This window comes from Eucalyptus grandis, chromosome 9 (assembly GCF_016545825.1).
Source record: "Eucalyptus grandis isolate ANBG69807.140 chromosome 9, ASM1654582v1, whole genome shotgun sequence".
In the NCBI taxonomy this organism is placed as follows: Eukaryota; Viridiplantae; Streptophyta; class Magnoliopsida; order Myrtales; family Myrtaceae; genus Eucalyptus; species Eucalyptus grandis.
In genome coordinates, this window is record NC_052620.1 from 27,263,437 (window position 1) to 27,324,384 (window position 60,948).

Consider the following 60,948-nt stretch of genomic DNA (forward strand, 5'->3'; position numbering starts at 1 on the left):
TGATTTTCGGTCCAATACCCTTTATGAGAGGAATTGGACCAACAGACCGAACCAACTCTTTTTTAAAAATATCTATTTCAATTTCTTAAAAATAGTGACAACTTTATTATTTTTTGAACTTTTAATATTTTTTTGCTAAGTGATCGATTTCATTAGATTAGATTAGATTGGATCGATCCAATTCTCAATCTTTCTAATCCAATTTCTAGTTTTTAAGTGGAATTAAACAGGATTGGAAACTGTTCATCTCTAGTAGGACGTGAGGTGACCATATCCCTCTACGGAAACTGAAGTGGAATTGGACAGGATTGGAAACTGTTCATCTCTAGTAGGACGTGAGGTGACCATATCCCTCTACGGAAACTGAAGTGGAATTGGACAAGATTGGAAACTGTTCATCTCTAGTAGGACGTGAGGTGGCCATATCCCTCTACGGAACTGTAATCGATCGAACGGTGAAAAGCTTGCTCCGTATCTTCTTCTTATTCTTACTGGATAAGGGGAGAGGCTCACCGAAAGACCGTGAGTGGGGCCGCACCTGATCATGCACACGTGTCGTCGGAACACGAGCCTGACATGCCAGCGAGGCGGCGAGTGGGAGCCGCTGGCGAGATGAGACGAAGCGAGCACGCAGCAGCATGCGAATTCGCGGAGTTTCGCTCCTAGTTGCCCGTGCTTCCTGGTCGTCGCCCTTTTTTAATATTTAATCAAAACAAATATTAGATTAACTTATCCCCATAGCCCCCACCAGCTGCATTTCTCCACGCTCATCGACTTTTTGGATAATTTTGTTTTCGTGAAAAAGCATGAATTCACAGATTTCTTTTTTAAGTAAAAAATGGGTAAAGATAAGAAATATAAGGTATATTGTTAAAACATCTGACAGAAGAGGCCATTGCCGGACAAGAAACGTTTTAATTAGGTCCAGAGCATATATTTCTACTACTTCAGTATCCATCGTGATAACTTACTTGCTACAGCTTTTACATGACTGAGATCCTTGAAAGGAATAAAACACCTTAAAAGTACCGTGTGCCCGGACATGATGGTTAAGGGTTTGTTGACACCGCGATGATAATTATTGCATGCATCCGAAGATAATTAAAGAGAAGTTTCAGAACTGGTAATCACTGACCAAGTGAAGAGCGACAACAATAGCGTTTGAATTTATTACTTTTATCTCAATAATGCATCAAAGTATCGTCACTTTGTTTCAAGGTTTATTCCAAGTTTATACCAAAAAATACTATAATAAATCGAAAGACGAGGCTGACGTACTCAGATCCCGACAAACATTGATCGGAGTAACAGTTAGAATAAGCTCGTTAATGTTAGGGGTGTGCAACGGAAACCGCCCGAACCGGGAACCGGCCGGACCGGACCGGACCGGTCGGTTTCGGGCGGTTCTAGAGGGTCTCGGTCCGGTCTCGGGTTCCTATTTTAGGAACCGGTGACCGGTTGGTCCGTTCCCGGTTTGGTCGGAACCGGACCGACCGACCAACCGGACCCGGACCGACCATTTATATATATTTATTTATTTTTAGTTTATAAACTAATCTGCAGTACCCATCACCATATTCATTTTTCCTCTTATAACTCTTAAGCTAATCCCTCCCCTTTTTTTAGTTTCTGAACCTATCTACAACAGTAACCATCACATCATATTTCCTTTTCCAAATTTTGCAACTCTCACTTTCCCTTTCCCTCTCTCGTAAGCCTAACCGCTCCTTCTTTTATTTAGTTTCTACTCTAATCTACAGTAGCCATCACATCAACTTCCATTTTCCCAAATTTTACAATACAATTTGGCGGCAATTCTCACTTTGCCTTTCCCTCTCAAAACCGTAACCCCTCCCCTCTTGCTCGGACGCCTCGCCCCAATGCCTCACCTCACGTCTCACTCGTGCCGATGCTCGGCTCTCTTCCTCCGAGTGCCTCATCGCAACGTCTCGCCTCACACCTTGCTCCCTCGGACGCTTAGCTCTCTTCCTCCTCCAAGTGCCTCGCCGCAACGTCTCGCCTCACACCTCGCTCCCTCGGATGCTCGGCTCTCTCCCTCCTCCGAGCGCCTTGCCCTGATGCCTCGCTCACTCGACGCTCGGCTCTCTTCCTCCTCCGAGCGCCTATCCGCGAGGTCTCGCCTCATACCGCGCTTGCTCGGACACTCGGCTCTCTTCCTTCTTCGAGCTCCTCGCCCGACGCCTCGCTCGCTCTAATGCTTGGCCGGTGCCTCACCTTGACGCCTCGCTCGCTCGACACTTGGCTCTCTTCCTCCTTGCTTCGCCCGAGGTCCGCACATTTACGCTTGGCTCTCTTCCTCTTATGCTTTGCCCGAGATCTCGTGCATTCCCGCTCTTTGGAGTGACGTTTGCCTCCCGATTGACATAGGTGCGTTTCGGCTTCACTTTCGCCGGTTGTAGATCGCTGTCTTTTGTAGCGTTTGTTTCGATATGATCTCACTTGATATAGGTGTGGCGGTCTCATTGGAGTTTGCTTGGTTGTTTAGTCTCTAAATGGGTCTGGCGATGGGTCATGCGAAGCATGTAGCGAAGTCGCAGCCCTCCCGTAGTCGCAACCTCGCCTCATGCCTAGCTTCGATCAAGTTGCTTAAGCCTTGACGTCAACACCTTCCCCTCTCACAACCTTGCCTTCGGCCTTGCTCAACACTCAAATGCCTTTCCATCGTCAAAATTGGTACATTTTATCTTTCTCCACAAGTTGTGAAAATTTTAATTGTCAATTGATTCATTGATTCGGGGACAATCCTCTAAGGTTTATGAAATGAAACAAGTGATGGTTCATTGGAACCGGACCGGGCCGGACCGGACCAGTTGGTCGGTCCTGGTTCTGGGCTCCAAGACCACTGGTCCGGTCCACGGTCAGAAAAGTGGGAACCGGTCCTCCCGGTCCGGTTCCCGGTTCTTGGGTGGAACCGGACCGAACCGGGAACCGATTACCCCTAGTTAATGTCAGCTCAAAAAATAGAAAAAATGTATTGAACTAGACATTTACAGCCTGTGGTAGTTGAAATGGAACATCCACACATGTCATGGGATCAGAAGTTTATTCCGCGTTTATTCGATATCAGTAAGATTGAATTTGAAAAAAAAAAAATGGCGAAATCAAGCATTTACTTATCCAGCTCCTAGTTTTGCAAATTCCAATAGGCACAAGGTTATAGATGAACCCAAAGAAAGCATATGCTTTGAGAATTGAAGGTTTATTCTCTAGTAAAGCAAATGGGTAGACGCGAGGATGACCACTTTTTTTGTATATTAATCGGTGATTCTGTGAGTTGATAATAAAGTAATCTTATTTTTTTCAGCTTAGTCGTTGGAAAAATAAATTCGTTATTTATACCGTACATTTGTTTAAATTAATTTTCCCGGACAATCATTTTCGGTACGTCGGATTGGCTGTCGATTTCAAGCCCCCTTTTCCTAAGTTGCAAACTCCCTAACCAGCCAATTAGGTCTGCTCCTGTTCATGGGGGCGATATGCATTACTGATTTTTTTCTTTAATAGATCTGTTTTCGTCAACCGACATGATTAGGATTTGATTCGAATTGGCTTTCCATTTCCTCAGTATAATCTAAGAACTTTCTCCCTTTTTAGCTTTATATTAACAAAAGCAGCACGGGACATGTGTATTAAAGTGAGAAGAAACATTTGAAAATGGAAGAAAATAAGTTCTCCCAATTAGCCGGGGTGCTGGAGATTTCTAAGAATTGGAGGTCGCCTACTTGAACTCAATGGGTTGCATGCAAGCTACTCTAACCTGAGTTCAACCGGTTCATTAGATATATAGGATGTTTCATAATCCTCGGAATATTGAGATTTCAAGCCATGCCCTGAATATCCAAAAAAAAAAAAAAAGAGAGAGAACATTTTGTTGAACAAGGTCCGACTGATGAGGCATGAGCATGCCAGCAAGAGGGACGAATATAGCCCTAGGATTGACGGGGAAAATCAAGATAACATTTGAGCCGAGCTAAGTTGATAGAGTCATTAGAGCACTAAACTTGAGTTTAAGCTTAACTCCATGAATCACATGCTATAGGATGGAGCATCAAATTTTCTACTTGAGCTCGATTCAAATACAAAATTAAGATTTTCAACTCTACTTGATTAATTTATAACCAAATTATGAATGAACTCAATTTTAAGTGTATCGAGCTTGAGCTCGAATGTGTGGGTGTGTTATATACAGGCTCGAGTTGGTTCACAAAACTGTCGAGTACAGTATTGGCAAGTTTGAGCTCAACAAGATACTAGAGTAATCGAGCTCGAGTCCGACCCAAAATCAGATGAGCCTATATTAACTAATTAACTTTGAATTGGTTTTTTTTTTATTTTATATTTTAACATTTTATGACATTGATTTTTTCTCGTGTGCACAATAAATATTTCGAAAATCAAATTGACACATTTGCGTCGAGATCCATTGAATCTAGACACCTTCACGACCATACATTGAACATGGACGGTATTGAAGTCTCTCGCCCGATCAATGTTCATTGACAATCATCACCAACTAATTTTTTCTTTAGTTGTCAATTTTTTATTTGCATTGTTTATTAAATTTTTGAATTTACAAACTATTTTTAGAGTACCGACCTTAATTACAGTGATCATCGATTTTTTTTTTGGATTAAATTACCAGCTAACTTGCATTACGAACTCTTATTTGAGCTCAACAAGATACTAGAGTAATTGAGCTCGGGATGAGCCTATATTAACTAATTAACTTGAATCGGTTTTTTTTATATTTTAACATTTTATGACATTGATTTTTTCTCGCGTGCACAATAAATATTTCGAAAATCAAATTGACACATTTGCATCGAGATCCATTGAATCTAGACACCTTCACGACCATACATTGAGCATGGACGGTATTGAAGTCTCTCGCCCGATCAATGTTCATTGACAAGCATCACCAACTAATTTTTCTTTAGTTGTCAATTTTTTTATTTTCATTGTTTATTAAATTTTTGAATTCACAAACTATTTTTAGAAAGTACCGACCTTAATTACAGTGATCATCGAATTTTTTTTGGATTAAATTACCAGCTAACTTGCATTACGGACTCTTATTTAAATTAGAAACCGGCATTAATTTGGTTCTTTATATTACCAACTTCTCTTATTTATGATTAAAAAATTATCTTATCTTTTATAAATTTTATTTATTTATTTACTAACACCTTCCATTACCAACTATCACATGAGATTACCAACATTTTCACGTGACTTAAAAATAAGTTTGGTAAGTAATTCAAATGAAATTAATAACCTAGATATTATGAGGCAATTTAATGGGAAAAAAAGTTGATGAGTCAAGCTAATTTAATTAGTAATCTCTGAAAAGTGAGTAAACATAAGGGTCACCGATCAAGGTAAATAAAAATTGATAATTCAAATTTGATAAGATCCTATAAGCATCGTTGTGATTCTTAATCAAACAAATCAATTTTCAATTGAGGCATTCGAATAATGATTAAAAAGCGAGTAGGGACTTGGGGTGAGTATATTGGACCAACCAGATTGCCAATGGTTCGGTTCTTAGGAGCGCCAATTCGATTTCCAATTCCATTTGGAACTAGTGATTTTTGGTTCTAGAACCCTTTCTGAGAGAATTGGACCGATAGTCTCGAACCAACTATTTTCTAAAAATATATTTTTAATTTCTTAAAAATAACAATAAATCCCAAAATAGTAACAACTTTAACATTTTTGAATTTTTAAATTTCTTTTTGCTAAGTGATTGTTTCCATTGAATGGACTAGACTGATCGGTCCATTTATCGATCTTTCCGATCCAATTTCCAGTTTTTAGGTAGAACCGGATAGAATTGGGAACCGTTCATCTCTGGTAGGGCGCTAGCTGGCCATATCCCTCTACGGAAACTGTAGTCGATCGAACGGTGAAAAGCTTGCTCCACATCTTTTCTTATTCCAACTTGGAAGGGGAGGTTGGGGGTTAAATCCTACCTTCTCGAGAGATGGGGTGGAGCGATTTCATTTCGGTGGGTTTCGACCATGGCACGCCCGCAGCAGGTAATGGCAAAAGTTTGAGTGAGTATTAGAGTAGGACCGACAAAAAAAAAAAAAAAAAAAAGGGAGAGGCTCACCGAAAGACCGTGAGTGGGGCCGCACTTGACATTCACACGTGTCGTTGGGACACGAGCCTGACATGCCAGCGAGGCGGCGAGTGGGAGCCGCTGGCGAGATGAGAAGAAGCGAGCACGCAGCAGCATGCGACTTTGCCGAGTATCGCCCCTAGTTGCCCGTGCTTCATGGTCGTCGCCATTTTTTAATATTTAATCAAAACAAATATTAGATTAACTTATCCCCATAGCCCCTACCAGCTGCCACGCTCATCGACTTTTTGGATAATTTTGTTTTCGTGAAAAAGCATGAATTCACAGATTTCTTTTTTAAGTAAAAAAGGGGTAAAAATAAGAAGGATAAGATATAGTGTTAAAAACATCTGACAGAAGAGGCCATTGCCGAACAAGAAAAGTTTTAATTAGGTCCATGGAGAGCATATATTTCTACTACTTCAGTATCCATCGTGATAACTTACTTGCTACAGCTTTTACATGACCGAGATCCTTGAAAGGAATAAAGCACCTTAAAAGTACCGTGTGCCTGGAGATGATGATTAAGGGTTTGTTGACACTGGGATGATAATTATTGCACGCATCTCGAAGATAATTAAAGAGAAGTTTTGGAGCCAGTAATCACTAACCAAGTGAAGAGCGACAACAATAGCGTTTGAATTTACTAGTTTTATCTCAATAATGCATTAAAGTATCGTCAATTTGTTTCAAGGTTTATTCCAAGTTTATACCAAAAAAATGCTAAAATAAATCGAAAGACGAGGCTGACGTACTCAGATCCCGACAAACATTGATCGGAGTAGCAGTTAGAATAAGCTCGTCAATGTCAGCTCGAAAAATAGAAAAATGCATTGAACTCGACATTTACGGCCTGCAGTGGTTGAAATGGAATACACATGTCATGGGATCAAAAGTTCATTCCACGTTTATTCGGTAAATAAATCGGTAAAGATTGAATTATAAGAAAAAAAAATCACGAAATCGAGCATTTACTTATCCAGCTCCTAGTTTTGCATGTTCCAATAGGCACGAGGTTATAGATGAACTCAAAGAAAGCATATGCTTTGAGAATGGAAGGTTTATTCTCTAGTAAAGCAAATGGGTAGAAGCAAGGATGACCACTTTTTTGTAAATTAATCGTGATTTTGTGAGTTGATAATAAAGTAATCTTATTTTTCTCAGCTTAGTTGTTGGAAAAATAAATTCACTATCTATATCGTACATTTGTTTAAATTAATTTTCCTGGACATTCATTTTCGGTACGTCGGATTGGCTGTCGATTTCAAGCCCCCCTTTTCCTAAGTTGCAAACTCCCTAACCAGCCAATTAGGTCTGCTCCTGTTCACGGGGGGCGACATGCATTACTGATTTTTTTTTCTTTAATAGATCTGTTTTCGTCAACCGACATGATTAGGTTTTGATTCGAATTGGTTTTCCATTTCCTCAGTATAATCTAAGAACTTTCTCCCTTTTTAGCTTTATATTAACAAAAGCAGCACGGGACATGTGTATTAATGCGAGAAGAATCATTTGAAAATGGAAGAAAATAAGTTCTCCCAATTAGCCGGGGTGCTGGAGATTTCTAAGAATCGGAGGTCGCCTACTTGAACTCAACGGGTTGCATGCAAGCTACTCTAACCTGAGTTCAACCGGTTCATTAGATATATAGGATGTTTCATAAACCTCGGAATACTGAGATACCAAGCCATGCCCTAAATTATCCAAAAAAAAAAAAACAAAACAAAAAAAGGAGAACATTTTGTTGAACAAGGTCCGACTCATGAGGCATGAGCATGCTGGCGAGAGGGACAAATATAGCCGTAGGTTTGACGGGGAAAATCAAGATAACATTTGAGCTGAGCTAAGTTGATAGAGTCCCTGACCAAAAAAAAAAAAAAAGAAGTTGATAGAGTCATTAGAACACCAAACTTGAGTTTAAGCTTAACTCTATGAATCACATGCTTTGGGATAGAGTATCAAATTTTCTACGTGAGCTCAATTTAAATACAAAATTAAAATTTTCAACTCTACTTGATTAATTTCTAACCAAATTATGAATGAACTCAATTTTAAGTGTATTGAGCTTGAGCTCGAATGTGCGGGTGTGTTATATACAGGCTCGAGTTAGTTCACAAACCTATCGAGTAGAGTATTGGCAAGTTTGAGCTAAACAAGATACTTGAGTAATCGAGCTCGAGTCCGACCCGAAATCAGATTAACCTATATTAACTAATTAAATTTGAATCGCTTTTTTATTTATATTTTAACATTTTATGACATTGATTTTTTCTCGCGTGCACAATAAATATTTCGAAAATCAAATCAACACATTTGGGTCGAGATCCATTGAATCTAGACCCCTTCATGACCATACATTGAACATGGATGTTATTGAAGTCTCTCGCCCGATCAATGTTCATTGACAATCATTACCAACTGATTTTTCTTTAGTTGTCAATTTTTTATTTGCATCGTTCATTAAATTTTTTGAATTTACAAACTATTTTTGGGAGTACCAACCTTAATTACGGTGATCACCGAATTTTCTTGGATTAAATTACTAGCTAACTTGCATTACGAACTCTTATTTGAATTAGAAACTAGCGTTAATTTGGTTCTTTTATATTAACAACTTCTCTTATTTATGATTACAAAAATTATCTTATCTTTTATAAATTTTTATTTATTTTCTTATTAACACCTCCAATTACCAACTATTACATGAGATTACCAACATTTTCACGTGACTTAAAAATAAGTTTGGTAAGTAATTCAAATGAAAATTAGTAACCTAGATATTATGAGGCAATTTAATGGGAAAAAAAGTTGATGAGTCAAGCTAATTTAATTAGTAATGTCTGAAAAGTGAGTAAACGTAAGGGTCACCGATCAAGGTAAATAAAAATTGATAATTCAAATGAAAAGCTGTTAAATTAAAAATTAAACATTAGGATTCTAATTCATTTCTTGAGAATTGGACATCTTGGTGCTAAACGTGTTCGGCTCGGGAAATTTGTGCTTTTTTGGTCACGTTTGGCCACTGATTATCCTCTGCACGGGTTAAACTATTGTTACTCGGTATTTAGGTCCTGAACGTTATTTTAATTATACCAAAGTACGTAACTTTACGCTCTTTGGTGAATGGAGTCATCGATGGCGGTGGGGATCAACTGAGAGGAAGGAGTAGGATAGCTTTTCATGAATATCCCACGATTGCTGGTGCTTTGGTACTCTTTAAAAGATTTGCCCGAGCTTCTCATGCAATTTCCTATGCTTCCTTGGAGCGTGAGTGACGATTATTGATTAGTTTGTGTAAATATCACGACTCGTGCATAACTTGTCGATTCCTTTTTTCCCTTCGACTTGCTCCACTCCTTCTTCGTAGCTTGAAACATAGCTTCTACCTGTATACCATAACACTCATGTCAACTAAAGGGACATAGATCCGCTCGAAACATTCGTGATTAGATTTGTCTTTTTGGGTCGAATGCAATAATCTCTTAGGTATTAAGACGGTGGAATACAAAAAGCAAGGTTTTCGAAAGACTAGTGACTAGAGCATGAATTTTGGAGGAAGATCTTCTTCTTCTTCTTCTTCTTCTTAATTTGGGGTAGTTGCATATCTCAAATCTATACAAACGCGACAAATAACATAAAAAATAAAGTGAAGAGACGTACACTCGCATCACTTTTCAAATAAGTTTTAAATAAAGTCAAATGCATCGTTCATACTTAACTTAATTAAGCTAAAAATTTATTGGGAACATATTTAAAAAGCGTGAGAAATGGTAAAATGGACCGTTCTCGCCTAGCAACTCGAGCTTTTGCTGCTTTCGCCCATAAGCTTTTGTTTTTATTTTTTTTTGGGTCGGTCCTACTTTACCCATTCTATTATAATTCTCATGCTCAGACTTTTATTCTGCTTCCTTGCAAGGCGAGGGAGTCGAAATCCACTAAAATTAATTCGTCCATATCCCAATCCCCTGAGAATGTGAGAATTCGAACCGCTCACCTTTCTCTTCCAATATGGAAGAGTGGTCACCGGTTCGCCCATAGGCTTTCCCATAGCAGAGATTTAGACAATAAAGTAACACACAAGGTTTATTCTGAGTTTATTCCCAATATGAGGAGCTCGTCAAACGTGACAAATGGACTTAAGATAGCTTCTTAACAATGGATCTTCTCCTGATCTAATAGCTATAAAAAGATAATAAATTATTCCCAATGTCCAAGAATGATGACATCGTGTTGTTACATTCATTGGAAAGAAAGTACAAAAAAATTTAAAAAATCCTAAATCTATCCTATTCACATCAACTCAATTTTAAATCTTTAAATTATGTCGACCTTCGACCCAAATTTTTTTGTATCGATTCGATTTTAAACATTTTTAAGTTTTGACAATTGAGTTTATTCAATTAATTTATGCAAAAAATTACTGACATAAATATGATGATTTTACATGACACAATCGACATTAACATTAGCATTTTTTTTTGTATTTTTTAATAACTTTTTGAATTTTTTCTCTCATTTTTCTTTCCATTCTCTCTCTGCTATTGGCTGGTGGCTAGTGAGAGCTAGTCTTGCTTGAGCAAGGGTCACCCCGCCTCTCCAAGTGAGGATTGGCCTCACTAGATTTGGCGAAGCACGCCTCGTTGGTGCTCACTCGTTGACAAAAAGAAAAGGAAGGAAAATTTTTTTAAAAAAAATCCAAATCAGCATTAGTTAGGTTATGTAAAACGGCTGGTGTTCACGTTAGTAATCAAATAAATTCAATTTACAAAACATCAAAAGATTTAGATTTGAATTGATACAATTTAAAGATTTAAAACTCCACAATTACGAGCATAATACGTTTGGCACGTTTTCTTTTCCTTTTTTTTTTTTTCTTTTTTCAAATTTTCCTTCCATTGAAAATGCCGACGTACTTTAAATCTCTCCTTTAATTCATTAGATAAGATGCTGATGATTGCAAAGACCATTCGTTTAGTACTAAAATACCAATTTGCGGATCAATCGTGGGAAGCCCCGATTCGTGGGGAATGCAAAGTTTGAATTCGCGATGTTAACGTAACGTCCGATTCGAATACACGTCTGATTGCGACGAGGAAACTCGATTCGATGCGGGGCGGGTTTGACTTGCTTCGAGACCTTTCGGATCGCGTCCACGGAGGAGGAATAAGCCCGCCGCCCCGGTTAGGTCGGCACGGGAGGGCACGTGGACTGACGTTGGACGATGACGTGGCGGCGACCCTTGGAGGTGTCGAAGGGCCGGATATAGGGGAGCTGGGTCAAGGTGCGGCAGGGTCTACGGGTTCCACTGTAGTCTCCCGACATTTCAACTTAAAATCAATTTCAACTTAAAATCAATTGGAGAAGTACCCGCACGCCGCGGCTTTTATGGCTGGCCTTTTCTGTCTCTCTTTATTCTCCCATTTTTTCTTCGCATCTCGATAGTGTACTTGCGCTCGTCAACACGTTTTCGAAAAAAGGCAAATTGCTCAATTCGATGTATGAGCTTTCCCAAGACACTAGATTTTGTCAAATTGAGTGTCATTGCAATTAGACCTATCAGATGAATGAGTGGGCGAGAAAATGGACCAACTCAAATTGATTCATTTTTATATAAAACGAAATTAGTGACCCACACTCAATTTGTCTAATTTTATATTTATTCAAATATAGAAAATCTCATGCCCAAATTGAGATGAAGTACAGAGTGAATGAACGTGATTTCACGTAAGGGTGACGTAGAACGAAGAAAGTTATAAAGTTGGTTGAGTTTATTTATAACTCGTATATCATTCATATTATGCTTAAACTTATTTATGACTCATTTATTGAATGCAATATGATTTAATCCATCATTATATATATTATCAGACATCTTATATAAATTAAGAAATGGGTTTGTGATTATTTTGACAGATGCAGTTTGCGTTTTTAATTGTATAAACTAATTATGATAGAGCATTAAATAACGTAAAAAGCCAATAGGGACGCAAGGTGGCCATATCTTTCGTCGTGAGCAGAAGCAGTAGTCGAATGATGAAAAAGCTTGCTCAATATAAATTCTCTTGGCCGAAAAAAAGGAAAAAAAAAAAAATTACTGGGGAAGGGGGCAAGCTCACCGTAATGCCGTGGGTTGGGCCGCACCAGATCAGGCAGAGGTATCGTCGAGGGGATGAGAACCTGACATGCCAGCGAGGCGGCGAGTGGGAGCCGCTCTATCCATCGCAGCCGGTCAGACGGAGCACGCAACAACATGCGACTTTCGCCATGTTTCCTGGTCGTTCCCCCTACTATTATTATTATATTTATATTTAATTAAAATAAATACTAGATTAACTTATCCCCACGGCCCCGGCCAGCTGCATTTCTCCGCAGTCACCTTTCTTTATTTTTATATTTTATTAGTTTTCATGGGATATCACAAATTACGGATTTCTTTCTATACCATCTAATAGAAGGGCTCACCGAAAATCAAATTACAGGAAAAAGAAAAAAGGTTTAATCGGGTCGCCTCGAGAGTGTACATATTTATCTTTGTTGCGGGGAAACTCATTGTGATAATTCATCTCAAAATCCATATGGATTTCACTATTCTTTTTTTTTTTTTTGGTGTGTGCTAAATACTTCTTACGTAGTCAAGATCCTCAAAAGGGATAAAACACATTAAAAGTGTCACGTGTCCGGTGATGATTAAGGGCTGGTCGACATCATACTATGATGGTTGGATATTTTTTAGGAAAATTGAAGAGAAGTTGGAGTTGGCAAATACTGATGAGAAGAAAAGAGATAATAATCGCGTTTGAATTTACCGAGCTTATCTCAATAGCATCTCGAACCGTTGTCATTGTATATGAAGGTTTATTTGAAGTTTATTCACCAAAAAAAAATGCTAAAATAATTGAAGATAAGGTGGACTAGCTTAGATTTCGATAGACATTAATCGGATCAATAGTTAAAATAGGCTCATCAATGTTAGCTAAGGTGCATATAACTCAACGCATACGACCTGTATTAGTTCAGATGGAGACATTCACATGTTCCCAGATCAGAGGTTTATTCCGCGTTTATTTTATAAATAAGTTTGTATGATTAAATATTAAAATAAAATGCCAAAATCGTCGAACGTATGCGTAGCCAGCTCGTAGTTTTTCACATTTCCATGGCGCAACGTTATATGGAACGAATGGAGCATATGCTTTGAGAACGGAAGGTTTATTCTTAGTTGATTCTCCACTAGAGCAAACAAATCTTATTCTTCTCAGCATAGTTGTCGGAAAAAGAAAATCATTATCTTGTCCTGCATAATTAAAAAAAGAAAAAGAAAAGCGATAAAGGCCTTGGGGATGCACGTGGCATCATCGCTGCCATCATTCGATAATTAATTCTCTTGGACATTTATTTTAGTCCATCGGATTGGCTGTCGCTTTCGAGCTCCTTTTTTTAAGCTGTAGACTCCTTAACAAGCCAATCAGAACTTCTCCCGTTTACGGGGCGATATGCATTATTGATTTCTTTATTTTATTTTACTCAATGGATCTGTTTCCGTTGACCGACAAGATTGGGATTATATTCGAACTGATTTCCCATTTTGCTCAATTTGCTCTAAAAACACTTGAAAACTTAAAAAAAGGAGTTCTCTTTTCGCCATGGAGATTTCTAGAGATCAGAGATCCCCGTTTCAATTCAACGGATTGCATGTGAGCTACTCTGAGTTCGGATAGCCTGCATCGATCAAAAGCCCAAGCCCAAGGCCATGACTTGAATTATTTAAAAAAAAGAAAAGAATATGAACATTTAGTTAAATAAGTTTCGATGCATAAGATACGAGTATGCCAGCAAGACGCAAAACTGTAGCAGCAAGATTGACAAGTAAAATCAATATAACGTTTGACTCAACTTGAGTCACTTAAGTCAAGTCAACAGAGTTGTTATAACACATAATTCGAGTTCGAGCTCAAGTCGACTTAAATCACACACCTGTTACTCTAAATATGACCAGATTTGGATTGAGCATTGAATTTTCTACTTGAGCTCAATTCGAACTAAGAATTCAACTCGTTCTTAAGCATGCTAAACTCGAGCTCAAGCATATTACACTTGAATGCCTTTCTCTGTAAATATATAAGCCCCAGTTGCTTCGCAGGCTAAGCATTAAAGAGGTCGATGGTTGAGTCGACTCGACGTCAGAATATGCGTCAATTAGATCTGTCGTATGTGCTCCGCAGCCCATCTAAGTAAGTTTGACTTTGGTTGACCACCTTAACAAGGCAACCCGCATTAAATGTCGGGTCGAGATCCACGTGCTTACCTAAATAGGAAGATTTAGTTTCATTTCTGTCCTTTCTGGAGTAGGTCACATCTGGTTTCACCACAATGGCGCGACAGCATTCAATTCTCAAGTCAAACCTCGAAATAAAAGCCAAGCACCACCAGACATTTTTGCTTTCCTAAAATAATTCATCTCGTACTGCCAATGGCGAAAACAATGGTCGGTATTTATTAACTTATTGAGCTTCGAATTCGAAAAATATTCCCATTCCGACCGGTGCCATGTGGCCGGTGTTATTGTTATCCACACTCACGACTCTTTTGGACAAAAATGAGTAGACATTGTCCTATCGTGAACAAAATGAACTTGCAAATCGACTATGATTTCACTAAATATGATATTTTTCCCTCGTTCTATGTTACACATTTTAGAAAATTAGTTTCCAAATCACTATTTTTTATGTTCATCGACATGTAAATCCATGTGCTCACCCGTTTCCTTCATATTTCAATATTATCTTGGACTAAAAGAGTATGAAAGCAAAATTCATTGAATCTAGCCGCCTTCACGAGGATACATCGAATGTGGACATCGACATCAAGAGTGTAGTTAGCTACACCTTAAACTAGAATAAGCAAACTATCCGATTCTCAACTTAATTAAATCCATAAATTTTTAAAACCACAATTACTGACAAAGCACATCTCATTGCACGCTCAACGTCCAATGGCACTTGTCAGTAAGTCATCATTTTGCATCGATAAAGATGACAAATGGATGAGTTTGATTGAGTTTGAATGGATCATAAATAAGGTCAATCCATATCCACCTACTTAACTCACATCGGCCCATTGTTTGTACTTCATAATATAGGTGGCCTACTAGCAACCCATTCCAGATCCAGCATAGACTCACCCACATAATCCGCCCAAGTGAAATAATGATTTTAATCGAATAAGAACGAGAAGGCTAAAGAAACAGATTGAAATGGAGGGAAACTGGTAGACACCCACAAGATGAACCTGGAAGAAGTGAGAGCTGCCGGAGCGATGCATCGAAGCAACCGCCAGGCCACAACCCCGGCCTATGCCGGCGGAGCAGCTTGCCCTACAACTTCACCAACGTGGCCATCGCCGACTTGCTCATTATCGGGGTCGCTAGCTACTTCACGCTCCAAGAAAGATTGCTTCTAGAAATTAACGCAAACAACAAGGGAGGAGAAGAAACGTGGGTGGCCCAGAGAGCCATTGAAATTCTAAATTTCGGGCCCACATATGTCCCCAATGGCCCACCGATCCATCTCCGCGCATGGAAGGATCGTGTCCTCATTTTACTCGTTTTGCCAAAACGTGAACGGAGGACCCATTGAAATCACACAAGACAAGCACGTGGGAAACATAGAAATTGCACAGCCCACTAAAATTCAAGTTTCACGGAGCCAAAATAATTATCTAAAACGTCCTAAACCTATAATACGACAAAACCTATAATACGACAGTCAATTCAATCCTAAACTTTTTGAAGATTTGCAAATTTGGTACTAAGTCTTTCATTTTGTCGATTAACTTAATTCTAAACTTTTTTAAAAACTTTGCCGATTTAGTACAAAGCCTATTACTTAAAAACCTATTATTTGAATATTTGGTAAGAAGGACTACACTGGCATATCGTCAATAATTAAAAAGTTTATAATTGAACCGATAAATTGTCAAAATGTTCAATTCTGAATTAACTTAATTAAAATATTTAGAACTAAATGGATCTATATACAATAGATATAGGAACTTTTGGACAACTTTTTCATTAGTAATCGTCTCATCCAATAGCAGCAGAGGTATCTACGAATCTCTTTCGGCGGGTCACTAATGCTCCCCCGACAACTCCATCATATAATCAACCATGTCACGATGTGGGGGCTTAGAATATTCCCACTCCATCAACGTTTCCCTGTTCTGAAACTCCGATATGATGCCTTATCGCGACTTTGAGAGGAGGGCTTTTCCAGAGTTTTTCTCGACAGTCAATGCTAATCTCATCACTCATGATTGGTTGTCGTCTGGATCAGGTGGGACAGCGACCGCATCACTTTTCTGTGGTCTCCCGCTGATGTAAGGAGGGTTTGCCCACAGAAAAGACATCGCTTTCGTTCACGGTGGAAACGTACTTTTCCACTAAGGAGGGAGGGGCTAGCAAGTACCGGAGGCTAAGAAATTGCCCCGGACCGGATGGGTCACGGTCGTCGTTCTCACGCGCGATTTGAGAGATTTAACCCTGGGCCTCTGGCAGTCGCGGTTAAACCAAAGGGAGGGTACAAGAACGCTAGCTTGGGACCATGCCCAGAGGCCTGGTGCGACCTCATTTTCATTCGGCTTTCAAAGTACAAGAGCTTTCGACCGAGGGCAATTGGCACGAGACAGGACAACATCGGAATCGAAGATTTTTATGGCTCGTTCGGTCCCCAAAAGCAAGATTCCTTCGGGGACCATGGACAACAGTACGTTACCGAAAGTTCATATGAGGTACCACAAACATTAAAGTGGACAAATGTCTTCGAAAATGAGATCTCTTTTTGTACCAGTTCTTTGCCGGAGGACGGCTCAGAATCAGATCATTCTGGTTTCTGAACCCAGTACGAGGAAGAAATTCTCATGTCCTAGGAACTGTGAAGCCCCGTTGATCGTCATGTCCAATGCCGCATCAAAGGACTCGACTAAATGTCATGGTTGAGTCACCGTGAAAGTGATCCCACGGGAACAGTCATGTTACATGTATGGAAGAGGATACGCTCTGAAAGCCCAAACAACGAACAAATGCCTTAAGCCACTCGTTAAGGGAAAGAGTTTGATCATCAAAGTAATAATTATATCATCTTAGAAAAAGTAAGCACATTGAAAATTCCAAGTTTTCTTTGTTTGCCTAACAAGTACTCTAAAGACACTCTTAACAAGATCGTGTAAATATGCCAACCCCCCTATAGAACCCTCTGCATCAAACAAGATCAGCGTTTCTTGCGAAAAAAAAGGGAACAAAACAAAAACAATTTCGGCATTCAGCATCAGAGTGCATACAATTTTCAGCACACATGCGATTAGTCATCAACTGAGGGGTGGAAAAAGAGTGCAAAAGGGCACAACGCTATCTAGTGTTTGCAATAAACAAGATCCAATATGTACATTCACTGTTCAGCGAACAATAGAGGATAACTAAGTAACAGTACCTATCATACAACAACAATCTCCTGAGAGTTAGTCTTCCATCTCTGCATCACGTCCAGCCACCTCCATCGCGACATCTTCATCATCAACATCGTCATTGTCGTCGTCACCACTGTCCTCTTCTCCTAGCAGCCACTGTTCAAACTCATCGAAGTCATCGTACTCACGCATGTATGAATCGTCCAATCGGTTGGATGGGTCCGCCCCCAGCTCCTCCCCATGACACAACACATGCAAGAAAGGCCTACTCCGGGCCAAAGCATCTACCATATCCCTATTGACACTTCCCGTCAGTCCTAACCACCTCAACCTCGGGAAATAAGGTCGCTTCAACCACCTAAATGACAGTTGGGTAATGCCACCACAATTGTGCAGATCCAACAACCTCAGCCTACTCCCTTGCCACCCTTCTTCACGAGCCTGCATAGACGCTAATGCCATTACTGAAGTGTCACCAATGAGCGGGCATTGTCGCAAGCGGAGTTCAAGAATTGGAAGGCGAGCTCTTGCTAATGACAAGATTCCATCATCAGAAATGCTAGGGGTGTTGGATAGGTCCAATTCTTGCAGCTCATACTTAAAGGAGCCCTCGAACAAAAGTAATATACCTCTGTCTGTAAGTCTCTTGCAGCCTCTCAGAGACAGTGACGTGAGCGAAGTGATCACTCTCCATCTCAAGTATGACAACCCCGTATCAGTAATATCAGAACCGTCCAACTGCAAAATTTTCAACTTTACAAGAGTTCCAATGGCTCGGAGAGCTTCATCTCCGAGACTTTTACAATCCCTGAGATCAAGAACTCTTAAATCCACATTTGACACCAAATTTTCAACACCGTCATTTGTCAGAAGATTGCACCATCTCAAGCTAACATGGGTCAAGGAGAGTGAAGTCGCACGGATGTCATGAAACACCAGATTTGTTAATGAAGTGCCATGAGCAACCCTCAGCTTGTACAAACTCGAGCATGAATGCAAGATTTCTCGGAAACCTGTATCAGTGACACGACAAAAGCCACCAAGATATATACTTTCCATGTTTGCACATCTATCGGCCATTAGTAGGATCCCAAGATCGTTAACTCGTTTGAAATAAGTAACAAGAAACTCCTGGCTCCTGACTAGTGAAAGATGCCTCAGTTTGCCATGCTGATTAATCTGTTGAAGACCAGAATTAGTGAGGTCAAATGTAAGTCTCGGTTCAATAATCGGTGCATCTCGAAGATCCAAATGGGTAAGGGACAGAAGACCCCCAGAAATAGTTCCGACCATAGCATCAGTGATATAGTCCACCGAAAGGCTTAACTTCTGAATTCTAGGAAGCACCGATGGTTGAATGTGCGTCTGTTCCAAATTAGGGCTCAGAAGCTCAGTGATCATCACTGATGAGATATAGCCGATTTCAAGACAAGTGAGCTTTGTTGAAGCTAATGCCCAGACTCGAGCAAAATTATGACGTATAAATATCGACACATCAAACATGAGGAATAGTGCCTGCAAGACAAGAAAAGGCATACACATAAGTGACGCGAACCAACTAGCTGAAGACAGCAGCTTATACTATGAATCCATACGCTCATAATAGGTGACAAAATCAGCCAGATATGGAGCGGTCATTAAATGATGATTTTTCTTAGATTCTATCATGCTCGAAGGGTAAATAAGAAGTAGAATCCAACACATAATTAATTAACCATAGTACTACTGTCACATGCACAATTAGATCAATTTAAGCAACAGTTGCATTAAGGTTGTACTGATGATTTAAGAATACGAAGCTCACTTCTAACTGAGTGCAACCACTCAACAACTCGTCAAGATCGGAAACATGAAGTGCTCGCCCTCTATTCTCAGCAACAGAACCCAAGTACAGAGACCTCCATGAAATGAATAACACAGCGTTAACAAAAGCCAATCCTCTACAAGCTGCACATAACCAAATTTACCATGACCGACGCCAGAAGCAGGCGCGGACAGAAATTAAAGAGGGATTGTCGATACAAACTTTAGGTCCCCGCACTGCGATCCTATCTCGGAGAGCAGCTTGCCGCTGAAATCCGCACAGTTGTGGAGATGGAGCTCGTGCAAAGACGGCCTAACCAGCAACCTTATGGCCGAATCGTTGAGCCGACCGCAGTCCACCTTCAGGCTCCTCATCAGAGGATTCGGCGGCAGCAGAGGCCCCAGCAATTCGATAGAAGGCGCGATCTCCTGAAACAGAAGCCCACCATCTCAATCGACAAGTTCGACTTCGACCCGAAAAAGCAAATTAAAAAAATCAAATTTTTCCTAAGTTCGATCCATCTTTTGTCCCCTGGATCTCTTCCACAGTCGCAAGTCCGAGACTTCCGTTTCGTTCCTCCAATTTCGTAACCGCCGGGCGGAATTATGGACATGGAGATCGATGGGTTCGGTCAAGAACCGCGAAATCGAGCCGGGCTGCGAAGAAAGCAGAGAGGGAGAGAGTAGGGACATACGAGGAGATGGATGCTGGGGATGAAGGAGAGGACGTGGGAAGCGCAGTGGCGGAAGGTCCGGCACGTGGACCCGGCGGAGCAGATCGACGACACGTCCAGCTTCACCATGATCGTCGCCAGCAGAGCCGACGGCAGCTGGTCCAGCCCCACCATGCTCGCCTCCTCCTCCTCCTCCTCCATCACTCTCTCTCTCTCTCTTGCTTGGAAGGAAGACGGGAGCTTATCGCTCCGATCGAGGTCCGGCGAGCAGACGATGGCCCGAGACGAGCTTCCACGATTTCGTCTCACATGGCGACATGTGCATTTAGGAAGATGAGATTGCTTGCGTGACGACACCGTTTAAGAGAAACGTCTTGCGATGGGAAGGTGTCGGCATGAATCCGGCCCAATCATTCGTAAGCTTGGATTAATTTTCTACACAGGTGATTTGTGGGCTAAATTGAGAGGAAAGCTGTCATTTTGGGGGTTGAATGAAAAACTTTAAAAGTACGGGGACGGGGGCACAAATGTATAAACCTCGAGAGCGCGCGTTGGTCCTCGTTTCACTGCCGAGTGCTTCCTTCCGACTTCCGAGTTCCGTAGCTCAGAGTCCCAGTGACCTGTAAATTTCGCCGGCGGATTCTCCCCCTCGCTTTGTCATCGCGTTTTCTCGCCGCCGATCCCGCTCGATGCCCGGGGCGCATCCCGCAGCCCCTATGGCCGATTGGAGCCAGATGCCCGTGGACCTCCTCCGGCTCATCGCGCGACGCCTCGACACGCAATTCGACGTCCTCCGATTCCGATCCGTCTGCTCTTCCTGGCGTTCCTCGGTCGCACCGAGCCCTAATCCCTTCGGGGACGGCGGATTGTGGATCAGCCCGCACGGCAGGGATCCCGACGATCGCCTCGAGGTAGACTTCCTCTCCAGGAGCACCATCTTCCTCCTCGGAGTGCCCCGATCCCGCGACCAAACAGTCCCCGGCGGGTGGCTGCTCAAGGTCGGGAAGGACTTCCCCGGGAGGATGCATCTACTGAACCCTCTCTCCAGCTGCGAATTCGATCGTCTGCCTGAGGATTTTCCAAGAGTTTTGGACTTGATGAATCTGCGCGTGCTGGAGTTAGGGCACGAGTATGTGTTGCGGTGCTTGAATAATGACGACCGCCGTCCTGCTGACATACTTTTCCCGGATAAGGTTGCTTTCATGTGTTTAGGCAATGGAAATGATTATGTGCTGCTCCGGATTGCGTCGGGGAAATTGTCCATGTTTAAATCTAAGGAAGAACGGTGGTCCATCATTCAGGACACGCCGTCGCCATGGTATGACGACGTGATATTGTTTAATGGGGAGTTTTATGCCGTTGATCGTGCTGGGATGACTGTGATCGTCGGGTTGGATTCGGGTGTGACCTCGATTGTGCAGCCGAACTTCCGTGGTCGTGAGAAGTTCTTGGTGGAATCTGTCGGCGAGCTGCTGTTGGTCTACAGGGATAGGAGCCTGGATGCGGAGAACGACCACGAAAGCCTAATAGATTACCTTACGAGCGAGACGGTCCAGTTTAAGGTCTACAAGTTGGACAGCAAAGAGCAGGTGTGGAGCAGGGCGAAAGACTTAGGGGATAGGGTGCTGTTTCTGGGAGATGAATGTGCATTCTCTGCTTCAGCTGCAGATCTAGGGGCTTCTAAAGGGAATCTCATATTTTATAGGGATTATGTTGGAAGGGCAGCAGATTTGAGCCTTAAGATGTGTGTCTATGACATGGATAGTGGCCGTTTTGGACCTACAGAAGATCATGCAGGTTTTTCGGAGCTGTTCTGGCCTCCTCCAGATTGGATTGCTTCGACGACCTCGGAAGTAAGCACTTGTTTCCTGGAATTCTTTCAATCATCTATTATATGTTTGTCGGTCCTCAGAACTAGAGGAATTCATATAGGAGCACACTGGAGATTTCCTCTGTTCTGTTGCATATTCTGATGCTGCATTCTATCATCGTGTTCTAAAAAAGTGCTAAACTCATTTCATCGGTGCCAAATTTAGTCATAAGCTTTTTGGTCCATTGTCAATTCAGTCATTCCGATTAATTTTGACTGGTTATTAATAACAAGGGAGCTGGGCATCGATAATTTTTAATAATATTTTAATATTTTCGATTTTTTTCCCTTTCTTCTTCCTTTTGTTAGTGATTGGCACCACCTGAGCGGGCTGGCCTTGCTTGGGCGAGGGTCGCCGTTGCCCGCCATAGGCGAGGGCTCCCCTCGCTAGGCCTCACCTGGGTGAGAGAAGGCGACACCTGGTGAGGCTGCCTTGGCCTAGGCAAGGGCTGGCCTTGCTAGATTTGGTGAGCGGAGCCCTCACCAAGGCTCACTTGGCCGAGCCTCATATGGCAACACCGACCATTGCCTAGGTGAGGCCAGCCTGCTCAGCCATTACCTGTGGCGATCACCTGCAAAAATAAGAAGAAAAGAAAAAAAAATCAGAAAAAATAAAAAGTAATAATATGAATATTAAAATAATATTGAAAATTGTCCACATTAGTCACTGGTTATGCTACACAATGCGTCCAACGTCCAAGTAAGTAATATCCGCCCAAAAATAGGTTTAGAACGTGTCTAACACTTTTTCCTATTTTTGACTATAGTCACTTCTGGAAGAAAATTTTGGAACTTAACATTAGATTCCTCATGCTTTATCAGTGGTTGGTTTCGTTCCGGATAAATGATATTTCATCGAACATTTTCTATCATTTCTCCTTTCTATAAACTATTTAATACTCTCTTCGTGATAGCCTCAGGTTTGAAATCGATTGGAAGCACCGGCAGCGTAACGCGGAGGTTGGTCTTCTTGGATGTGGGATGTTGCCATTATCGAATTGTTGGTTCGCGGCATTGTACATGAATAACACGGTTAGAAAGGGCGAGGGAGGTTGATTTAGCTCGCTGTATGGGACCAAGGCAACTCCTATCGACGCTAAAGGAAGGCAAGAAGGTAGTCTAGTTAGGTGACAATGCATCCTCTGAATAACTGGTTACGAGATTAATGCTCAGATCCCCCTAGAGGGTCCGCATCATTACACAGGTTTTGTTATATTCAACTGTTCATTATAGATTTTGCCAGACGGTCTTTGTTGATTGATGCAAAGGCAGAGAGAGCAGTTCACTGTATATATATTTTTTGGTCTCACTCCTCTTCTATGTATAGTGCGGTGCTCGCGGGGTTCGAATCCGTCCCTTTACTAGCAGGGCCGCATGCCTATTGGCCACTGGACATAGATTAGGAAGACCATTCTTTTTTGAGCTATAAAAAGTATGGTCTTGTGGTTATTTTTACCCTCTGTACTCACTTATGGATGCTTTTCGTATGGTAAGTTACATGCTTCTAAGGTCTTTCCTAAGCGTTAAGGATGTAAATCACTTGCCAAGGTGGCAAACTTTTGCCGTCAAGTTTTTGCCCGAATCATTTACCCGGCCATGGTGCCTGTCGTATGGTTTAGAAGTTTATGAATTGGTATCGGTGGTATGTTGCTTGTAGAGTTCAAATCTATTAGCCAACCCCAAATAATTTGATAAACAGAAACGACAATTTCGCAAAACACAAACTTTGGTAAGAAGGATTGCGTGGCTTTCATTAATGGAGCATCCTCTCTCTCAAAGAGGAATTCTTGAACTTTTATGTTTATATAACTTCATGATCTTTTTGAGGTTTTACTTGAATTGCAAGGCCATATTTTCAGAAGTAAAATCAAATTTTCGTAAGTTTGATTCATCTTTTGTCCCCTGATCTCTTCCACAATCGCAAGTCCGAGACTTCAATTTCGTTTCTACAATTTTGGAACCCCGCTATAATGTTAGGGACCACCAGGTTAGATTATGAACGTTTAGATCAATGGGTTCGGTCAAGAGCCACGAAATCGAGCCACGCTACGAAGAGAGCACACTCAGAGAGAGAGAGAGAGAGAGGGAGGGAGTAGGGACATACGAGGAGATGGATGCTGGGGATGAAGGAGGGAATGTGGGAAGCGCAGTGGCGGAAGGTCCTGCATGTGGACCTGGCGGAGTAGATAGACGACACGTTCAGCTTCAACATTATCGTCGCAAGCAGAGCCGGCGACAGCTGATGCAGCCCCATCATGCTTGCCTCGTGCTCGGAAGGAAGACGGGGGCTTGTCGCTCCATCTTGGTCCGATGAGCAAAGGAGAGATGAGCTTCTCCGATTTCGTTCCATATGGTGACAACGCACAGCACTCACGAGCGGAGATAGCTTGTGCGACGACGCCGTTCGAGAGATCCTTCTTGTGTGGGAAAGGTGTTAGCCCAGGCCCAACTGCGGCCTGGTTCGGCCCAATCATTCATAAGCTTGGATTCATTATTTAAAATCCTAAAACTTATCATGAAAATGTAATTGAGTTCAAAATACAGTGAAGTCTTAAAATTTGTTAAATTAATGCAATCGAATTTTTCATTAATACTGTCAATTTTTTTAATGAAAAATGTTAATATGACATTTTTAAATAAATATCTCTCTCATACGTGCTATTTTTTTATATTAATTTTTTCTTTGAATTTTAGTTAATATTTGTTTTTTTAAAAAGGCTAAAATATTTTAAGAAAAAAATTGAAAAAAAGAAAAAAAGAGAGTAAGGACTCACTAGTGGATACCACCCATCATTGGATGGGTCGGTGAAGGTTGCTAGCGTAGCTCGCCCTACGTTGGCCTATATTTAGGTGAGCCTCACTCAGGCCTAGCAAGGTTCGTCAACAAGGCTCCCCAGCCATCCTCACTAGCCCCTCCAAACGATGGGCGGTAGCGGTGGCAGTCATTGGTGAGCCCTTGGCCATTTTAATTTTTTTTCTTAAAAAACATTTTAGCTTTTTTATTTTTTGGTATTATTTAAATAATATTTAAAGAAAAAATAATAAAAAAATGACACGTATGAGAGATATATTAATTTTAAAATGTCCTGTTGGCATATTCAGTTAGACAAATTGATAGTGTTAAATGAAAGGATTGAATTGCATTAATTTGATAAATTATAGGATTTGATTACACTTTTTGAAATTCTAAGCTTTGTAGGGCAAATACCCCTATTATTTATACAGGCGATCGTGGGCTAAATTAAGAGGAAAGCTGCCATTTAGGGGGTTGAATGAAAGTACCGTAGTAGTGCGGGGATGGAGGACAAAAATGTAATTGGGCCAGAAGCGCAAGTAAATCCACGTTCCGCTGCGAGTGCATAGTCCAAAGCTCGAAGTTCAGTCAGTCACCGATCCTGCACAATCTCCCGGGAGTAACCCGCCATGGCCGAATGGAGCCAGATGCCGGAGGACCTCCTCCGCCGCATCGCGCGACGCCTCGGCACGCAGTTCGACGTCCTCCGATTGCGATCCGTCTGCTCTTCCTGGCGCTCCTCGCTCGCACCGAGCCCTAACCCCTTACGGCGCGGCCGAATCCCGACGATCCCGCACGAGGGGTATCCCGACGACTGCACCGAGCTATACCTTCTCCCCAAGCGCACCATCTTCCTCGTCGGAGTGCCCCGATCCTGCGACCAAACAGTCCCCAGCGGTTGGCTGGTCAAAGTCTGGGAGGACGACCGCGGGGGGATGAATCTACTGAACCCTTTCACCAGCTGCGAATTCGATCGGCTGCCTGAGGATTTTCCGAGAGTTTTGGACTTGATGAATCTGCGCGTGCTGGAGTTAGGGCACGAGTGTGTGTTGCAGGATTCCAATTGTCTCAGCTATGGCTTTTATAATAAGGTATGGGACACGGATAGGGTTGTTTTTTTGTGTTTAGACAATGAAAATGATTTTGCGCTGCTCAGGCTTATCCCTGGTGGCACAATGGTCATGTTTAAATCTAGGGAAAAACGGTGGTCACGCGTTCAGGACATGCTGTCGGGATATGACGACGTGATATTGTTTAAGGGGGAGTTTTATGCCGTTGACAATGATGGGCGCACTGTGGTTGTCGGGTTGGATTCCAGTGTGACTTTGATTGCGCAGTCGACCTTTGATTGTTGGGACAAGCGTTTGGTGGAATCTGTGGGCGAACTGCTGTTGGTCAATATGTATTGGGAGGAGGAGACAACCAGATTGAAGGTCCACAAGTTGGACAGAGAAGAGAAGGTATGGAATGAGGTGAAAGATTTAGGGGATAGGGTGTTGTTTCTGGGAGAGGAATGTACATTTTCTGCTTCAGCTGCAGATTTAGGGGCTTGTAAGGGGAATTGCATATTTTTTACGGATCATGCTGGAGTAGTCATAGGAGCGTCGAGCCTTGAGATTGGTGTCTATGATATGGATAGTGGCATTATTGGACCTATAGAAGATTATGCAGGTTATTCACAGCTGTTCTGGCCTCCTCCGGATTGGATTGTTTCCAGGACCGCAGAAGTAAGCATTTGTTTTCTGGAATCTTTTCAATCATCTATTATTAATTATCCAATCTTTGCATCATTGTTAGACTTTTCAGTTTGTCAGTCCTACAAATCCGTATAGGAGCACACTAGAGATTTCCTCTATTCTGTCCCATATTCTCATGCTACATTCTATCATCATGTTCCAAAAATATGTCAAAGTTACTTCCTTGTGGGCATTGGTTTATATTTGCCAGAGTGGAAACCATGGACTATAGTCACTGCTGGAAGAAAATGTTGGCACTCAACATTAGATTCTTCATGCTTTATCATAGTTGGTTTTATTCCTGGCAAAGCATATCTCATTGAACATTCTCTGTCATTTTTCCTTTCTGTGAACTATTTAATATTCTCTTGGTGATAGCCTCAGGTTCAAAATCAATTGGAAGCACTGACAGTGTAACGTGGAGGTTGGTCTTCTTGGATATTGGGGTGTTGCTGCAATCGAATCGTTTGTTCACGGCATTGTACATGAATAACACGGTAAGAAAGGGCTAGAGAGGTTGATTTAGCTCACTGTATGGACCCCGAGGCACTGAAGGAAGGCAAGAAGGTAGTCTGGTTAGGTGGCTATTTTTACTTTCTGTACTCACATATGGATGCTTTTTGTATTGTAAGTAATATACTTCTAAGGTCTTTCCTAAGCTTGGAGGATGTCAGTCACTTGCCAAAGAGGCAAACTTTTGCCAGCGAGTTTTTGCCTGATTCATTTACATAGCTATGACGCCTGTTGCACAGTCCAGAAGTTTGTGAACTAGTATCGGTCGTGTGTTGCCCCTATTGATGACAGAGAACCTACCTAAGGCAGAGTTCAATCTTTTAGCCAACTCAGATATTTGACAAACAGAAACAACAATTTCACAAAACATAAACTTCAGTCGAAAGGATTGTGTGGATTTCATTAATGGAGCATCCATTTTCTCTTTAGACGAATTCTCAAACCTTCATGTTCATATATATTTCAGGGTTTTACTTGAATTGCATTGCAAGGACAGAACCCATATCCATCCAGATTCATACCACTGGAAGATTCATATCACCAGGGCCCCCATTGTCACTTTCGGCACCTTCATTGAGATCTCTCTCTCTCAAGCACAAAGAAGATAAATGGGCAACCAAAGGCAATTTCACATATGCCTGGTTCCCTGATCTTCAGAGGCCAATAGGGTGCTTCTCTGAAAACACAATACTAGGAAACTCCAAATCAGTATCATCTTTTCTCTACTCATTTACTCTGACACATGTACATTCTCTGTACTTCTCCCATACATATAGACCCACTCATGAATTCACGCTGCTAATATTTCCTGCATTTGGACCCAACTCATCGTCAATCTCGTTCGGGTGCATCCCCAGAAAACCGCCTCGCAGTAATGGTCCCAGCATATGACCATATCTCTTCGGATTCTGGTGCTGCTGGTTTCTCTTCGTGTTTTTTGTGATTGTTGCCGTTTGTGGACGAGGGCATTCTTCCCGGATTTCCACCGAAGGGAGAGGAACAGAAAGATGGGGTCGCAAAGGAGAGCCGTAAGGCGTGTGCTTGATCGAGAAGGGACTAGGAGCCATCTTCTCTTCTGAATGGGAAGATAAACCAGACATTATCGTCGCCGGTCGAGCCGATCTATCGTGCTTGGAAGGAAGAAGGGGCTCATTGCTTGATCTTGGTCCGATGAGCAATTGAGATCAAAGCTTCTCCATTTTGTTTCACATGGTGATAATTCACAACATTTGTAAGCTTGGAGTTATTATTTACACAGGTGATTGTGGGCTAAATTAAGAGGAGAGCTATCGTTTCAGGGGTTCATTTGAAATTTATCTTTCGCATCTCTTTTCAGAAATCTTAACGTACTTAATACCATGATATTGTCATGATTGTAGCCCTTGATAGGTTCTAATTACCTCACATTTCTCTCGAGATTTGAGCAATGTAACTGCTAATAGGCACGCGCTATACTTGAATCGGCTTAAGGCACGACTTGCGACAATGATGGGTCGTCCCAAACCCATGTCCAAACCCATGTGATAAGCTCGAGCTTGATTTTTAATTTCTTTTTATGTATTCTTTAAAATAATAAAAATCCCAATAAAACTGTCCATAGAAATAAATTCTTCCCTTCTTAATGTTTATGTTTTTTTTATAGGGAGTCCTAAGTAGGGGCCAGCTGCACAAAATTAAAAATACAAAGGGGAACTACGTAATTAAGGGTATTTGAAAAGGAGAAAGAAAAAAAAAAAACAACATCGAGATTTTAGCAGGAGACTTTATTTTACGCATAGCCAAATTTTTTTTTTTTTAAAAAGAAGAACAAAATCGTGATATGAGCATCACCTGTACGTGGAATACCTAAACCTGCTAGCCAAACACTCCCCATTCTTCTTCTCAATCTCCCAAAAATCACTCCCGCCTCCCACCTTCTTCTTCACCCTTTCGAGGTTTTATAGCAAGCAAAGCAGTATCTCAGTCGCCGAATGATGCAGCAATGGTGCACGAAGCTCCGGCCACCGACGCTTCAATGGTCTGGTCCATTCATTCGTAAGCTTGGATTCATTATGTACACAGGTGATCGTGGGCTAAATTGAGAGGAAAGCTTTCATTCAGGGGGTTGAACGAAAAAACTTTTAAAAGTACAGGGACGGGGGGCAAAGATGTAATTAAGCCTCGAAAGCGCGCGTTCGTTCCCGCTTCACTGCGATTGCTTCCTTCCGAAGCACGAAGTCCGTTCATCTGTAAATTTTCCCGGCGGATTCCCCCCACTTTCTCTCGCGTTTTCTCGCCGATCCTGCTCGATGTCCCGGGCGCATCCCGCAGCCTCTATGGCCGATTGGAGCCGGATGCCCGAGGACCTCCTCCGGCTCATCGCGCGCCGCCTCGACACGCGGTTCGACGTCCTCCGGTTCCGATCCGTCTGCTCTTCCTGGCGTTCGTCGGCCGCACCGAGCCCCAACCTCTTCGGGAACGGCTGATTGCGGATCCTCCGGCACGGTAGGGATCCCGACGACTGCATCGAGGTAGGCTTCATTTCCAAGCACACCATCTTCCTCCTCGGAGCGCACCCGATCCGGCGACCGAACGGTCCCCAGAGGGTGGCTGCTCAAAGTCGGGGAGGACTTCCCCGGGAGGATGCATTTACTGAACCCTCTCTCCAGCTGCGAATTCGATCGGCTGCCTGAGGATTTTCCGAGAGTTTTGGACTTGATAAATCTGCGCGTGCTGGAGTTAGGGCCCGAGTATGTGTTGCGGTGCTCGAATATCCGTGACAATCGTGGTGGTGCAGGCGTACCTTTCCCGGATAAGGTTGCTTTTATGTGTTTAGGCAATGGAAATGATGTTGCGATGCTCCGGATTGAGTCAGGGAAATTGGCCATGTTCAAATCTGAGGAAAAACGGTGGTTCCTTCAGGACCTGCCGTCGCCGTCGACGTACGACGACGTGATATTGTTTAAGGGGGAGTTTTATGCTGTCGATTGCGCTGGGAGGACGGTCGTTGTCGGGTTGGATTTGGGTGTGACCTTGATTGTGCAGTCAAACTTTAGTGGTCACAAGAAGAAGTTGGTGGAATCCGTCGGTGAGCTGCTCATGGTCTACATTTATTTTAGCCTTAATGCGGGGATTGCAATGGAGATGACGCTCCGGTTCAATGTCTACAAGTTAGACAGAGAAGAGAAGGTGTGGAATGGGGTGAAAGACTTAGGGGATAGGGTGCTGTTTCTGGGAGATGAATGTGCATTCTCTGCTTCAGCTGCAGATTTAGGGGCTTCTAAAGGGAATTGCATATTCCACACGGGTTATGTTGAAGAGGCAGGAAATTCGAGCCTTGGGATCTGTGTCTATGACATGGATAGTGGCCTTTTTGGACCTACAGAAGATTATGCAGGTTATTCAGAGCTGTTCTGGCCTCCTCCAGATTGGATTGCTTCGAGGACCTCAGCAGTAAGCATTTGTTTCCTGGAATTCTTTCAATCATCTATTATATGTTTGTCGGTCCTAGGAAGTATAGGAATTCACATAGGAGCACGCTGGAGATTTCCTCTGTTCTGTCAGCATATTCTGATGCTACATTCTATCATCATGTTCTAAATGTATGTCATAGCTACTTCCTTTCAGGCATTAGTTATACTTTTGCTAAGGAAAGGTGTTAAAAAAGTCATAAATTTATTGCATTTGTGCCAAATTTAGTTATAAATTTTTTGATCTAGTGCCAATTCAGTTTTTTGACCGGATATTAATGACTTGGACGCTGGGTGTCCTTTGCAGACAATTTTAATGGTATTTTAATTTTTTGATTATTATTATTATAATATTGTTTTTCTATTTTTTTTTCCTTTCTTCTTCAGTTGGTGATTAGCCTTAGGCAAGGATCGTTGTTGCCCACCATATAGGGGCCACCATAGGCGAGGGAGCCTCGCCTAGGTGGGCAACAACGATCCTTGCCTAAGGCTAATCATCAACTGAAGAAGAAAGGAAAAAAAAAATAGAAAAACAATATTATAATAGGTGAGGGCTCCCCTCGCTGGGCCTCGCCTAGGCGAGGGAATCCAATGCCTAGCGAGGCTGCCTTGGCCTAGGTGGGGGCCGGCCTTGTTAGATCCAGCGAGTAGAGCCCACGCGGAGGCTCACTTACTCAGGCCTCGCCGACTTGGGCGGGCGATGGCGACCCTCACCCAGGCAATACGTGAGGCCAGCTTGTGCAGCCATCACCTGTGACCAGTGGCCGATTGGCTGCAAAAATAAGAAGAAAGGAAACAAAATCAGAAAAAAATAATAAAAAATAATTAATATCTTTAAAAATTATTCGCCTTAGTCGCTGGTTATGCTACATAGGACGTCTGGCATCTCAGTAAATAATATTCGGCCAAAATTAGTTGGAAGAATCAAATTGGCACTAAATCAGAAGATTTAGGATTAAATTGGTATCAATATGTTTAGGACTTTTCCGACACTTTTCCCTATTTTTGCCAAAAGGGAAACTGTGGACTATAGTCACTCCTGGAAGAATGTTGGAACTTAACATTAGATTCCGCATGCTTTATCATAGTTGGTTTTGTTACTGATAAAGCATATTTCATTAAGCATTTTCTGTCATTTCTCCTTTCTATAAACTATTTAATACCCTCTTGGCAATAGCCTCAGGTTCGAAATCAATTGGAAGCTCCGGCAATGTAATGCGGAGGTTGGTCTTCTTGGATAAAGGATGTCGCGGCAATCAAATCGTTCGTTCGTGGCATTGTACACGAATAACATGGTTAGAAAGTTCTAGAGAGGTTGATTCAGCTCGCCGCATGTGACCAAGGCAACTCCTATTGACGTTGAAGGAAGGCAAGAAGGTGGTCTGGTTAGGTGACAATACATTCTCTAAATAGCTGATTATGAGATTAATGCTTAGATCCACATAGAGGGCCGCATCATTAAACGGGTCTTGTTATATATTCGACTGTTCATTAAGGATTTCGCTAGATGGTCTATGTTGATTGATGCAGAGGCAGAGAGAGCAGTTTACTATATATAGATATGTATGGATATTTTTTGGTCTCACTCCTCTTTTCTATGTATAGTGGGGTGCTCACGGGGTTCGAACCCTTCTCTTTACTAGCAGGGCCGCATGCCCGTTGGCCACTTGACGTAGATTAGGAAGGCCATTCTTTTTTGAGCTATAGAAAGTGTGGTCTTGTGACTATTTTTACCCTCCGTACTCACTTATGGATGCTTTTCTTATTGTAAGTTATGCTTCTAAGGTCTTTCCTAAGCGTCGAGGATGTAAATCACTTGCCAAGCAGGCAAATTTTTGTTGTCGAGTTTTTGCTTGAATCATTTACACTGCCGTGACGCCTGTGGTACAGTCCAGGAGTTTAAGGATTGGTATCGGTTGTATGTTGCCTGCAGAATTCAGACCTATCAGCCAACTCCAGAGAATTTGACAAACAGAAACAACAATTTCACAAAATACAAACTTCAGTCAAAAGGATTATCTGGCTTTCATTAATGGAACGTCCACTTTCTCATAGAGGAATTCTTGAATCTTTATGTTCGTATACCATGATGATCTTTTTGGGTTTTACTTGAATTGCAAGGACAAATTTTCAAAAGTAAAGTAAAAGCAAATTCTTTATAAGTTCGATCCATCTTTTGTCCCCTGATCTCTTCCACAATCGCAAGTCCGAGACTTCCATTTGGTTCCTCCAATTTCGCAACCCCATTATATTGGTAGGAACTGCCAAGTGAGATTATGAACATTTAGATTTCAATGGGTTAGGTCAAGAACCGCGAAATCAAGCCAGGCTACAAAGCAGCGAGTAGGGACGTACGAGGAGATGGATATTGGGGATGAAGGAGAGGACATGACAAGCACAGTGGCGGAAGGGCCTGCATGTGGACACGGCGGAGCAGATCGACGAGACGTTCAGCTTCGGCATTATCGTTGCCCGCAAAGCCGATGACAGCTGGTCTAACCCCACCACGCTCACCTCCTCCTCCTCCTCTATTGCTCCCTCTCTCCCTTTCTCGTGCTCGGAAGGAAGACGGGGGCTTATCGGTTGATCTTGGTCCGATGAGCAATGGTGAGACGAGCTTCTTCAATTTCGTTTCACATGGTGACGACGCACGGCATGCAGGAGAGGAGATTGCTTGCGTGACGACACCATTCGAGGGATCCGTCTTGCATGGTGGCCCAGGCTCAACCACAGCCTGGTCTGGCCCAATCATTCATAAGCTTGGATTCATTATTTAGGGATATATGCACTACAAGTCCTAAAATTTATCATGAAAATACAATTGATTTCTAATTTTCTTTTAAATGCAATCGAGTTTTAAAATTTATCAAATTTGTACAATTGAGTTGTAAAATCCTTGATTCTGACCCCGTAGGGATCAGCCATAAGGTCCTGAATGGATCAACCAAGGGCCATTGGCCATGGGATCAATCGGTTCAATCGATAAGGAATCAAGGATCGGCTATGGTTCGACCGACTGCTCACGAATTGGTTGAGGTGTCGGCCATGAATTATCTATCGACCATACCGGTGGGATAGGATCACAAACTCATAAGATGACTTGTTGATAATGAGGATTGGTCACATGATGATTTTGGATTGGCGGATGGTCATGGGTCGATCTGATTGGTCATAGTGCCCAACCATAGATGATTCCGCTTGACTATGCACCGATACACGGACGATCCGACTTAATTAAATGTGATCGTCTTTCGATCAAAAATGCATTATTCCCTATTTAATGCTAAGTGATCGGAAATGAATCTTGAATTGGTAATGTCTAATCGTAGATTGGTAATGCACTGACCATTAACTATACGAATGGATCGAGTACCGACCAGAATGAGTTCAAGGATAGACCCGAGTACTCCATCACTAATTCTAAGGTCCATGAGTGTCTTGACTTAGTGTTAGGTCATGGATAGTAATGGGATTGGCCTTGACCAACTGAAGGATCAATGGACCGACCATCTAGGCCGATCGACTATCCAAGGGAATGGTTTGGCCGAGCGTAGGGCATGATGGCCGAACCTCTTGTATACGTGATTCAGTTTTTTGAGATGTACGTAATGATTCCTTTTCCGGCTTAGAATCAACTTAGATGACGGAATTCTCCAGATTGCCTTCTTTAGGAAGAAAAGTATGAAATAAAGAAGATTCTAGAACACCCTCATTAAATGAAGTGGGTGATGTGTCATTTGACTTTTCAAAAGTCATGATAAGGTCAAAAATATCTTTGATGGGCAAGAAAAGGACGATGCACATGTGGCCCAATCGGAAAACGATACCTAAAGTCCTCAATAATGACCTAAGAAGTTTAGGCGCCAAGTTGGCAATTTTGATAGCCTTATCTTCAAACTTCATTAAATGCTCATTAAATGTGGGATACAAGTAGTCCAATAAAAATGCAAAAAGTGGGCCATATTGATGACGCCTATAATTTATATTGCCAAGCGAGATCTTTTAGCCGTCCAACTCATTCTCTAGGTTCAATTATTGTACAAATAGGCTTGCCAACTAAGGATCTTAAGTGGGATACTTGGAAAATTTGGAATGGACCATTTGGCTTGGTAATGATGGCGCTGAGTAGCATAAATAGGAGGACTTCTCCTCATTTTTCACCTTGCCATCCACTTTCCCCTTCCTCCTCCTCCTCACGCCTCTCTCTCTCTTTTGGCTTTCAAGCAAGCCGCCCTTTCCTTTGTAGTTCGAGTTTTAGTTCGAGATTTATCCACGTAAGTGTAGTTTTCTTCCTTTCTTTAGTAGCATTTGTTACGTCTTCGACCCTAAGAAATTCTCTCTCTAGCAAGCCGAGGGTAGGTCGATTGATTCTTGGATGTTTGATATATTCTACGACTTGTTCATGTTCTTGAATTTTCTTGTGTGAACGGAACGAAGTCATGGTTCATCGCTTTTGTTCGGTACAAGTCGAGGTTTGCCTATAACCATAAGATGTGATTCGGTATTGAGGCGTACCGAGTTTACGTCTTGGATTGGTGTGAGATTTCTTTATGCTTGTTACTTGAGCGAAGCTTTGGGCTTAGGCTTGTTTGTCAAGTTGTAGATAAGAAAATTCATGATTTCATGGCATGTGCATTATGTTTGAGCAAGAAATGCATAATTCATGGCACATGCATGAAGCTTGAGTATGCCCTTAAAAAGGGAATTAGTACTCGAGCAAGGTGAGAAAAGATAAGAACGGGGTTCAAGTCCTCAAATTCTTGGCAAGAATTGGGTTCGAGTCCCAGAGGATGGCAAGAGACTTGGGTTCAAGTCTTGAGCATATTAACTGGGTTTAAGTCCTAGAAGTCGGCAAAAAGCCAAAAGCCTAGATAAAAGCCCAAAGTGAATTGGGTTCAAGTCCTAAGACGGCTCCGGAAAGATTTGGGTTTGAGTCCCAAGTATAAGAGAAAGCTCAGTAAGCATGGCATGCATGAGTAAGAAAGAAAGGCCAGAAGTGCATAAGCTCACGGTATGCATCACGCTCATGAATGGTTGTAAGAAGTATGGTTGCATCCTTACAATTGATTTGCCTTTAACACTGTTTGCTTGAAATGTTTTGACTAGTGTTGATGGTGAAGCGATGTTCTAACTGAAGGTCGAGGGCTATACTTACTGAGTATATCCAGTACTCACTCTTATTTCTTTTATAGGTACTTAGAATTATGGTTACTATGCATTTTGGTTGTCCTGTAAAGACTTATATCACTACATCGAACATAATAGATGCGAGACTAATATTACTTATCGAAAAGTGTTGTCCGTCGTGTGGATAGAAAAAGGATTGGAGGAGCTCGTCCCGATGCACTTCGAAACCTGATTTAGATGGTACGAGGACACTTGGATAGGGCCTCTCCGAGGATTTGACAACCCGAACCCAAATCTTAGTGATAATGATGATCCGTTTGAAAATTCGGACTAAGCTTATGTATAATGGCCCAAGTAGTAAAACAAGGGTTCCCAATTTTGGATAGTAACCGCCATAGCAGAGATAGGGATACCCCAAGCTCTCTTTTGGGTGAGTATAAAATAGAGCTTTGAAGCTTGTAAGATGTGTAAGACCGGGGAATAGGCTTACTACATGTGTAATATATAAAGTATGTTAGTGATGTTGTATCTCACATTCCTATGATATTTGTGTTGGGGATTGTATGTTCATGTTTTCCGCATACGGATAAATAAGAGACAAATGAATTCAGGACGACGACAAAGCCTAGGATGTCACAAAATAATCCGTAGCTCGACCTCCGAGTAAAGGGGGCGTGACACGAGTCTTTTCATTAATACTGTCAATTTGTTTAATGGAAAATGCTCATATGGCATTTTAAAATAATATCTCTCTCTACATGTCATTTTTTATTAATTTTTCCTTTGAATATTATTTAAATAATATTTTTAAAAAAAAAAAACTAAAATATTTTAAAAAAACTGGAGAAAAAGAGAAAAAAAGAGATAAAGGACTCACCAAAGTGACCGCTACATATCGCTAGATGGGCTGTGAAGGTCGCCAACGCAGCTCACCCAGATCTAGCCAAGCCTCACTTGTGACATCCAGATTTTCGTGTTGATACAACATGAGAAGATTGTTGCATAACCGTTCCGCCAGTTGAAACCTAATAAGTTGAATATGAAATGGTATCGTGAATCAGAACCTTGGCAGGACTGTAATGGTGTTATCTAGTATCACCCTGGAGGAACGAAATGAGTCATTAATGTGTTGAGCCGAGAGTCTTCAATTACGCATAGGCTGGCTAAAGTATAAACTTTACTTGAAAAGGGTTCGAAATTTGGTTTTCAAATTTGAGGTATGCTACCTTTTGAATTTTATAGTCACCCTCAAAATTGAACCAGATGTTCAAGTTAGGATTGGCGCTAATTGATTGACAGAGATGTTCAGAAGACCTTATAAGAGGATACTGGTAAGAAAGAATCTGACCTTAAGATTTCTGAGGATGGAACATTCGAGTTCCATGAGTGATTGAGTGTACTTGATGTTATAGCACTCAGGTAAGAAAAATTGCTAGAAATTTACTATGGCAGTTGTAGTATTTGGTTAGACAATTCAAAGTAGATCAGAATCGACGTCAGCTAGATTGGTAGACTGACATGAAGGTAGATACCGCCAGGCAATTTGCAAGTGCCAGAGATGTCAGTAAGTGGAAGTTCAGTAATGCAAATCAGGAGAGCTTTTACCATCACTCGAGAGTCCCAAGTGGGAACGAAAATATATTACAATGGAACATTGTGACAGGCTTACTAAGGATTCGGGGGAGTGCTGATACCATTTGAGGATAGTGGTCAATCGATAGATGGAGTCGGTCCACTTTGGTATGGTACAAATAGATCTTGTTTTGAATGGGTATACCGAAGTGGGTGTGCATCAAATAATTCACTAGCATGGAGTGTCGAGGATGAATTATATTATGAATCTAGATAAGAGATTATAAGTTTGACAGAGTTGTCAAAGGGTTCTTTCTTAAGCAATGCATAGCAGAGGGTACATAATTTCAGTGGTGAAAAAGAAGTGAAGTGAAGAAAGATCACAGGCCAGAGTCAGTTCAGTAGTTAGTGATTGCAATTGTCGTGATCGGAGTCAGATGTGAACGACAGAGTGTTATATGTGAGAAGCTCAGTTCAGTTGTTGGTTCAGAAAGAGTAGATTTTGTGTACCAAGATGGTCTACTTAGTCAAAATGGTCGAATAACACCACGAGACCAAAGGATTAGCATGGAAAAGTGAAACTCAATGAGACGACAATACCCCCACCTTTTGTATAAGGATTGGTAAAGATTTAAATTTCGAGAACGAAATTTTTATAAGAGGGGAAGAGTTGTGACATCCAGATTTTTGTGTTTTGATTTCGATTAAATAAATTGAGCATTTCGTCAACGTGACTATAGTGTTGTTCTCTGAATTTGCCACTCACGAAAAAACTAGATTAGCTGGGTAAGCTATTAAGGACTTTAAGGCAAATAGACTTGAGAATTCGACTAGAAATCGACTTCTCGACCGTGCTTATCTTCAGAGATCATTGCGGCACAATATAAAATCGATTTGAAATCAGAGATAGGTCAGTTTGATTGAGATGAATGACTGATCGTGGGTGACTCCACTAAATTGGAAAACTCTCGTCGACCGGCATTAATTTGATTTTACTGTCATTTTGGTACCATGTGTCCGTATCCGAATCCTCGAGATTTTCACGACAACCGAGAGTCGTCAATGTGTCGAGTGGGTTCATCGTGGCTCGAAGAAAATCGACCACGGGTCATTTGTCCTAAAAAGTTCTAAAAACTACCATGTAGCCTAGGTCACGCTAAAAACACGTTCGAGTGAAATTAACCGCCAATCTAAGTCCGATTTCAGAAATTGAAGATTCCGTCATGTCACAATAAATTTTAGGATCGTCGAATCAATCTCAGAAGATTTTTGACAACCGAGTCTTTTTGGGAAAAAGTTGAGGTATGGTCGTTTTTAATCGAAATTTGCAGATGACCATTTTTATTGTGAAATTAAGATGCAAGTGGGCTACATTGGTAAGGAAAAATACCAATTTGATTTATGAGGTGTTGAATGAATTAATGGGGGTCAATTTGATTTGATTCAAGTGGGATTAAGGTCCAATTTGTGCCATTCCTCTTGCAAATTCGTATGCCTCATATACCCAACAATTTGGACCCTTAAAGCTTCTAGAAGGGGCATTTTTGGCAAGGGAAAGTGAGTGGAAGACAGCTGGGTTGGTGGGGCCAAAAAGAGAGAGAGAGAGAGAGAGGAAGAGAAAACCGGTTTCCCTCTCTCCTCCGTCGAGCACCTTCATCTTCTTCCCCTTCCTTTCGATTTCTTCTTCAGCAGCAAACCGGAGAGGCCCCATCCGAAGCCGCACGCCAGCGAGGAGCCCCGTCGTCGCACGCCTCACGCCGAAATGCCACAAGCCACCGGAGCTGCTCACGCGCACCCGAGCCCGTCGTCGTGCATTCTCGTTGTTCCGCGGTCCCAGCTCCCTGTTCTGAGCTGCTTGAGACGCGTCCCAGCCCCGCCGAGCTCCCTCCGTCTCCGTCCAGCCGTTCCCGACCCCGCTTGGACCGCCGTCGCCGCTCGCCATCCCATGCTTCGCCTGCCTCGGCCTCCCCCTCGCCCAGCCCTCTGTTACAATGACCGTTTCAGATCTGGTGGAGCTTCGCCGGAGCCGTTTAGCCCACCTCCGGCCACCGTGAAGCCCCGCCTAGGTCTGGTTCAATCCGTCCATCTAGGTCCGTTGTCGCCAACTCCGAGCCCGAATCCGGCCCTAACCAGCAAAAGCCGAGAGGAAGAAAATGGGTATGGCAGCAGCTTCGTGGCTCGTTTTGGCCGTCTTCTTGAGCCCGGATGCTCGGTTCGCTTTGAGGAAAGTCGATCCTTGCGTCGACTTTCAGCCCTGACATACCGACCGCCGATCCGGTGGAGCTCCGCCGGAGCCATTTAGCCCACCTCCGGCCACCGTGAAGCCCCGCCTAGGTCTGGTTCAGCCCTCCGTCCATCTAGGTCCGTTGTCGCCTCAACCTGAGCCCGAATCCGGCCCTAACCAGCAGTGAACCGAGAGGAAGAAAATGGGTATGGCAGCAGCTTCGTGGCTCGTTTTGGCCGTCTTCCTGAGCCCGGATGCTCGGTCCGCTTTGAGGAAAGTTGATCCTCGCGTCGATCCCGTCGTTTTGTTTGAGTTTTACTCACTAATGTCTTCTTAGTTTGCTAATTATACTTAAATGTTGATTAGTGTTAGTTAAGTATAATTATGTGGTTAGATTAGAATTGATTAGCGATTATTAGTTAATTGCATTGCATATTAGTTGTTTGGTTAGTGTACTGCCTATAATATTTATTGGGTGCTTCTTGGGATTTTTCCCGACCCTTATCGGGTGTTAATTAGGCAATTCGGGCATAAATGGAATTTTTAGGAATTAAATATTATTTTTCGAAATTAATTATTTAATTATTTATTTTCCGAAAATTCAACTGGGATGGCCAATGATCGGGATTTTATGCTGATGATCGTGGTGCAGTCCATTTATTTAATTGAGTTCTATATTATGCTAAATTGAATTTATTGTATTTATTTATTTAATTTTCGAAATTAATTATTTAATTATTTATTTTCGAAAATTCGACCAGGATGGATGGTGACCGGAATCTTGTGCTGATTGTCGTGGAGTAGTCCATTTATTTATTTGAGCTTTAATTCGTGTCGAATTGGTTTAATGGTGCATTTTGAAGTTATGTTCTTAAATAATGCAATTTTGGCTATGTGATTGAGGATTGGTCGGGTATCGGTTGTCAGTATCGAAAGTGAGTTGGTAAATCACCTAGAGAATGCACGTGGCTCGGTGAATTGGAGTGTCACTTGGGAAGGACACATGGCTCGGTGATTGGATATGTCACCTTGGCGAAAAGGTAGCCTTAGAGAATGCATGTGGCTCGGAGACTCGGTATGTCTTCCTGGAGAATGCATGTGGCTCGATGACAGAGTATGGCATCGTAAAAAGGGTCGGGTGGGACCGTAAGTCCATAAGCTATTTAAAGGGTCGGGTGGGACCGTAAATCCATAAGATATTGAAAGGGTCGGGTGGGACCATAAATCCATCAGATATTGAAAGGGTCGAGTGGGACCGTAAAACCACTGAATCTCGAAAAGGTCGAGTGGGACCATAAAACCATTGAATCTCGAAATGGTCAAGTGGGACCATAAAGCCATTGAATCTCGAAAGGGTCGAGTGGGACCGTAAAGCCACTGAATCTTGAAAGTGCCGAGTGGGGCCGTAAAGCCACTAAATCTAAGAAAGTTCACCTATAAATAAGTTGTGTCCTAAGGACCGTGATTCATAATTAGGAATTGAGTTGGAATAGTTGAAATGACCAGAAATGGTTTTGATGATATGTAATCTACTAGGTCAATTGATTGATGATTCGATCTGAGTGTGATTTGATGTGATTCATTACTTGGGTATGATGTTGTGAATTAATTGATTAAATGTAAATGACCGTGAGTGGTATTGTTGGCGTGTAATCGACTAGGTCGATTTAATCGATACTTCGATCAGTGATGTGATTGCTTTGGTGCCTATTTGATATGTGCTAATATGCATGTGGAATCTGAGGCCAAGGTAAATTCTCTGACTCATGTTGTGCATAGACAGCCCTAAGATATATTAGTTTACTAATCGGGTCTTAGGGAGTAGAACTTGCTGAGACATAGTCTCATCCTGGTTGTGGGATAATATTTCAAGCCCCTAGATTTCTCGAAGACGAGTTGGCATTTGAAGCCGGGATGAGCGAGAAGAAGGAGATGAAGAGTTTGAAGAAAATGAGCCTAGTGGTGAAAGATCTGAGGAGGATCAGGATGGTGATCCCGAGCATGACCCGGATGAGGACCGAGATCCTATCCTCTTTTGTGAACCCTGTACATGTGTGGTTGTGAATTTCAATATGAAAAATATAGCCTGCTTTTTTATCTCATTGCTTTATTGTCTTGATATTTTTATAACTGCTTCCGCATGTGCTATTAAAAAGGAAAGGGTCGGCGATATGTAGTCCTAGGGTATCGCATTTTAAAATCGACCAAGGTAAGGGATGTGCGCATGCCTGAGGATCGAGGCGTGACATCACTCGGGCCTAGCGAGGTTCAATGGTGAGGCTCCCTAGCCACCCTCGCCGACTCCTCCATTGATGGGCAATAGTGGTGGCAATCATTGGTGAGTCCCTGCCCTTTTTAGTTTCTTTTTTTCTTGTTTTGTTTTTAAATATTTTACTTTTTTAGTTTGTTGATATCATTTAAATAATATTTAAAGAAATATTAATAAAAAAATGACACGCGGGGGAGATATATTAATTTAAAAATGTCACGTCGGCATTTTCAGTAGACAAATTGACGATGTTAAGCGGAAGGACTCAATTATATCAATTTCACAAATTTTAGAACTTAATTATACTTTTTGAAAGTTTTAGAAGCTATAATGCATATATCTTTATTATTTATATAGGTGATCGTGGGCTAAATTAAGAGGAAAGCTGTCATTTAGGGGGTCCAATGAAAAAACCCTAGTAGTGCAGGGTATGTAGTACGGACACTCTCCGGAAGCCTTCGTGTCGTGTCCGACATTTCGACACGTGTCCGACACGCTCCGACACGCCCCGACACGCTCCGACACGCAGTCAACGAGTGTCGAAAAATCCGACACGTGGTCAACTCTTTCGACACGCTCCGACACGCGAGTCCTGCACTCCGACACGCATTCCGACACGTACGGGGTCAATTTTAAAAATTTATAATACTTGAGGGGTCAAAATATAAATATATACAAAATAAGTAATAAAAGAAGTAATAAAATTGCTATAAATATACACACACGGGTCAATTTTTTTTCAGTTTTATTTTTTTTAGAATTGTTTTATTTTTTTTAAAAGTTTTTTACTCTGAAAGAAGTAATAAAAAATGCTATATATGATAAATAAATAAATTTAAAAATATCATTTCAGCATTTTTCTTTAAAAATGTTTTTTTCCTCTAAGGCAACTCCTACCGATGCCGAAGCGAAAATGGCGTGTCGACGTGTCGGCCCGCGCTGACGCTTTGCATAGGTGCAGGGACGGGAGGGCAAAAATATAATTAGACCCAGAAGCGCAAGTGGATCCACGTTTCACTGCGAGTGCATTTTCGAAGCTAGAAGTCAAGTCAGTCACCGATCCCGCTCGATCTACCGGGAGTAACCCCGAGCCTACGCCCCCTCGTCCCCGCCATGGCCGATTGGAGCCAGATGCCGGAGGAACTCCTCCGCCTCATCGCGCGGCGCCTCGGCACGCAGTTCGACGTCCTCCGATTCCGATCCGTCTGCTCTTCCTGGCGCTCCTCGGTCGCGCCAAGCCTTAAGCCCTTCCCGAACGGCCGATTCCCGATCATCCCTGACGACGGCACCGGGGTAGACTTTCTCTGCAAGCGCACCATCTACCTCCTCGGAGCGCCCCGATCCGGCGACCGAACGGTCCCCAGCGGGTGGCTGCTCAAAGTCGCGGAGGACGTCCCCTGGGGGATGAATACACTGAACCCTCTCTCCATCTGCGAATCTGCTCCTCTGCCTGAGGATTTTCCGAGAGTTTTGGACTTGATGAATCTGCGGGTGGTGGAGTTAGGGCACGAGTATGTGTTGCGGGGTACACATTATCATGGCTATGGCGATAATTATGATATAATAGACACGATTAAGGTTGCTTTTTTGTGTTTAGACAATGAAAATTATTTTGTGCTGTTCAGGGATGTCTTTCATGGCAAATTGGCCATGTTTAAATCTAGGGAAAAGCGGTGGTCCATCGTTCAGGACATGCCGTCGCCATATGACGACATGATATCATTTAAAGGGGAGTTTTATACCGTTGACAATGCTGGGAGGACTGTGGTCGTCGGGTTGGATCTGAGTGTGACTTTGATTGCACAGCCGAACTTTGATGGTCTCCAAACGAAGTGCTTGGTGGAATCTGTGGGCGAACTGCTGTTGGTCTATATGCATTGGGATGAGACACCGAGATTTAAGGTCTACAAGTTGGACAGAGAAGAGAAGGTATGGAATGAGGTGAAAGATTTAGGGGATAGGGTGTTGTTTCTGGGAGATGAATGTACATTTTCTGCTTCAGCTGCAGATTTAGGGGCTTGTAAGGGGAATTGCATATTTTTTATAGATCAAGATGGAGACATAGCAGCTTCGAGCCTTAAGATTGTTGTCTATGATATGGAAAGTGGCATTTTTGGACCTATAGAAGATTATGCAGGTTATTCAGAGCTGTTCTGGCCTCCTCCAGATTGGATTGCTTCGAAGACTTCGGAAGTAAGTATTTGTTTTCTGGAATTCTTCCAATCATCTATTTTGCATCATCGTTAGACTTTTCAGTTTGTCCGTCCTAGGAATCCGTATAGGAGCACACTAGAGATTTCCTCTGTTCTGTTGCATATTCTAATACTACATTCTATCATCATGTTCTGAAAGTATGTCGAAGCTACTTCCTTGCGGGCACTGGTTATATTTTTGCCAAGAAGGGAAACCATGGACTATAGTCATTTCTAGGAGAAAATGTTGGGACTTAACATTAGATTCCTCATGCTTTATCATAGTTGGTTTCATTCCTGGTAAAAAATATTTCATTGAACATTCTCTGTCATTTTCCCTTCTATAAACTATTTTATACTCTCTTGGTGATAGCCTCAGGTTCGAAATCAATTGGAATCACTGGTAGTGTAATGCGGTGGTTGGTCTTCTTGGATATGGGGTGTTGCTACAATTGAATCATTCTGTGGCATTGTACATGAATAATGCGGTAAGAAAAGGCAAGAGAGGTTGATTCAGCTCACTGGATGGACCAAGGCAACTCCTACCGATGCTGAAGGCAAGAAGGTAAGTCTGGTCAGGCAACAAGGCATCCTCTGAATGACTGATTATGAGATTAATGCTCGGACTCCACCTAGAGGACCTGCATCATTGGTCAGGTCTTGTTGACTGTTTATCAAGGATTCCGCCAGACAATCTCTGTCAATTGATGCAGAGGCACGTGAAGCCGTTCACTGTGCATAGATTTTATTTTTTTGGGTCTCACTCCTCTTTTCTATGTACATGTGTCTGCGGTGCTCACGGAATTTGAACTATGAAAAGTATGGTCTTCTGACCATTTTTACCCTCTGTACTCACTTATGGATGCTTTTCTTATTGTAAGTTATGCTTCTAAAGTCTTTCCTTAGCTTGGAGGATGTCAATCACTTACCAAAGAGGCAAACTTTTGCCGGCTGAGTTTTTGGCTGAATCATTTACACGGCTATGACGCCTGTCGTCCAGTCCAGAAGTTTGTGAACTGGTATCGGTTGTGTGTTGCCGCTATTGACGACAGAGAACCTACCCAAGGCAGGGTTAAACCTTTGAGCCAACTTAGATATTTGATAAACAAAAACAACAATTTCACAACACACAAACTTCAGTCAAAAGGATCGTGTGGATTTCATTAATGGAGCTTCCATTTTTTCTGTAGACGAATTCTCAAACATTCATGTTCATATATCAGAATCTTTCAAGCTTTTACTTAACTTGAATTGCAAGGACAGAATCCATATCCCATCCAGATTCATATCACTGGGGCCCCTATCGTCACTTTCGTCACCTTCATCGAAATCTCTCTCTCTCTCTCTCTCTCTCGCACAAAGATAAATGGAGTGATTTTCTCAAAAACATAATATTAGGAAACTCAAACAATATATCTCTTCTCTACTCATTCACTCCTGACAAATGTACATGATTAGACTTCACCTAGTTCTCTCTACTTCTCCCATACATATGGGCCCAACACATCATCAATCTCGTTCGGGTACATACCCAGAAGCCCGTCTTGCACTAATGTTCCCAGCATATGACCATACCTCTTCGAATTCTGCCGCCGCAGGTTTCTCATCATGTTTTTTTGTGATTCTTCCCGTTTGTGGACGGGGCCGTTCTTCCCGGATTTCGACTGATGGAAGAGGAGCAAAAATATGGGGTCGCAAAAGGAGAGCCGTAGGGCGTGTGCTTGATCGAGAGGGGACTAGAAGCCATCTTCTCTTCCGAATGGGAAGACAAACCAGACCTCCCCGCCTAAAGAGGGGCAATGACTCGACTGCAGCACAACTCTTGGTGGCGTCGTCTCTACATATATGACATCGTCAATCCTCGCTATCACATTAAAGGCGAGGCCCTCCCTTACTCTCAAGTAGCTTTCGAGAATCAATTGTCCAACATTTTGCAAGATTACAAAGCCAGTTCAAATGTGAATAAGTTTCAAAAAGCTAACACTCATCTGTACAAGCCATCAAGTGGATGCATCAAGTGGCATGCACGCATTAACTGAACTAACCTTTGCACCTAATGGATGCTTTATTTTGGGAGATATTGCAATCTAAAATGAGAAAGCGATGAGCTAGTGTACCTTGTTATAATCGATCTTCTTCATATCCAATAACGTCTGAGGAAGGCTAGGGAAACAAAAGCCTTAAGGCCACGTTTGGTTGTCCGGATTTCTAATCGGGATAGGATTAGATAGGATAGGATATGAAATCCTTGGATTTTTTTATATCCTATTTATTGTTTGGTGAATCGCAATATTAAAGTTGGATATATTTATATCATATCATATACATTTTTTTTTCATAAACGACATATCATTATAAACGTACCTAAATGTTCATAAACGGAGATGATAAAAATCTCTCGTAACACTATTCCTTGATTTATTTTTATTTTATTTTTACTCTTATATATATTATTTTCTTTATTATTTCTTTTTCCCCTTTCATCATTCTTTAATAAAATTTTATCAAATAATAAATTGTACTAACATACTTAAAATAAAAAAATACCTAAAATATATAATACATATAAATATTTAATTTATAGATTGAATGTTTATTATAAGATAGAATTAAAGTTGAATATATAAATTAAAATAGGATTAATTAAAAATGATTTTTTATTTTTTTTTAAATATTTAAATTATAATTCAAATATTATTAATTTAATAAGTTTGTTATTCGAGAAAAATAACTTTCCTAGTATGGACATTAGAAATCCTATCCACCTTTATCCCACATTTTCCATGAGATAATTTTATCATATCTATATCCCTCTTATAACCGACTTTATCTTGTCCTAAACGAGCATCAAACGTAGGATATGATAAATTATATTTTATCCCGAATTTTATCCCGACTGCCAAACGCAGCCTAAGCTCTGCAGCCGAGTCTTTGCTCGTTCAGCTAGAAGATCTCTCTCTCCATCGCTAGCCCTTTAACCTTACCATCCCAAGATGATTGCCTCGATTTTGTACGGTTTACATGTTTCTTTTGGTCTTTCGGCTTCAGGACATGGATCGCCGCCTCAATCCCCGTTAGCCGCCACCTTCAAGGGGTGATTCTAGATGTTAAGTCAGAGACGATCAGGCAGACATTTTGGAGAAAACTGCTCAGCAGTAACGTAACGATATATAGTATGGCCTAGACAATCTTTTCCACTCCGTAAGAAGAGAAAGCTTATAGTCAAGCTTGTGCAAAGACTGGCATAATCAATAACCTTATAGACGAATCGTCGAGTCGATCACGGTCTACCTTCAAAGCTCCTCATCAGAGGATTAGGCAGCAACTGAGGCCGCAGGCGGACCCGACAAAGCATATGGACGACACGTCCAGCTTCATTATTATCATTGCCGGTTGAGCCAATCTCTCGTGCTTGGAAGGAAGAAGGGGCTCATCCCTCGATCTTGGTCCGATGAGCAAATGAGATCATAGCTTCTCCGATTTCGTTTCACATGGTGACAACTGACAGCATTTGTAAAGCTTGGATTTATTATTTACGCAGGTGATTTTGGGCTAAATTAAGAGGAGAGCTGTCGTTTCGGGGGTTGATTTGAAATTCATCTTTCGCATCTGTTTTTAGAAATCTTAAATTACTTAGTACTATGATCTCATCATAATTGTAGCCCCGGTAAGTTTTAATTACCTCACACATCCCTTTCTCATGCGAGATCTAGCAATGTAATTGCTTATAGGCACATGCTATACTTGAATCGACCTAAGGCATGACTTGTGACAATGATAGGTCTATCCCAAGCCCAAGCAATGAGCTCGAGCTTGGTTTTTAATTTCTTTTTTATGTATTCTTTAAAATAATAAAAATCCCAATAAAACTGTCCATTGAAATAAATTCTTCCCTTCTTAATGTTTATTATTTTTTTTAGGGAGTCCTAAGTAGGGGACAGCTGCACAAAATTAAAAATACAAAGGGGAACTACGTAATTAAGGGTATTTGAAAAGGAGAAAAAAAAAAAACAACATTCAGATTTTAGCAGGAGTATATTTTAAGCATAGCCAAAAAAAAAAACACAAAAAAAAAAAATAAGAACAAAATCATGATATGAGCATCACTTGTACGTAGATTACCCAAACCCACTAAGGGCGCGTTTGGTAACGATTCTGTTCCTGAGTAGATTCGATCGAACCGATTCTTTTTATTCCCGTTCTAAACCGATTCTAAGCATTTTAGGCCGTTTGGTAACTATCCAAAATTTTTTATTCGAATAGAATTGCGTTGGTACCATGTCCATTAATTATGTTCCAAATCTATTTCTTTTAATTTTTAAATAATTTTTTACTTTTTCCTTTTTTTTTTTTTTCTTTTTTTCATTTTTCTTTTCTTTTTCTTTTCTTTTTCTCACCTTCTTCTTCTTCTGGCCGGTCCCGCCTCACGGGGTTGGGCGAGGCCGCAGCCACCGGCGGGGCCGAGCCTCGCCCGCGCCACCACCGTGGAGCCGGGCATCGCGAGTCTTGCCCAGCCCCGCCTAGCCCCGACGAGGCCTCGCCATCCCCGGCGAGGCCCGCTCGGCCATCGGCGAGGGTCGCCCGCGCCCGGTTTGGGGAGGCCGAGCCTCGCCGTGGTGGGGCTTGCCTCCGGCGAAGCCGGACCTCGCCCTAGTCCGGCGAGCTCGCGGCGGCGGCCGACGGCCGGCGGCCGGCACCCGGTCGCGAGATGGCCGAAGGGAAGAAGAAAATTTCTTGATTTTGATTCTCAAATTCGTTCCCTGAACAAGAATCAACTTTTTTTTTTGTTCTTGATTCTATTCCTAATGCAAGGGAACAAAAATTTTACCAAACGCGATTTTGGCGACCCCATTCCAACAAAGAATCAGATTTGGCCCTGTTTGGATGGTTACCAAACAGGGCCTAACCAAACACTTTCCATTCTTCTTCCGAAACCCCCGAAAATAACTCCCGTCTCCCGCCTTCTTCTTCACCCTGTCGAGTGTCGAGGTTTCAGAGCAAGCAAGCAATATCTCAGTCGCCGAATGATGCAGCGACGATGCGCGAAGCTCCGGCCGCTGACGCTTCAATCGGTTCGCTGCTCTCCGGCCGCTGACGCTTCAATGGTCCGGCCCATTCGTTAGTAAGCTTGGATTCATTTACACAGGTGATCGTGGGCTAAATTGAGAGGAAAGCTTTCCTTCGGGGGTTGAACGAAGAAACTTTTAGAAGTACGGGGACGGGGGGCAAAGCTTGGATTCAGCCCCGCTTCGCTGCGATTGCTTCCTTCCGAAGCAAGAAGCACGAAGTCCAGTCACCTGTAAATTTTCCCCGCGGATTCCCCCCTCTCACTTTCTCTCGCGTTTTCTCGCCGATCCTGCTCGATGTCCCGGGCGCATCCCGCAGCTTCTATGGCCGATTGGAGCCAGATGCCGGAGGACCTCCTCCGCCGCATCGCGCGACGCCTCGGCACGCAGTTCGACGTCCTCCGATTCCGATCCGTCTGCTCTTCCTGGCGCTCCTCGCTCGCACCGAGCCCTAACCCCTTACGGCGCGGCCGAATCCCGATCATCCCGCACGAGGGGTATCCCGACGACTGCACCGAGCTATACGTTCTCCCCAAGCGCACCATCTTCCTCGTCGGAGTGCCCCGATCCTGCGACCAAACAGTCCGCAGCGGTTGGCTGGTCAAAGTCTGGGAGGACGACCGCGGGGTGATGAATCTACTGAACCCTCTCACCAGCTGCGAATTCCGTCTGCTGCCTGAGGATTTTCCGAGAGTTTTGGACTTGATGAATCTGCGCGTGCTGGAGTTAGGGCACAGTGTGGGTTGCAGGATTCCAATGGTCTCAGCTATGGCTATTATAATCATATATGGGGCGCGGATAGGGTTGTTTTTTTGTGTTTAGACAATGAAAATGATTTTGCGCTGCTCAGGCTTCTCCCTGGTGGCACACTGGTCATGTTTAAATCTAGGGAAAAACGGTGGTCACCCGTTCAGGACATATCGTTGGGATATGACGACGTGATATTGTTTAAGGGGGAGTTTTATGCCGTTGACTTTGATGGGAGCACTGTGGTTGTCGGGTTGGATTCGAGTGTGACTTTGATTGTGCAGTCGGACTTTGATGGTTGGGACAAGCGCTTGGTGGAATCTGTGGGCGAACTGCTGTTGGTCTATATGTATGAGGAGGAGAAGACAACCAGATTTAAGGTCCACAAGTTGGACAGAGAAGAGAAGGTATGGAATGAGGTGAAAGATTTAGGGGATAGGGTGTTGTTTCTGGGAGAGGAATGTACATTTTCTGCTTCAGCTGCAGATTTAGGGGCTTGTAAGGGGAATTGCATATTTTTTAGGGATCATGGTGGAGTACTCAGAGTGTCGAGCTTTGATATGGGTGTGGTTGGTGAGATTGGTGTCTATGATATGGATAGTGGCATTATTGGATTTATAGAAGATTATGCAGGTTATTCACAGCTGTTCTGGCCTCCTCCGGATTGGATTGTTTCCAGGACCGCAGAAGTAAGCATTTGTTTTCTGGAATTCTTTCAATCATCTATTATTAATTATCCAATCTTTGCATCAATGTTAGACTTTTCAGTTTGTCGGTCCTACGAATCCGTATAGGAGCACACTAAAGATTTCCTCTGTTCTGTCACATATTCTCATGCTACATTCTATCATCATGTTCCAAAAGTATGTTGAAGTTACTTCCTTGCGGGCATTGGTTTTATATTTGCCAGAGTGGAAACCATGGACTATAGTCACTGCTGGAAGAAAATGTTGGCACTCAACATTAGATTCGTCATGCTTTATCATAGTTGGTTTTATTCCTGGCAAAGCATATCTCATTGAACATTCTGTCATTTTTCCTTTCTCTGAACTATTTAATATTCTCTTGGTGATATCCTCAGGTTCGAAATCAATTGGAAGCACCGACAGTGTAATGCGGAGGTTGGTCTTCTTGGATAATGGGGTGTTGCTGCAATCAAATCGTTTGTTCACGGCATTGTACATGAATAACACGGTAAGAAAGGACTAGAGAGGTTGATTTAGTTCATTGTATGGACCCCGAGGCACTGAAGGAAGGCAAGAAGGTAGTCTGGTTAGGTGGCTAATTTTTCTTTCTGTACTCACATATGGATGCTTTTTGTATTGTAAGTAATACTTCTAAAGTCTTTCCTAAGCTTGGAGGATGTCAGTCACTTGCCAAAGAGGCAAACTTTTGCCGCCAAGTTTTTGCCTGATTCATTTACATAGCTATGACGCCTGTTGCACAGTCCAGAAGTTTGTGATGTGTTGCCCCTATTGATGACAGAGAACCTACCTAAGGCAGACTTCAATCTTTTAGCCAACTCAGATATTTGACAAACAGAAACAACAATTTCACAAAACATAAACTTCAGTCGAAAGGATCGTATGGATTTCATTAATGGAGCATCCATTTTCTCTTTAGACAAATTCTTGAACCTTCATGTTCATATATATTTCAGGGTTTTACTTGAATTGAATTGCAAGGACAGAACCCATATCCATCCAGATTCATACCACTGGAAGATTCATATCACTAGGGCCCCCATTGTCACTTTTGGCACCTTCATCGAAATATCTCTCTCTCTCAAGCACAAAGATAAATGGGCAACCAAAGGCAATTTCACATATGCCTGGTTCCCTGATCTTCAGAGGCCAATAGGGTGCTTCTCTCAAAACACAATACTAGGAAACTCCAAATCAGTATCATATTTTCTCTACTCATTTACTCCTGACACATGTACATTCTCTCTACTTCTCCCATACATATAGACCCACTCATGAATTCATGCTGCTAATATTTCCTGCATTTGGACCCAACTCATCGTCAATCTCGTTCGGGTGCATCCCCAGAAAACCGCCTCGCAGTAATGTTCCCAGCATATGACCATATCTCTTCGGATTCTGGTGCTGCCGGTTTTTCATCGTGTTTTTTGTGATTGTTGCTGTTTGTGGACGAGGGCATTCTTCCCGGATTTCCACCGAAGGGAGAGGAACAGAAAGATGGGGTCGCAAAAGGAGAGCCGTAAGGCGTGTGCTTGATCGAGAAGGGACTAGGAGCCATCTTATCTTGGGAAGACAAACCAGACCTCCCCGGCTAAAGGGGCAATGACTCGACTGCAGCACATCTCTTGGTGGTGTCGTCTACATATATGACATCGCCAATCCTCACTATTACACTGAAGGCGAGGCTCGCCATTACTCTCAAGTAGCTTTCGAGAATCGATTGTCCAACATCCAGCAAGATTACAAAGCCATTTCAAAATATCAACAAGTTTCGAATGCATGAATAGGCATGCACGCATTAACTAAACTAACCTTTCCACCTCATGAATGCTTTAATCATCAGAGAAATTGCAATCTGAAGATGAGAAAGCGATGAGCTAGTGTACCTTGTTATCCTCAATCTCGCTCACATCCAATAATGCAGTCTGAGGAAGGCCATGGAAACGAAAGCCTTGAGCTCTGCAGTAGGACCAGTCTCTGCACCATCAGCATCTAGCCCTTTAACCTTACCACACCAGGACGATTGCCTAGATTTCGTTCTCGGTTTACGCCTTTCTTCTGATATTTCTGCTTCTGGACATGGACCGCCGCCCCGATTTCGTTAGCGGCCACCTCCAAGGCATGGTGCTTAGATGTTAAGGCGAGACGATCAGGAGAATGGCTCGACAGCGACGCAAGCGGTATGTGATATGGTCCAGACGATCTCTTCCACTCCGCAGGGAGAGAGGTGCTTATAGTCAAAGCTCGTGCAAAGACCGGCCTAACCAAATAACCTTATAGCCAAACCGTCGAGTTGATCAGAGTCCACCTTTGAAGCTCCTCATCGGAGGACTTGGCGGCAACGGAGGTCGCGGGTGGACCCGACAGAGCAAATCGACGGACGCGTCCGACTTCATCATTATCGTCGCTGGTCCAGCCGATGGCAGCTGGTCCAGATCCACCATGCTCACCTCCTCCTCCGTCACACTCTCTCTCTCTCTCTCTCTCTCTCTCTACACACAGAGGTGATTTTGGGCTAAATTAAGAGTAGAGCTGCCAATTGGGGGCTTATTGGAAAAACGTTCAAAAGTACAGGGACTGGGGGCAAAAATGCAATCGACCCCTCAAAATCGCACGTCGATCCACATTTCGCTGCAATTGCAAATTCCGAAGCTCTGAGTCCAATTCACCTGTGGATTTTCTCAGCAGATTTTCCCTCACTTTCTCTCGAATTTTCTCGCCGATCCGACTCGATTTTCCCGGGAGGTGGATCCCAAGAGCCTACCACGCCCCGTCGTCCTCGCCATGGCCGAATGGAGCCAGATGCCGGAGGACCTCCTCCGCCTCATCGCGCGGCGCCTCGGCACGCAGTTCGACGTCCTCCGGTTCCGATCCGTCTGCTCTTCCTGGCGCTCCTCGGTCGCGCCGAGCCCTGGCCCCTCCCGGCGCGGCCGGTCCCTGATCCTCCCGAACGACGGGATCTCCGACGCCGCCCTGGGATTCCACCTGTCCAAGAGCACCATCTTCCTCCTCGGGGTGGCCCGATCCCGCGACCAGGACGCCCCCGCCGGGTGGCTGCTCAAGGTCAAGGAGGACGTCCGCCGGAGGATGAATCTACTGAACCCTCTCTCCAGGAGCCCAATCGCTCCTCTCCCCGAGGATTTTCCAAGAGTCCTGGATTTGATGGATCTTCGCCTGCTGGAGCTAGGGCACGAGTATGTGCTGCAGTACATGAGCTATCCCCCTTGCGGTAACGATGGTCATCTCTACCTGGAGAAGGTTGTTTTCTTGTGCTCGGACGATGGGAATGATTTCGCGCTGCTCACGATCCACGTGTCTGGGAAATTGGCCATGTTGAAATCTGGTCAAAAACGGTGGTCCGTCATTCGGGACATGCCGTCGCCGTATGATGACGTGATATTGTTTAAGGGAGAGTTTTATGCCGTCGATGGCACCGGGAGGACCGTGCTTGTCGGGTTGGATTTGGGCGTGACCTTGGTCGCGGAGTCGAACTTTGGGGGTGACAAGAAGTTCTTGGTGGAATCTGTCGGTGAACTGCTGTTGGTCGATATGTATTTGAGCCTGGATGTCGAGACCGATCACGATGGCGTGGTCACGGAATTAGCAGAGAATTTCGATTACATAACGAGGGAGAGGACAGTCCGGTTTAAGGTCTACAAGCTGGACAGAGAAGAGAAGGTGTGGAATGAGGTGAAAGACTTGGGGGACAGGGTGTTGTTTCTGGGAGATGATTGTACATTTTCTGCTTCAGCTGCAGATTTAAGGGCTTGTAAAGGGAATTGCATATTTTTCTCGGATAATTGGGAATTGGAAGGACCTCTGAAGGGCCCTGGAATTGGTGTCTATGATATGGATAGTGGCAAAATTGGACCTTTAGAAGATTATGCAGGTTATTCGGAGCTGTTCTGGCCACCTCCGGATTGGATTGCTTCGACGACCTCGGAAGTAAGCATCCATTTGCTGAAATTCTTTCTATTATCTATTAATAATCATCCAATGTTTGCATCATCATTAAACTTTTCAGTTAGTCAGTCCTAGTCATGTTCTAATAGTACGTTGAAGCTACTTCCTTGAGGGCTTTGGTTAAATTTTTGCCATAAGGGAAACCACAGATTATAGCCACTTCTAGAAGAAAATGTTGGAATTTAGCATTACGTTCCACGTGTTTTATCGTAGTTGGTTTTGTACCTGATAAAGCGCATTTCAGTGAACATTTTCTGTCGTTCCTCATTTCGATAAACCATGTAATACTCTCTTGGTGATAACCTCAGGTTCAAAATCAATTGGAAGCACTAGCAGTGTAATGCAGAGGTTGGTCTTCTTGGATATGGGGTGTTGTCACCAATCAAATTGTTCGCGACATTGTACATGAATAATGCAGTAAGAAAGGGCTGGAGAGGTTGATTCAGCTCACTGCATGGGACCAAGGCAGCTATTGATGCTGAAGGAAAGGCAAGAAGTTGGTTTGGTTAGGTGACAATACATACTCTGAGTAACTGATTATGAGATTAATGCTTCAGATCCACCACCTAGAGGACCTGTATCATTGCACAGGGCTTGTTATAGATTTGACTGTTTATTAAGGATTTCGCCAGACAGAATAACAGGAAATGCTGCATCTCTGCTCCCTAGAGTCTGCGGTCCATGTTAATTGATGCAGAGGCTGAGAGAGCACTTCATTGTACATAGATTGGGAGGGCCATTCTTTTTTGAGATCAAGAAAGCACGGCCTTGTGACTAGTTCTACCTTCTGTATTCACTTTCGGATGATTTATTTAATGCGTATTACGCTTCTAAGGTCTTTACTATATCTTCGAGGCTGTCATTCAGTTGCCATAGCACCGATGTTTTCTTTTATGTTTTTCAAATGTACATTAAAGATCAGAAGGCAAACTTTTGCTGGCAAGTTTTTGCCTGTATTATACCGTTCTTAAGAAGTGGCATCGGTTGTACTAGGTCCCTTTTACGGCTGACAGCCCACCAAAGGCAGAGTTCAACCTGTTAGCCGACTCAGAGTAATGTGACAAACGGAAGTAATAATTTCAAGAAACACAAAACTTCAGTGAAAAGGATTGGGGCTTTCGTTAATGGAGTGTCCATTCTCTCTTTTAGAAGAATCCACGAATCTTCATGTTCATATACTTTTAAGGTTCCTACATAACTCGAATTGCAAGGACAGGACCGATGCCCATCCACATTCACATCACTGGAAGATTCAGACCACATGAGTTCGTGTTACAGGCAAGGCACATCACCAGGGCCATTTTTTTCACTTTCGACACCTTCACGGAAATCCCTCTATCTCTCTCAAGCACAAAGATAAATGGGCAACCAAAGAGCATTCGACGGATGCATGGTTCCCTAATATTCAAAGGCCAATAGAGTGATTCTCTCAAAACATGATAATACTAGGAAACTCTAAAACAGTATCATCTCTTCTCTACTCATTTACTCCTAACTCATGTACATGATTAAACCCCCACCTAGCTTTCTCTACTTCTTCCATACATATAGACCCACCCATGACTGCATGCTGCTGACGTTTCCAGCATACAGACCCAACACATCATCAATCTCGTTCGGGTGCATCTTTGGAAGCCTGCCTCGCACTAATATTTCCAGCATATGACCATACCTTTTCGGATTCTGCTGTCATGGGTTTTTTGTCATGTTTTTTGTGATTGTTCCTCTTTGTGGACGTAGGCGTCCTTCCCGGACTTCCACCGATGGGAGATGAACAGAAAGATGGGGTCGCAAAAGGAGAGCCATAAGGCGAGTGCTTGATCGAGAAGGGACTGGGAGACATCCTCTTCTGAATGGGGAGACAACCGAGACCTCCCCGGCTAAAGAGGGGCACTGACTCTACTGCAGCACATCTCTTGATGGTGTCATCTACATACATGACATCATCAATCCTTGCTATTATGTTAAAGGCTAAGCTCTCCATTACTCTTGAGTAGCTTTCAAGAATCGATTGTCCAACATCCTGGAAATTTACAAAGCCATTTCAAATATCAACCAGTTTTGAAACGCCCATACTCATCTGAACCAGCCATCAAGTGGATGCATGAAGTCGCATGCATGCATTAACTAAACTAATCTTTCCACATCATGAATGCATATTACAGGAAATTGCAATCCAAAGATGAAGAGGCAATGAGCCAATGTACCTTATTATACTGGATCTTGTTCATATCCAATGCTGTCTGGGGAAGACCAGGGAAACGAAGCCTTAAGCTCTGCAGTAGGGTCTCTGCTCGTTCAGCTAGAAATTGATTTTTCTCTCCATCGGCAACTAGCCCTTTAACCTTACCACCCCAGGATGACTGCCTTGATTTTGTGCGGTTTATGTGTTTCTTTTGGTCTTTCTGCTTCCAGACATGGATCGCTGCCTCAATCCTGTTAGCCACCTCCAAGGTGTGATGCTCAGACGATAAGTCCAGACAATCGAGTAGACATTCTGGGGAGAATTGCTCAGCAGTAATATAGCGGTATATTATATGGCCCAGACAATCTTTTCCACTCTGCAAGGAGAGAAAGGTTATAGTCAAACTAAACCACTCACTCTGCACACTTGAATTCTGTAGCGCAGACACTCTCCTCACACCTTAACTTATTTAGGGGTTGAATACAGATTGGCAAATAAAGTTGCGATGTCAAAATCAGTAATAAATTATTTACTCATAATTTGCATTTGCCATTGGTATAAGATCTAGTTATCACACCAAAATAAGCAAAAAGATCCTCCCTCCTAGAACGTATGCTAAATAGAAAGACAAGAAGAAACTGCATGTTTACTAGAGTATCTTATTCCATTAGTTAGTAATTACACTGTGCTTGATAGATAAGCAAATGAAAACTCCTGGCCAAAAGGAAAGAAAGAAAAAATAACTAATTAAAAAATTGTAAAAACTTACTCAGGAAAAGGTTTGACAGCAAAAGTGGAGGGGGTAACTTAGCTAACTATGATTAGATAATTTGATCATTATCAAAGAGACAAAACTGCTAGGGCCTTTGGTCCCAAATGTAGACATCAGTGAATATTAAGAGGGGATAAATCATGGCCATGCAGAGAGTATTCGGAAACACATTAGACAAATGACCAAGCATTTGACGGAGGAAATGGATTGCAGTGTATGAGAGAAGGCAAAAAGTGTATCAAGAATTTGAGCAATAATTTTATAAGCAACTCATTGCGGTATCACAGCCTTCCTGGACTTCCCATCATATTTCCATGATTTGATTATTTATTGCCAACAAACAGCACAAAAAGCTTTACCATATGCACGTTAAAACACATGCCTAGCACTTGGACAAGAATATTGGCTGATCAAATCAAGATTAATAAAATGAGCAAACGTTTTTGGTCAGTCGTGTTTCATTAAAAGGTTACTGCTTCAATAGGTGACAGATATATTTGTACCTTGGGCAAGGTTTCCAAGTATGCATTAGGAATCTCCATTTCAGCAAGCACACTGCTATTAATTGCCATAGCTGCCTTCAGTATCTGATTCGCACAGTCCCTGCACTGCTGTAATCTCTTCCGAGCTTCATCAGATAATCCATTAGATGGCACTTTCGGGCAAGGCAACCACCACTTCTCTTCCTGTCTAATGGACGGCCTACCACTGGACACACCTGAAGATTTCTTATCATGGTCATCGCCATCATCCATCAATATCCCACGATCAACATACCAAAATTCCGTCTCAGAGAACCCATCAAGCATGCTGGTTAACATCGCATCGAGCTTCTTAAGAGCAGGGAGATTTATATATAAATCAGAGCGAGGACGAGTTGCCATGACCTCATATGTGCCCCCACCCGGGAATTGTTGTATCGATGGCACGAGCTCCACAATTGAATCGCTCACACATAAGAGCCATTCCATTTCTCTGCGCCACATGGCTTTCTTCTGAGGTGCCAGAGGCTCTAGCCTCCATAATGCACCAAAGACAGTAGCTGCAATCCAGTCCAATACAGATCTAAGCAAGAAGGATTTCTTAAACTGCGTCGCACACGTATCATCCCAACAAAAATTGAACTACGACAATAGAAAATTAAAACGCATTCGATCTGTAACAGCAGGGAGTGTTACCAGAGAGATTGGTTATGGCGTTCGAGATCGCAAGCGCAGTGCACACTCCTTTACCGCCTCCGGACATGTCTTCTCCGAGAAGCAGCTTAGCAAATCTCTCCTTCATCATCTCAATTTCTGGAAGGCCGAAGAAAAAATCAACAGAAAATCCAAGTAACCAGCACCCGAAAAAAATCCGATGCAAGAAGCAACAAATTTCTGGCCAGGTCGCGAATGCTAAAAGCTTACAAAAATTAAGAAAGAAAAACATAAATTACGCTAACTCCAGAATTCGTAGAGAAACGCGGAAAAGAAAAGAGAGGAAAAAAAGCTGAAAATGCTACGAAAACACTCTAGGCTGCTCGAAAGCCGCAAATCTTTCCTCTACACCTTTCTTCTCATTTTTCATCGCAAAGAACTCGCGAATCGGAAATGTTACGAGGCGCATTCTTGGAATTAGACGAGCAAAGCACGAATCAAGCACTGCAGGGCCAGTTTCCCTCGGCTAGTGAGCAGCATTACTAAAAATATGAGCCGAAGAATTACCAGACAAATCACCGTCCTTCTTCTCTCTCTTCTCGTCCCAGAGCACCACGTCCCTCCCTCCGATGACCGGCGCCATCACCGCCGCCGGGAAGGTGAAGTTCCAGGCGGCCGGGCGGGGGGACGACGCCATGGAGCTCGACGCGCCCTCGCCGCCGTCGAAGCGGTGGCAGGAGAAGCTGCTGCAGCTCTCGGACTCGCTGACGTCGGCGCTGAGGCTGTAGCTCCCGCACCGCTCCTCGCTCTGCCGGTCGCAGTCGTCGTCGGACGACGTGGCCGCCATCAGCGCGCGAAAGATCTGACGGCCGGCTCGACGGGGAGGAGGAGAGGCTAGATCTCAGCCGCGCATTCGCCGCAAGGGGAGACCGCCGCGCAGGTGAGGAACACTGAACAGAACTGAACCACAGAGATAGTGTGAGAGAGAGAAGGAGAGAGAGTCGCCGCGCGTGGTAATGATGTGGGGACTGTGGAGGAAAAGCAGATAAAGCTCGCACACCTCTCTCTCTCTTCTGAAAGTGTGAATGATTATTGTTAATGGCGATTCTCTGTGCAGTGTTAGGTACTCTCTCTCTCTCTCCTCTGAAAGCGTACAGAAGAGGGAGAAAATCACGCCCGCACTCTCTCTCTCTCTCTCTCTTCTGGAAGTGCTTGAGCGAAAGGTGGTGGTGATTGATGCTGCTGCTGTGTAAATGCCCCGTGGGTTTTGGTCCGTGGCGATGGACGGCGACGGCGACGGTAACGGTAACGGTAACGGTGACGGTGACGGAGGGGGCACGCGAGGGAAAAGTGGGGAACGGGCGTTTTCTTGCAGAGATTCGTCGCCTTTTTCGGTTGGAGCAGTGGGGGAGGGCTGCTGCGCCCGACACGGCCCTTTCGCTTTGGGACCCGCTGGAAAAAAATATGTCGCTCTCCTCCTCCTTTTCCGTAATTTTCTTGTATTCGTTCATTTATTATTATTTTTTTTGTTTCGATGTTCTTTCTTAATTTTTCGCGCCAGCCAACCGTTTACGACGCGCGGAGTTATGATGTACTCGGAAAGGTTCGATTTCCCCTTTTTCTTTTTCCTTTTTTTGTGCCGGGGGATCGTTGTTGAACAAAGGGCTTATACTGTTTACGAGGGGAAGAAGATTTTTTTTTTCTTTTTTTTTTGTAATCGTTTATTAGAGAAGGAAATAACATGCCAGAAAAAGGGAGGAGTGACAGAGAGTGTTTTCACGAAGGGCCAATGCTAGATCTAATTTTATTCGGTGTCCAAGGAATCTTATTTTCGAACAAAATTTCAAAAAATATATCCTTTTCATCAATTTATATTGTCAATTCACAAAAATGGACAACTTGGAGGCTAAATCTTAACATTACGTTTTCGGAATTCACCATATTGCCATTTTCCTTTCCAAACCACCCCGTCACTTTCACTGCACGTCTACCTAAATAACTTCAAAACATAGGAGGGACTAAGAGAGGGACGCTGGAAGTGCTTGGCCATTGGTCACTTGGAATTTGTCACGTAAATATAAGTTTATAATTTTTTATGTCAAATTAAAAAAAAATTGAGGATAAATATATCACATGTGTATGAATTTTTAAGGTTTACGATGTCATCAAAAAATCAAGGTAAATGTGTCCATGGATATGTTACGAAATCTAAATACAAAATCATAAAAGTTTAAAGTTAAAGTTCTACTTCGTTCCGTGCCCCACGCAAGATTCCTCCGTCAAGGAATTCATTTGCATGTCAGACCACAGCGGTCTTCTTCCAATCGGTGGTCGGGATTATCGGGATAAAGATGTCATGTTCACCATCATTCCTCTGTAACTCCCAATCTGTATTACCAATAATGCTATTGTACAATTTAAGAAAACTAAGGATCTCGTATTCAATTGGACTCACTCGTAACCGCAAGGCATAATTGGCTAAAGTCTCGATATAGTATGTTACAATGATCAGATCGCGTGCAAACAAATTGACACTAAAAAATAAACAAT

The 60,948-nt window shown here is 42.8% G+C and overlaps 7 protein-coding genes across 8 annotated transcripts; 5 read left to right on the forward strand and 2 right to left on the reverse strand.

Annotated features, from left to right (window-relative positions):
* Nucleotides 1-17,429: 17,429 nt before the first annotated feature.
* LOC104418989 (F-box/LRR-repeat protein 10) lies at nucleotides 17,430-20,443 on the reverse strand. The gene is made up of 4 exons (XM_010030479.3): nucleotides 20,101-20,443; nucleotides 19,629-19,834; nucleotides 19,407-19,500; nucleotides 17,430-19,117 (listed from the first exon to the last, which is right to left on the reverse strand). Exons 1-4 carry the CDS (start codon nucleotides 20,278-20,280, stop codon nucleotides 17,654-17,656), a joined length of 1,944 nt encoding a protein of 647 aa, XP_010028781.1. The 5' UTR covers nucleotides 20,281-20,443; the 3' UTR covers nucleotides 17,430-17,653.
* Nucleotides 20,444-20,632: 189 nt separating this feature from the next.
* LOC104418994 lies at nucleotides 20,633-28,304 on the forward strand. Its single transcript, XM_039302499.1, has 3 exons — nucleotides 20,633-21,932; nucleotides 25,367-26,470; nucleotides 26,858-28,304. The coding sequence occupies exons 1-3, from the start codon at nucleotides 20,769-20,771 to the stop codon at nucleotides 26,894-26,896; spliced, it is 2,307 nt and encodes a 768-aa protein (XP_039158433.1). The 5' UTR covers nucleotides 20,633-20,768; the 3' UTR covers nucleotides 26,897-28,304.
* Nucleotides 28,305-29,464: 1,160 nt separating this feature from the next.
* On the forward strand, nucleotides 29,465-32,212 carry LOC104418993 (F-box protein SKIP23-like). Its single transcript, XM_039302020.1, has 2 exons — nucleotides 29,465-30,424; nucleotides 31,619-32,212. The coding sequence occupies exons 1-2, from the start codon at nucleotides 29,615-29,617 to the stop codon at nucleotides 31,655-31,657; spliced, it is 849 nt and encodes a 282-aa protein (XP_039157954.1). The 5' UTR covers nucleotides 29,465-29,614; the 3' UTR covers nucleotides 31,658-32,212.
* Nucleotides 32,213-42,650: 10,438 nt separating this feature from the next.
* LOC104418992 (F-box protein SKIP23) lies at nucleotides 42,651-44,730 on the forward strand. Of its 2 annotated transcripts, none has more exons than XM_010030484.3 (2): nucleotides 42,651-43,826; nucleotides 44,199-44,730. In XM_010030484.3, the coding sequence occupies exons 1-2, from the start codon at nucleotides 42,747-42,749 to the stop codon at nucleotides 44,235-44,237; spliced, it is 1,119 nt and encodes a 372-aa protein (XP_010028786.2). In that variant the 5' UTR covers nucleotides 42,651-42,746; the 3' UTR covers nucleotides 44,238-44,730. The 2 variants fall into 2 exon arrangements, with proteins under 2 accessions (XP_010028786.2, XP_010028787.2); XM_010030485.3 differs by having other exon boundaries at nucleotides 42,651-43,144; nucleotides 43,259-44,730.
* A 4,072-nt stretch (nucleotides 44,731-48,802) lies between these two features.
* Nucleotides 48,803-51,084, forward strand: LOC104418991 (F-box protein SKIP23). The gene is given in 3 exon segments (XM_039302021.1): nucleotides 48,803-49,710; nucleotides 49,713-50,327; nucleotides 50,714-51,084. Coding segments are annotated over 3 exon segments (1,149 nt in total). The 5' UTR covers nucleotides 48,803-49,215; the 3' UTR covers nucleotides 50,753-51,084.
* A 1,798-nt stretch (nucleotides 51,085-52,882) lies between these two features.
* Nucleotides 52,883-55,248, forward strand: LOC104418996 (F-box protein SKIP23). Its single transcript, XM_010030491.3, has 2 exons — nucleotides 52,883-54,287; nucleotides 54,614-55,248. The coding sequence occupies exons 1-2, from the start codon at nucleotides 53,127-53,129 to the stop codon at nucleotides 54,644-54,646; spliced, it is 1,194 nt and encodes a 397-aa protein (XP_010028793.2). The 5' UTR covers nucleotides 52,883-53,126; the 3' UTR covers nucleotides 54,647-55,248.
* Nucleotides 55,249-55,509: 261 nt separating this feature from the next.
* LOC104418995 (rop guanine nucleotide exchange factor 1) lies at nucleotides 55,510-59,609 on the reverse strand. Its single transcript, XM_039302019.1, has 6 exons — nucleotides 59,459-59,609; nucleotides 58,966-59,358; nucleotides 58,441-58,557; nucleotides 57,766-58,304; nucleotides 56,513-56,866; nucleotides 55,510-56,328 (listed from the first exon to the last, which is right to left on the reverse strand). Exons 2-6 carry the CDS (start codon nucleotides 59,243-59,245, stop codon nucleotides 55,912-55,914), a joined length of 1,707 nt encoding a protein of 568 aa, XP_039157953.1. The 5' UTR covers nucleotides 59,246-59,358; nucleotides 59,459-59,609; the 3' UTR covers nucleotides 55,510-55,911.
* Nucleotides 59,610-60,948: the final 1,339 nt, after the last annotated feature.

What these genes read in the sequence shown, in the direction of transcription:
- LOC104418989 (XM_010030479.3), bottom strand. Translation starts at nt 20,280, where the DNA reads ATGGAGGAGGAGGAGGAGGAGGCGAGCATGGTGGGGCTGGACCAGCTG. An exon ending in TCGCAGTGCGGGGACCTAAA is followed by an intron (nt 19,501 to 19,628) that starts GTTTGTATCGAC and finishes CATTTCATGGAG; the next exon opens with GTCTCTGTACTTGGGTTCTG. An exon ending in GTGGTTGCACTCAGTTAGAA is followed by an intron (nt 19,118 to 19,406) that starts GTGAGCTTCGTA and finishes CTTGTCTTGCAG; the next exon opens with GCACTATTCCTCATGTTTGA.
- LOC104418992 (XM_010030484.3), top strand. Translation starts at nt 42,747, where the DNA reads ATGGCCGATTGGAGCCAGATGCCGGAGGAACTCCTCCGCCTCATCGCG. An exon ending in TTGCTTCGAAGACTTCGGAA is followed by an intron (nt 43,827 to 44,198) that starts GTAAGTATTTGT and finishes TCTTGGTGATAG; the next exon opens with CCTCAGGTTCGAAATCAATT.
- LOC104418994 (XM_039302499.1), top strand. Translation starts at nt 20,769, where the DNA reads ATGCCCGGGGCGCATCCCGCAGCCCCTATGGCCGATTGGAGCCAGATG. An exon ending in TTGCTTCGACGACCTCGGAA is followed by an intron (nt 21,933 to 25,366) that starts GTAAGCACTTGT and finishes TCCCGGGAGTAA; the next exon opens with CCCGCCATGGCCGAATGGAG. An exon ending in TTGTTTCCAGGACCGCAGAA is followed by an intron (nt 26,471 to 26,857) that starts GTAAGCATTTGT and finishes TCTTGGTGATAG; the next exon opens with CCTCAGGTTCAAAATCAATT.
- LOC104418993 (XM_039302020.1), top strand. Translation starts at nt 29,615, where the DNA reads ATGCATTTACTGAACCCTCTCTCCAGCTGCGAATTCGATCGGCTGCCT. An exon ending in TTGCTTCGAGGACCTCAGCA is followed by an intron (nt 30,425 to 31,618) that starts GTAAGCATTTGT and finishes TCTTGGCAATAG; the next exon opens with CCTCAGGTTCGAAATCAATT.
- LOC104418996 (XM_010030491.3), top strand. Translation starts at nt 53,127, where the DNA reads ATGGCCGAATGGAGCCAGATGCCGGAGGACCTCCTCCGCCTCATCGCG. An exon ending in TTGCTTCGACGACCTCGGAA is followed by an intron (nt 54,288 to 54,613) that starts GTAAGCATCCAT and finishes TGATAACCTCAG; the next exon opens with GTTCAAAATCAATTGGAAGC.
- LOC104418995 (XM_039302019.1), bottom strand. Translation starts at nt 59,245, where the DNA reads ATGGCGGCCACGTCGTCCGACGACGACTGCGACCGGCAGAGCGAGGAG. An exon ending in GAAGGACGGTGATTTGTCTG is followed by an intron (nt 58,558 to 58,965) that starts GTAATTCTTCGG and finishes TCGGCCTTCCAG; the next exon opens with AAATTGAGATGATGAAGGAG. An exon ending in ACAAGATCCAGTATAATAAG is followed by an intron (nt 56,329 to 56,512) that starts GTACATTGGCTC and finishes GTAAATTTCCAG; the next exon opens with GATGTTGGACAATCGATTCT.